General features: G+C 37.8%; 6 protein-coding genes and 2 pseudogenes across 9 annotated transcripts in view; 6 read left to right on the forward strand and 2 right to left on the reverse strand.

Annotated features, from left to right (window-relative positions):
• The first annotated feature begins 7807 nt into the window (after positions 1-7807).
• LOC143584830 (uncharacterized) lies at positions 7808-11539 on the forward strand. Of its 2 annotated transcripts, none has more exons than XM_077066782.1 (6): positions 7808-7923; positions 8428-8503; positions 8597-8839; positions 10526-10687; positions 10811-10900; positions 11241-11539. In XM_077066782.1, exons 2-6 carry the CDS (start codon positions 8437-8439, stop codon positions 11429-11431), a joined length of 753 nt encoding a protein of 250 aa, XP_076922897.1. In that variant the 5' UTR covers positions 7808-7923; positions 8428-8436; the 3' UTR covers positions 11432-11539. The 2 variants fall into 2 exon arrangements, with proteins under 2 accessions (XP_076922897.1, XP_076922896.1); XM_077066781.1 differs by having other exon boundaries at positions 7810-7927.
• Positions 11540-11691: 152 nt separating this feature from the next.
• On the reverse strand, positions 11692-14477 carry LOC143584832 (heparanase-like protein 1). The gene is made up of 9 exons (XM_077066783.1): positions 14029-14477; positions 13825-13861; positions 13563-13746; positions 13329-13477; positions 13022-13255; positions 12600-12789; positions 12382-12507; positions 12196-12298; positions 11692-12122 (listed from the first exon to the last, which is right to left on the reverse strand). The coding sequence occupies exons 1-9, from the start codon at positions 14236-14238 to the stop codon at positions 11733-11735; spliced, it is 1623 nt and encodes a 540-aa protein (XP_076922898.1). The 5' UTR covers positions 14239-14477; the 3' UTR covers positions 11692-11732.
• Positions 14478-17190: 2713 nt separating this feature from the next.
• On the forward strand, positions 17191-19214 carry LOC143584827 (uncharacterized). The gene is made up of 6 exons (XM_077066779.1): positions 17191-17219; positions 17295-17344; positions 17496-17633; positions 18015-18183; positions 18274-18355; positions 19020-19214. The coding sequence occupies exons 1-6, from the start codon at positions 17191-17193 to the stop codon at positions 19212-19214; spliced, it is 663 nt and encodes a 220-aa protein (XP_076922894.1).
• Positions 19215-25426: 6212 nt separating this feature from the next.
• On the forward strand, positions 25427-27630 carry LOC143584833 (transcription factor PIF7-like). Its single transcript, XM_077066784.1, has 6 exons — positions 25427-25559; positions 25911-26334; positions 26429-26527; positions 26629-26694; positions 26935-27291; positions 27362-27630. The coding sequence occupies exons 1-6, from the start codon at positions 25513-25515 to the stop codon at positions 27473-27475; spliced, it is 1107 nt and encodes a 368-aa protein (XP_076922899.1). The 5' UTR covers positions 25427-25512; the 3' UTR covers positions 27476-27630.
• Positions 27631-43813: 16183 nt separating this feature from the next.
• LOC143584834 (uncharacterized) lies at positions 43814-44820 on the reverse strand. Its single transcript, XM_077066785.1, has one exon. The coding sequence runs from the start codon at positions 44790-44792 to the stop codon at positions 44016-44018; it is 777 nt and encodes a 258-aa protein (XP_076922900.1). The 5' UTR covers positions 44793-44820; the 3' UTR covers positions 43814-44015.
• A 12233-nt stretch (positions 44821-57053) lies between these two features.
• Positions 57054-59253, forward strand: LOC143584828 (flavin-containing monooxygenase FMO GS-OX-like 9; annotated as a pseudogene). Its single transcript, XR_013144434.1, has 7 exons — positions 57054-57803; positions 57898-57968; positions 58038-58205; positions 58302-58384; positions 58503-58638; positions 58796-58969; positions 59053-59253. The product of XR_013144434.1 is annotated as a flavin-containing monooxygenase FMO GS-OX-like 9 (transcript).
• Positions 59254-65344: 6091 nt separating this feature from the next.
• On the forward strand, positions 65345-67406 carry LOC143584821 (eukaryotic translation initiation factor 5A). Its single transcript, XM_077066774.1, has 5 exons — positions 65345-65551; positions 66488-66610; positions 66691-66747; positions 66835-66909; positions 66999-67406. The coding sequence occupies exons 1-5, from the start codon at positions 65429-65431 to the stop codon at positions 67098-67100; spliced, it is 480 nt and encodes a 159-aa protein (XP_076922889.1). The 5' UTR covers positions 65345-65428; the 3' UTR covers positions 67101-67406.
• A 2847-nt stretch (positions 67407-70253) lies between these two features.
• The window catches only part of LOC143584822 (formin-like protein 20), an 8557-nt pseudogene continuing 7311 nt past the window's right edge, over positions 70254-71499 (forward strand). The window contains exon 1 of the transcript XR_013144433.1: positions 70254-70653. The product of XR_013144433.1 is annotated as a formin-like protein 20 (transcript). The remainder of the gene's footprint in view (positions 70654-71499) is intronic.

A 71499-nucleotide genomic window follows, 5' to 3' on the forward strand; every position in this document is an offset into this window, starting at 1 on the left:
AGGAAATAACAATCTTATACGCAAAGGAAATAACAATCAATTACAAGAATGGCTGGGTAACTACCCGCCTAAAAGAAATCTATACAAGGCTCTATCCTAGCAGTGGGAAGGGATCTTCAGGATCAGGCTTCAGGGCCACCTCCGCTTGGACCAGCACCGTCAGAGCGCGGCTGCCCAAGGAAAGCCTTAAGGATGCTTAGCCCATCATCAGCAGCAGCAGCTTCATTCACCTTCTCCACCACTGGATGCGGGAAGGCAGCGTACTGATTCACAGCTTGGTCATAAGCAGCTTCAGTATTAACATTGAATAAAGGGAAATTGGAGGGCGGAAAGCCTCTCTCAGCAAACCCTAGACCAAGCAGGAAGCCAGTCTTCTGCCCATCCTCATGAGAAGCGTTGAGGGCTGCGCTCATTGCATCGTCGTAAGAGGTCTCTGAAAGGACCCGACGCACAACCTACAAAAGAAAATTACAAGTTAGAACATTTTCTAATTACGAGCGGAAAGCGTAAAGAAAAATATAAAGATACCTCAGGCAACGCTTCTCGAAGCAGCCATTGGAGGGTAGCTTGACTTTCTTTGTAAGCACGTTCGGCTCCGCTTTTATCAAGGTTGGCAAGTTGAACTTCCTTGGCGGCAGCTTCTTCGACGCTTTTGAGTTTCCTTTCAGTACGGTCAAGCATCCCCCTCTGGTCAAGGATCTCCTGCAGCTTCTTGGCATCTTCCATTGCCAAGGCGTCATGAGCATGCTGAAGAGCCTTTAATTTGCATTTAAGCTGCTCATTCTCTTCGCGAAGTGGCTCAGCAACAGCTTCAGCCTTGGCAGCCCTCTCAGTTGAGTTTCGCGCAGTCTCCTTGGCCAGCCGAAGCTGTTCATTCACAGCTTGGGCAGCCTTGGAGCGGGCCTCGAGTCGCGCCTGGACTTCAACCTCGAGGGCCTTGAATGCCTTCTCCTTCTCGGCTGCGGCAGCGGCCAACTGCCGGTTCTCCTCCCGAAGAGCCCGCGCTTCAGATACATCTTTGGCGCGAGCTGCTTTTAACTTGTCGTTTTCACGACAAAGCAGCTCGACGCGGGGCTGCGTTCGGGCCTGGAGAACCCGAAGCTCATTGGTTAGCCTACCCTCTTGGTAGCTAGCCATGGCTTCCCCCAACGCACCATGAGGAGCAGCGTGGCGAGCCCAGTCCACGCACTCCACAGGGGTGCGAAGGGTTGTTCCTCGGCGTATGTTCCATCTTGGAACATACACTTCATTGGAATCCGACACTGCAAAAGAAACAAAGGCAGTTAGGAAAAGATGACAAAAATATACAAAGAAAAAAGAACCCTACGTACCTGTAGGGTCAATAACAGGCCGATAGCCGCCAAACCCATCACCTGAACCTAAAGGAAATCCATCCAACAGGTCAGGCAGACGGGAAGGTGGCGTAGATCGGCGGGAAGCCCGGCGCGTACCTGATGGTCCGGCCGTCGGTGCCGGTGGCGCAGGTATAGTGGCAGCCGCCGTGGTAGCCATTGTTGGCGCCGTCTCCTCAGCAACAGTAACCGCCGGCTCCGTGAAAGATGCTGTAAAAATTGCACTCACGGCCGGCGGAGACACCTTCTCAGCTGGAACAGCCTCAGGAAGGCTGGAACCAGCGGAAGCAAGCGTAGACGCCTGGGTCGACGCCTCGGGAAGGCTGACCGAGCCTACCGTCATTGGCGGGGGAATGCTTACTCCAACTCCACCCTGGAATGCGTCAACATCCACACCTGCACAAGCAAAAGTGTTAGAAAAATTTATTTGAAACAACAAATCTAGACAAGAATTATGGGGGTACTTACGGGGTTTCTTGAGCTTGAACGCACGGACGAGCGGGGGCGAACCCGATGGAGCCGGCCTCTTGACACCGGTAACCGTCGTCGTCGCTGCCTCCCCGGAGGTAACACCTGCAGCCTCCGGAGCGGTGGTCTCCTCACCACCGGGCTTCCCCGCCACCTCTGCATTATCTGATTCCGAGTCAGATAAGACTACCGGGTCGGCCGTAGAGGCCACCTTCTCCTTGCCTCTCCCGACGGCAGCCTTTTTCTTCCGCACCAGTGGAGGACCTTCTGCGGATTCCTCAGAAGAAGAAATGTCATGAACTCCAGCAGCAGGCACAGCATTGAGAGGTTCAGGGTAGAAGATAGGCTTACCTGGCCGTCGGTGGCTCAGGATCTCTTGGCCTGGCGGGTAAACCTCCACGAACCGACCCGCAGTCTGCTCTAAGATGGGCAACTCGTTCTCGTCCAGAGCACGAGTACCCATCCGCGCAGGACCATCTTCCTCCCGCGGATTCAGGAGCGACTGAAGATCGTTACCCTCTGAAATCAACAAGAAAGTTAGAAAAAATCGTAGTCAGCAAAAAAGAAACAAGACATACCATAAGGGGTAGAGTTCGAACCATATTCAAGGACGATCGGAACCTTATCCGCATTCGCCGCCTTCCACACCCGGCTCATCCCCAGCATCACCATCGCCGACTCCGGAAAACGGAAAACCGGGGACTGGACCCGGGATATCTTCGCGAACCATTCCGCCTCCTCGTAGTTGATGGCGGGAAGGTTCGGAAGCGGCTGGCCATTCTTGAACTTCATGGCAATGGGGATGGCTCGAGCGGATATAAAGAAGAACTCTCTTCTCCATGAGCGGAGACTCCGCTCGGTGGTACAAATCTTTAAACCCTTGATACGGGTTGTAAGAGTGTACCACCCTTGGATGCACCTCCAAGTATAGAAGGTCATCAGGCGGTCAACAAGGGGCTCAAGGCCCAGTATCCGGCACACCCACTCAAAGTGCCGGACCTTGGCAATGGCCATGGGGTGCACCTCTGTCAGGTGCACACCGTGCCTCTCTAGGACACGGTACACAAACTTTGTCAACGGAAACCTAAGGTTCCCGTAGACAAAGAATGCAGCATAAACCCCGATTTTGCCACTAGGGGCATCGTACACAGTATGGTGGGGCTCAGGAAACTCAGGCTCGAGAGACTCGAGCATGAACTTCCTGACGATATACTGGTACAGCTCGACAGGAAGATAACACTGGCATTCGCCAGCAGTCTTCTGATCATCAGCATCGTGAGAAGACATGGTGGAAGAAAGAAGAGATTTCAGAGCAATGCTTTACTGAAAAAGAGAAATTCGCCGGAAATTACTGGAGAAGAAGAGATGAAAGTGGAAAGTGTGAATTGCAAATAACCTTCTCCCCCTTTATATAGCAATCGCAATTAATGCGATGAATTTAATACGGAAGAGAGAGAAATCAAAGGTGCAATGAAACTATGACGCGTGGCAAAAGCAAACTGGCAACAGCTGTCAAAAAGGACGTGTGCCAGAGATTTCGCGGCTACGCGCCCGAAATCCCGTGCCCACGCGCCTGAAAAAGCAACTGGAATGACCACATAATGTCATGTCGCCATAACTTCTGGCACGTCCTGACACAGTCAGAAGAAACCGTCACACGACGTTTGAGGCATTGGGTTGTTACCCATCCAACTCTTCAAATTTCAAAATTTAAAAATTTGAAGACTAAGGTTCAAAAAAGTAAGCGGGAAAATACCCCTTACCTTGGCAAACAAGTAACCATAAGCCGGGTGTTGGTACAGTGTAAAGGCAAAACCCTTCACATACCTAACACCCGCAAGGAATTGAAGCCAAAATATTTGGCAACCAAGTAACCATAAGACGGGTGCGGGTACAGTGTAAAGGCAAAACCCTTCACATACCTAGCACCCGCAGGGAATGGACGCCAGGAATACCTTGGAAGTAAAGTAACCGTAAGACGGACGCAGGTACAGTGTAAAGGCAAAACCCTTCACATACCTAGCACCCGCTGAGAATTGAAACCAGGAAGGATCTTCTGGGCAATGCTTGTGAAAACGGAAATAATATCCCCGCATTGCGGGAACATCGAGTACTACGTTGTTTGAGGCTCCAAGATGGAATTGGTGGTTTAAACATAATTGATCACTATGTTCAAAAACTACCAGAACCACAGGGAGAATCCGCACAACTAAGACTCAATGCTCCTGACTTGCGAGGAGGTTACAGACCTACCCGCATCATACCCAAAGACCAAGCAGGAAACTCGGGAATTTCTGCAAGTGACAAGGACTTCCGTGGGAAGAACCCCCATGGAAAACCTTACAAAAACCCCTTTTCAAAACCCTTTGCTTAAGTCCAAAAATTCACCTCACTTTATTAGACATTCGTGAGAAGAACATTGGACTGGGGGGACTTGAAGAGGTAGGTCCCAGCAGGGCTCAGTTGGTCCCGCATGACTCACCTTGAACAGGGATGTCTGCGCAAAGACCATCTACTCCCGCAGGACCCACCATGCTCGGAGAAGCCTACGCGCAGTATGCAAGCTGCATACGCAGGGAAAAGCCTCCCAATGGTAAAGTAACCCGCCTGTTCCCGCAGTTGCGGATACAAGCCATCAGGGAAGGCTACCCGCACAGCATAGCTACACGCATAAGGCTTAACACTTACAAATATTCAGTGTCACCTGAAAGAATGAGCAAAGGCGGGAGGGGGAAAACTCCCGCCAAAATGGGCCAGTCCGTATGATGGAGGATCTTTTGCGTGATACCTGACGAGGTAAAGACAAAAGATCTGACCAAGAATGCGACAGCTCACTGACAGCAGCGTGGCAGACAGCACGCCACAGCACTGTGACCAATAGCCGCCGCCTGCCCACCAACTCCTGCCAGACCACGTGCCTAGCCTGCAGTTGGTAGAAGACGAAGAGTGCACGGCACGCCTGCTCTGTGTCAGCCGCTACCTATCCACCACTCACAGGTAGGGCACGTGCATAGGTTACAGTTGGTAGCGTGTTGGGCCGGCTAAACCCCTTGGAAACCCACCTTCGGCTATAAAAGACAGCAAATGGTATTATCATTTCATCATCTACTATCTCGTATAACTTACTTGATAACTGCTCTAATAGTATTCATATACTTTTATATACAAAGAGCAATATAGACTGATTCTCACGCCGGAGGGTGGTCACAAGGAGGAACCCCCCCTTCTCAGTGACGAGCTTACGGTGTCTGTTTTGCAGGTTCCCTGAAGTACAACTTACTCTGCTGGACCTAACCTTCGTGGGAAACATTACTTAGCCCCCAGATTACCTATAATCTGCCCGGGGTCACTTAGTGTTTCTTCACCACTTGACATCACCATCAAGGTTATGATGGTTGTTAACACTTCTGAAGGCAGGTCCAACATGTGTGCCATCTTTGTTGTCTATAAAAATGATCATTTTATCATATAGAAAAAATCATAATGTCACGATGGTATGGACAAGTAAAATGATAGATCATATGGAATGTAATGCTTCATAGTAGTTTGGTATAAACATTATTATATGTTTTTGAAATTTGGTATAAATATAATCAAGATAAATATTTATATTTTATTGAAAAGCTAATCTCTACTTTTTAAAAAATATTATTTATTTGCTAAGATTATTTTATTTAATATTTTTATAACTAAATTAGCAAACTCCCGTTGGATAAAGGTACGGTGTGCCTATATCCTACCCTCCCCAGATCCTACTTATAGCTTTGCTGTTTGTGGGACTTAATTGGGTATGATTAATTGATTGATTGATTGATAACTAAATCAGCAAACTATCATCGACAGTTAAAAAAAAAATCAACTAACCATATCCGTCAGTACTTACTCTCAAATTCTGTTGGGAGTAAAAATAATATAAAGCTGTCATACAACTACATTAAAAATATGTAGAAAGATATTTTAATTATAAAACCCTAAAATTATATACATCAAATAAGATACATAAGTTAATAATAGTTTTATTTTTTTGCAATGCAATAAAATGTTGTAATTAGAAAAGGAAGTTTATTTTCTGAAAAAAAAAGTATTTATACAACTTAATTTTTTATATTTGAAGACAAAAAGCAAATTATAAAGTTTTGATTCATAATTAGTGCTATAACTTTTTTTTCTCCATAAAATCAACAATAAGAACTATAAGAAAATACAAATGTGTGTCATTGTTAAAAGTATAATCATGATTGGATTTTTTTATAATAATTTGTTTTAAAGAGTTAATACCAATTTTTACCCCCAAAATGTTAACATGTATCGGCATATATGATTTGTAACTGACAACTAGACTGAATTTGAAACACTAGTCCTATAATCCCCAATTTAGATTTTGTTATAAACCCTAGCATTGTGACATCTCTAATTTTGAAACTTAGTTGTCCTAAAAATCATACTTAACCCAACAATTGTTTTATTAAACGTTATTTCAATCTATGTATAATCGATTGCGCTATTCAAAACTGTGGATTCCTAGTTGATATGAATTTCATAAAGTATTAATTATGAATGTGTAAAATTTCCTAAGCAAAAATGGTAGATAAACATACAATAAAAAAATCCGTTGTATTGTGTTGTCAAGAGTGCCGTTTTGAGCTTTATAAAATTTAATAAAAAAAGTGTATAGAAAAACTCACCAGAATTAACAACTTAGAAAATGCCAAAGTAAGAGTGAAGACGGTCGGTGAAGCTTCGTTACTTATTCGGACAATGAATGGAATTTATAGAAGGTTGGATTTTCCTTGATTAGGAAGAAGTTTAGCGAACGACGTCGTTTTTAACAACATTAAGTATGCTTAACAAAAATAATTATAGTTGAAATGTATGAACTACATTATGTTGGAAATTTTGGACGAATAATAATATATATTAGCATTTGTTACTAACAAATGAATTGCTAATGTGTCCAAAAAGTAAAGACGAATGCGATATCGATACCATAAAGCGTGTAGTTGAGAACTTACACATCGGTGAAATAAGAAATTTGTTTGTCCCACATTAGTAAAATGATAAACTTTGAGTTGCTTATAAGTGAGTGAACTCACAATATTATATTCATACTATACACAATCAGTGACATTAGCAAGGGTGAGAAACACCCGACACAGGCTCATGACATCACTGAGAGCCGCCTTAGTAATTTGGTTGTCAACACAAAAACACAACCACCAAATCAGTCACGACACACTCACACACATCTGATGGTTCCTACAATGCCACACACACTAGACCAGAACTCGATTCGGTTTAGTTCAGTTTCAACTCTTTCGATCCCGGCTAACGTCTCAACTACGGTTCGGGTGCAAGTATAATTCATGCATTATATACGACTTCAGTTGTACCCGGGATCACATAGATGACCCAGAATCTGTTCAAAGGAACCTCATTTTAACATAAATTGTCGGCACAACCGAGAACAATTTTACTCACTTGTTTGCCTTTTAATAACCCAAACCCTGGGTGTTGCTCCACTTTTACTCACTTGTTTGCCTTTTAATAACCCAAACCCTGGGTGTTGCTCCACTTTCCTTTCTTTTAATTCTACGTCTCCTCCACTGTTCATGGTATACGATTCCTTCCTTCTCTCTCTTTAATTTGCTCATATCCTAATTATTATTATTATTATTATTATTATTATTGTTCAACAGAAACATACATACATACGATTGCAGGTCTATGTTTATTTAGTTACAATTATTATTATTATTATTATATGATTCTTCAATATATTGCATAAGGTTAATTAAGTTATGTTTTTAGGGTTTCAATTTCATGTCTTATACTTACTTACTTACTGCTGTTGACCACATCATTTTGAATCAATTTGCTTTACGAGTTTTTATGGAAGTATTTATCTTAGACTTATTTAGTGATTTGTAGTCTTTGAGATCCTTACCTCTATTCTTATTTTGCCTTCACTCTAGTGTTACGTACATCGCCGCAATATTAAAACTCATTAAAATTCAAACGAATTGACGCGAAGAAGAAAGAGAGATTTGGATCAAAAAGAAAACAAAGCAAAAAGGATTGAAGAGAAGAGGAGTCCATTGCAGAGGTAGGTAAGTAGTTATTTTCTTCCTCACACACCTTGATAGATTGCTAAATAAATGGGTTTTAATAATTCGATTTCTATGTAGTTAATGGTCGGTCAGTCGGTCGGTCTTCTTAGATATATCATAAAACAGTATTCTTAGATAAATTTCAACATATACAAAAATCACACGACTCCTATGCTTTAATTTTATATAATTTTATAGAACATGTTGCTGTGCGTATGTATTTGTGGTTGTTGATCATCATATTAACTAAGACTTGACACTTTTTATATTAATTATAACTATAAGTCTGCTTCAATGATTGTATTGCAGTTAGTAGCATATACATATGAAAAACTGAATATTTTGATGCAAAGAAAATAGGCTTGCCTGCCTGCCACTTTATATATTGTAATCGTTTGGTTTGGTTTGGGATTAATAGAAAGAAAATCTCTGCATATTATTACCCAAAACCAATAATAATTCCTTACTACTGATGCTGATGCTGGCTCTTTCTTTTTCAGCAAATTAATATGGAGGCAAAGGAAGATTCCCGTTTGAATAATGAAGCTTCTTCTTGTAATGACAATTCTGAAGATGGTATGTGTGTTGCTGCACTTTTACTTAACTTTATTTCACATTCACTTTGTTTTCTATGACTATTGTTGAGTGGTGTCTTGGGAATATGAGCAGACTGGGAAGCTGTTGCAGATCGCACTCCTGATGAGTTGCTAGTCGATATATCCACACTCACACTTGAACAACAACAACAAGAAGAAGATAACAATGTTATAGCTCCTGTAAGGCGGCGTGGAAGGGGCACCTTCACGTATCAAAAGCACGCCCTCTATAGTGATCGACACTCTGCCGAGGCTAATTCTACAAATCAACAAGTGCCTCCTACTTCTCAAGGACATGATGAACAAACAAGAGAATGTAGGTTCTTGATATCTTTAAAATTTAGATTTCTTATTGTCTACCTTAACTCATTAGCTGCTAAATGGAGTAATTCCGTCTTAAGGCTCTACTTTTATTGTATTATGTTAAATCAGGCACCGTAGTTGTCAATAGCGAAAATAGTGCTCGCCATAGCGCGCTTCATAGCGTACAGGTCTTTTCCCAATATATGATGTTTAGCACCTTAATAGCGTGATATAGCAATGCTTAGGGTTTTTGTCTTTTTTTCTTTTTTGAAATATCAAAAACCTGATTTTTAGTCATTAAAATCGATTAAACAGCACCAAACTCAACCAGTTCCGCCGTAAAAAGTAAAAACTCAATTTTGTGAATGAAACCCCTATTTATTTAAAAGAATATTCTAATATCTTATCACTAAACATCAAATAGCGCCCGCTATTTCATCGCCATCGCTACATGGCGTATAGGTAGGCTGTCGCTATTGACTGCTATTGGCAACTATGCCAGACACTTAGTTTTAGGTCATGTTTGGGATTGAGTTTGAAAAATGCTTATTGGCTTTTCCAAAAAGCCATTTTAAAAAGCCAGGATTTGGGGCTTTTGGAAAACTGCTTTTAACCCTCTCAAAAAGCTAAAATAAAAAAAATATTTTTATGATTGCCAAACACATTTTAATTTATTGGCTTTTTGAAAACACCAATAAGCCAATAAGCATTTTTCAAACTCAATCCCAAACATGCTCTTAGTCATTAGCCAGTTGTCTTAAATGCTCTGTAGTAGTGACAATTTTAAGGGATCTTTTGGATCCATGTTAATAGACAATGAAAAAAAATATGTATTTATATAAAACCTTTATCAAAGAAAGTATGTTATTTACATTGGGAATACAATAAAACTGAAAGCAATTATCTTGAACATGTGTGTAGGTCACATGAATGCATTGTAAATTTTTGACTGTTTTGATATTATTGGTAAATCAACAATTTTTTAATATTTTGTCCAGATTATCAAAAGTTAAGTTAGTGGCATGATAAGTCTTTAGACCCCTATGTATGGTGTTTATGTGTACCTACTATGTGTTCTCGATAAGCTTTTTTCTTTCATCAGCATGCTTCACACAACCACAACATTGTTACATGTGGCATTGTGACAGAGGTTTACTATATTGACATAACTGTCATATATCCTGTATGTTCATGTAGAACTACATGATCTTGTTTACTCGTATGCTTTATATGAAAGTAATGAAAATATGAGAGTTCATTGTTGATTAGTTTTTGAGTCTATAGCTTTAATCAAGTTCCTTTTCAATTACCTACATCAATTGGTCTGTTTCCTGTGAAGCTTTTATGGGATTTGGACCTATGAAGTATGAACAGTTAATTCATCAACTACAGGCTTGTAGACTTTAAGATCTGGTTCATCCTCGTTGGTCATGGCATCTTGATTCTTGTATCTATAGTGAAGTTTTTTCTGCATAAATTTCATGCCAAATTCCATGTTTAAAACATCTTGGAAACTAGATTCGATGGGTTTGTAAATGTTAAACAACTAAATACTAGATAAGTGTTTACTTTTGATCGTTTTATCGAAAAATGGATACATAGCAATCAGTAATGGACTAATGGAGCTAAGTGTTGTCTGTCAGTTCTGCTATGAAGTAGCAAAATCTGATATATATATATTTTTTTCGGTTTTTGTTAGTGAAATACGGCACACGCCATGCTCTTGTTTTGGAAGATTTTCAACCGAGTATGACTACAAGTGGGCTGGAGAACATGTTGGAGAAGTTTAACTATCGCGATGTAGTCATACGCTGGATCAATGATACCACTGCACTTGCTGTCTTTAGAACACCAGCAATTGGTAACTTCATATCCAACACACATTATTATTATTATTATTATTATTATTATTATTATTATTATTATTATTATTATTATTATGTTTAAACTCTAAATAAAATGATTGGTATGTGGTATACTGCAGCTCTTGAGGCATGTAACTCGATCAAGTGTCCGTTTACAGTTCGTGTGCTTGGTGAGAGTGATCTACTCCTAAACTCCATTCCAGAAAAAGGTAACATGCCAAGTAAATATATTTGATTTAAAAATTTGTCTGTGTGTGTGTGACTGTGTGTGTACATATATATATAGAGAGAGAGAGAGATGCAGCGAAGGAGGAAGGGGAGGTGTAACTGCGTAAACTACATATTATATATATATATATAGTTGCTTACAATACTATGAAAAAAAAATTGATTGGTTGGTAGTAGTTTTCTCGGTTTTTTTGTAACTTTGTGGTTATTGGAGGTTGGCAACCACCATACTCAGTTTTTATTTTGGTTTGGTGATTGTGAATCTAGTGAGTGTGAATAACCATTTTTCTAAACCGAAATGGAACGTTTGTTGGCATACAGATTTGGAACCACCACGACAAAGGCCCAAAACATCAGCAAGAACTGCGCAAAGGCTAATTGCTCATGGGATGGGAATGAAGTTGCCTTCCACAAGTTTTGGGCAGAAAGAACTCAAGGAACAAGAAGAGGCGCGTAGGCAGCGCATCATTTCCAGGCAGAATCTTAAACACGATGCGTGGGGAGAAGACTAAACACAACATATAACTGTTTTGACCATTTATGAACGATCAACAATAGTCGTTTAAATTTTTCAAAAAAGGCTTCTCTTGATCTATTTGTGTGTTTGGTTTTGATTTTCATTGTTTTACTTGATGTGGAAATGTACCAATAACATATTGCCTCGCGGCCCAATGACGAATTAGTATTATTCAGGCTTGCCAAATTGCATCTATGTATAATAAAACCATATTTGTTTAATAATGTAGAACGTTAACAGTAAAACCATTAGCTGCCCGGTTACATTCAGTTTTTTTACACTTGGGACTCGTGATTTCATTTACAACCAGGCGCATCAAAGTTTGGAAACTGCACAAACTTGATAGATAAAGGAGCGATGGTAACCGGAGACTCCACTTTCACCATTGTTGGTTTGAAGCTTGGGAGATCACCATTTTTGGCTACCTCTAATGGAACTCCATTTAAAACCATTGTTTTGCTTTGAATATTTCCATGTCGAGGTGTTAAGTGGTATTCCTCAAGCGACAAATTTTCATCTGTTGATTTTGTTCCAACCCACGAAACCGCTGTCTTGAGACCATGAACAAATGCTGTCTTACTTTTTAAGTGTTGAGTTGTACGTAGATTAATGTTCAGGATGTTGTGAACATCGAGTGTGAAATGAGTTCGGTTGCTTAGATTGATCAAAAGCAAAGTTATACCTGGCTGCAACAATTATACAACATATAAAGAACACTTATTATGAACTTATGATTATTTAGAGCCAAAATAAACTTACTTTCCCTTTTGAACAATGAGCATACGTGCGCAAATGTGGCGCAATGTTTACTCTATCAACTGCAAGAACTCCGGTTCCCATAAGCCGGTCCCACAGAAGTGCACTGCTTGAGTGAAACAAGACGATCATATTTTAACCAAGTATTTTAAAATAAACAAAAAATAGTCGGCGTATAAAGATCATTGCCTGTAATAATCAGGGTTAGGCATTAATGTCGTTTTGTTTAGGAGACCATAATTCCCGCCTATTAACGTTTGTCGGCAATATACTTTTGTGTGATACTTGGCTGCCATTCCAAGCTGATCTAAGTACCTACGATTATTTAAAATATTCTGAACTGTTTGACTTAGAGGTCAACCATGAAAGTCAAACCAGACCATGAAAGTTTATAAAGAGATGATTACCAGAAGCTATCTACAAAAGTGTCTGAAACATGAAGACCGCCACTGTTGTAGGCCCCACCAGACTCCCCGATCCAAGCAGATGCCCACGGACCATCCGTGTTAATCGTTTGTTGAAGACCAGTAAACGTCACCGATGCTCGACTCAAAAAATGAGGATCCAAAATCTTTTTTACCAAATTTTTATCAACACCTGTCGAAACAAAAAAAAATGTGCAGTTGACTTTTAAGAGTCAAACCTAGTACTTTTCTGATTCAAAGCTAGCATATAGTCTATCGAAACGTTATTAACTTATTATCTATATTCCTTCAAAAAGTAATGATTTTTGTTAATCTTGAAGTTGAAAATGAACTCGTTTGACACTCAAAGGTCAAAGATAAAAAACCAACATCAGTAGTTTGACTTTGACCAAAACAGAACAAACCTGGGCCAAGATTATACATATGGTGTGTCATTACATTGACAATTTCCGACCCCGAAATTTGAAGAAGCGTAGCAAACCACTGTTTATCAAAAAACCCTCCCGGTGCCACGAGTAATGGTTTTGGCTTTAATCGCCTGTATGAATTGTCGATTATACCCCTGAGTTCAATCAAATCACTCCCATACTGATCAGCATCTACCATTGCACCAATCCCCTTACCACTTAACTCATTACCTGCAACCGTTAACTCGTTAACGTTCATAAAAGTTAAGTTGATTAATAACTAATAAGCATCAACAAAACATACCGAACTCCCATGAATCGATCCGATACCCTTTCGAAACCGTATATTTTATAAAATCATCAGCATTACTTGAATTCCAATCTCCACCCCAAACACCCTTCTTAATTTGATGTCGCCCGTTGAGTGCGTTAAGACCAAATGTCACAAGTGCTCTACAAATGTAACATTTTATTTTTTAACACTATAGTGTCAACTTGAATTAATTTATGAACAGAATCATGACGATTTAAATTTTACCTTGTTTTGTTAAAGAACTGATTTAATTCATCCCATCGACTCATACGAAGACACCCTTTAGAAAAGCCGAACAACCCCCCTTTCATTTTTGTAAACGGGCGGCAAGGTCCCGAATAACTACCAACCTTATACAATACTTGGTCTTGTAACGAACCACCAACTCGTATTCTCAAACGTTTAAAAGCTGTTGAAAACCATTTAAAACATTTTATTTTTAGTAAACTTGAGTTACTTGAAATTTTAACTCGAAACAACAACAAACCTTGAACCGCTTTGGCTAGGAACGGGTGCGATAAATCCTGAAAATATTAAATTGTAAAATTGTAAAACTATTGTTAACACTTACTATACATGTTTTAAATGGGCAGTTATATCATGCAATAAACACTAATGTCATGCAAAAAAAACTTATGTTAAGAAAATTATAATATTTTTGTGACATAAACATAAACACAAAAATGATTACAAGATTCAAAGCAGAAGAAGATCCCCATGGACACCGGTGGTAATCACACTTATTATTCGGCCACCAGTCGATAGTGGCGCAAATGTAATTCGCATCCGTGTGAGCTATCGGTATACTCGCATTAATCACAACATACGACTCTTCAACATTTTGTGCCAATACCATAGAAACTGATGCTAGGATAATAATTAAGGAAGTGCAAAACTCCATTAATAATAGATCAACTAAAACCTTCTTCTACCTGTGAAAAATGATTAGCTTATAATCAAAATTCAAATTAAAAAAAAAAGAAGTTGGTTAGGTGAAAATATTAGGTGTTCCTAAACAAACTTTTGTATCAACCAACCCAACTGAATATTAGCAATAATAAATAATAATGATAATATTAATAATAATAATGAAAATTCAGGTGTTTCTTGTTTATAATGTTTTTTTTTGTTATTGTATAAACCCTAAAAGTAGAAGCAAAGGTATATACTTGACTTAAACGAAACATACTACTTAAAAAATAAATCCTAAAAAATAAAACAAATTAAGAAACATAGAGACATAAAGTAACCTGAGAAAGTGATTGAAGTAGTTAAAAGGATGGATGTTACTTCTATGTTGTTTCATAGTACTAAGTTTCAGTTTTATGTGTCGGATGAGCTGTGTTTACATATGCATGACATGACACCACATGTTTTCATGTCATAATAAACCTTCACCGCTTCACACTGGGCGTGTTCATGAGGGAATATTTTTATTTGGTAAAGATTGAAGGCAGGTATTATTATGTGATATGCCTTACCATATAATATATTATACTTTATGTTTACTAAAATGGAATTAAGATTTTCAATCTTTTATTGTGTTATATATTTTACATACATACCTATATTGTCAAACTCATTTATTACAACTTATCAACCGGTATACGATAAGTGTGACACGTGTACAACTTGATTATAATATGTAAATCGGTTCCAACATGTTAACGCTATTGACTCGTCGAATTGTCGATTGCAATTCAGGGATGTGTCACTTGTTTATTTATTTACTTTTTTATTACAGTTTAAAATTAGCATTGGGTTTAAACGAACCGATAGATAAAAGAAAATTGGCTCGGATTACTAAAACATGGGTTTAAAAGATATAACACATAAAAATATCGGGCTAATGGGCCTAATTCGTGTTTTTTATAAATTTAGTTAGAGTTGGTTTCAAAAGTTTGTGGAGGGCAAACATAAAATTATGCAATTAAGATAATAATATTAAATGAAAAAAATTAAGAAGGGCAAACCCCTTTGTCATTTCTACTTTGGTGAGGTAATAAGGTGGTTAGGGTGTGTAATAAGAGGTTAAGGGTCCTCCATAGTAGGGTTGTTCACGAGTCAAGACTGATTCGAGCCAGGGTAATTTCGAGCTCGGGCTCGTATTTAAACGAGACAGCTCAGCTAAGGCTCTAGCTTGATTTTGAAGTTAAACGAGATTAAGATTGAGCCAACGAGCCGAGCCTAGGTCGCTTTTGGCTCGGTTACAAAAATGAGCCAACTTAGCTCAGGATATTTCAAATTAAGTTTTTTAGCTAGTTTTATTCGAACTTTTATCAAGCGAGTCACGGGCTCAAGCTTCGAGCCTCGAGCTTTTAAACAGCCCTACCCCATAGTGTAGAAATATTTAGCAGAGAAAAAACCAAGAGTGGGCCCACCTCTAAATAAACCTCCTATTTATAGAAGTCTTTTAAGTCCTAAGTCCTAACCCTATGTCAACCTTGACTTGGGCTTAGAAATAATATGCCTACATGTGTAGGCCTAACTTATTGGGCTCTGGCCTGGTTATGATTTGTTTGTGAGGATATTACATCATAAATACTCACTCCGTCCCATTATAAGTGTCATAGTTTGACTTTTCAAGTCTTTCTTTTGCAATCTTGACCATAAATATTTTTGTTTGTGTCATTCAATGTAAAATACATTTAAAACCCAATCCATTCATATATTTTACATCAAGTATTATATAACACAAACAAAAATATTGTCGGTCAAAGTTAAACAAGAAAGACTTGAAAAATCAAACTAAGACACTTATAATGGGACGGAGGGAGTAGTTAAGAAGTTACGAATCAAATTAACCTAAACACACTAGACTATTTCGTACACCTAATTAAGTTGCAGCCACTAATTTAAACATACATTAAAACACCCCCCTAATTAAATTTACGGAATGCTATAAGCTTGGGCTTTTGACATAATGCGGACTTTACTCATACATGATTAGTGTATATTTTGGAGACAAATTCAAAAAATAAATGAACTTTTAAAAATGTTTGTTAAATAATAGTTTTTGATGTCTAACTCAAATACTGGGTTTAAAAAGGCAAAAACTGAACATAGTTCATTAATAACTTGTTGAACGGTAGTCGGTAGAGGTGGAAACCTCTTTGATGGGAAGTCTTGGGTTCAATCCCAAGCAAAGTGGAAATTTGTTGTAATTTAGGAAGGAGCAGGAAATAGAGATAGATGTAATATTTGCTGTAAAAAATACGGAGTAATAAAATTAAAAAAATAACTTGTTGAACGGTCTATATTTACTTTCTATTCAAGTCTCCATTAGAACATCTTCAACGAGTGTATGTTGCCTTCGTGGTGCTTAGGTGGTGACAAATGCAACGATATAGGAGATCTGTCCATGCGAAGGACGCCCGTATTGATAATTTAATTTTTGTTGGTTGTTAAAAAAAATAATTTCCTATTACCAATTTCCTTGAAATAAAAGAAAATAAAAAACTTTTTTAAGATTTAAATGAAAATCAAGTAGCATTGTGTAAAAGCTAGGAAAACTTTTGAAAAAGGTTAGATCGATGGCTTTGTACTCCTGCAAGACATTATATTATATTATAATGTAAGATAAGATACTTTGCCTCCCTACATTACATACACCATTCATGATCTCAATATTAATCTTATCAAACAAAAACTTGATTTGCTTAATTTGCTATATATCCATGCACGTGACACGTTCTTAACATTCTAACTCAAAACACACCTACAATGACTTCCATTTTAGGGTTTCTTCATCATACAAAACCCCCTCTTCCTCCATAATAATATTGTCGTGTCTTAGTTCATAATTGTTCGTTTTCGTGCCCAATATTAAGATCTTTTTCTACGGATCATAAGAATGGAGAGTCATGTGATCAAACAAAGAAGGTAATGCATGATCTTCATTTTGTAACTTTTTTATAGTTAATAAAAATAAAAATAAGTTCTAATTTCTTCATTTAGGGGTTCATTCGCGGAGTCTGGAACATGGGGCAACAAGGAGTCCTCAAGAGGTAGGTTTAATTTTTTTTATGATTTTAGATCTAAATATAAGGATTTCTTGATTTGTATCGCGATTAAATTAGCAAGAAGACTAGAATTTGAGGTTGAAATTAAATTAAGTGCAACTGAACATGAAGTTGATTTTTATTTGTTTGCATGCAGATTATACGAAATCACACGATAATGATTTCATCAACAGCGAACATGTTACTGCCATAGCTGCAGCCGCATTTGCTGTTCATTCATTCGAGGAAAAAATGAACGCTCAGCATCATAAAAAGGAAAAATCTAGGGAAGAAGGTAATGATAGTTATCATAATTCATAGATTAGAGAGTATATATGCATTTGGTTTCTTGCTTCTTTTAGTTTATATTTGCATGAATAAATATATTCTTAATCTATATGAAAAAAATATAAAAAAAATTAAAATGAAGCATTTTTTTTCAAGTGTTTTTAATGTCTATTTCTAATTTACATTTAAGGTCTGATTTATCTCATTTCATGTTAAAAGTAAATGATGTTAATTGCATAACGTTAACGGTAAATCATGAATATTATTATTTATACAAAAATATAATCTACATTTTCTCAAGACTCCAGATATAAACACATGTAAATTGGCAAATTACCTAAGAACAGAAAAATGTAATTCATTCCAATAACCTCTTTTGTTATATTAGTTGCTTCCATGAGGACCAGAATGAGTCAGGGCGATAAAGCTCCATCGTTCGCAAGACCGAGTAAGCCTAGAGATCAACCATATGCTAATAGAAACTTAAGCATACATGGAAGTGGAAATCCCAAACTTGATGCTTGGGAGAAAGCTGAGTTGCTAAAGATTCAAAGACGGTAATTAAAAAAGTTACATTATTTTGAACAATTGTTACATGAATATTTATCTTTCATCAATGTTGCTAAAATGACATAATTAATTCCCAGATACGATAAGAGTAACCTAACAATTCTTGAATGGGAGAATGAGAAGAAAATAAGGGCTAAACGAGGAGTGGAACAAAAAAAGGTTTGACCGTGTATCAGTTCTTACCTCTTTTTACTTTCTTTTACTTTATGAGAAATGACGAGAATGTCATCTTACTGATCAAAGTGAACATTTTGTTCATATGAACGGGGCTTACCCAAATGTCTACCACAAATATGATGAATCCATCTAAATCTACTTGAAAATCATTATCCTACGGTCACGCCACAAGTTAATATCCCATTGAGATGCCCCGATTTCTTAAATAAAACTGTAGAACACTAGAACCAATGGGAGTCCTTTTTGCGTCCCACTAGGATTTTTTAGGTGTTATGATGAGATTCTCTTTGTCTTCCGACAAGAATTTTCTTGTCTTCCGATGGGATTTAACTCATCTTCTAACGAGATTTTTTTTGCTTTCATCATGATTCTTTTTACTTCTGCCAAGATTTTTTTGTTGGCATCCGTGAAGACATTTTTAACGTGCGACAGAATCTTGTTGGTTTAAAAATCTCGTCGAGCGATGAATATTAAGTAGATAGGTTGACTGGATTCCGGGTGGACATTTTGAGAAAAGTTTGTCAAATGAATATTTTGTTAAATTTAACTGGTAACATACTAAAATGGACTTTTTGGTCGTTTTCCCATTTTATACACTGTAAAAATCGACGATTTGGAGTATATATCTTTTGGTGATTTGTAACAGAAAGAATTGGATCAAAGAAGATTGGTCAGTTGGCAACATTACCAGAACAAGCTAGCGAGAATCGAACATGTAGCAGGAGGAGCAAGGTCACAGGCTGAAAAGAATAAAAGGAAAGAAGAACAAAAGATAAAAGAGCGAGCAAAGGAGATGAGATCACTTGAAGTTTCATCTCCAAAATATTGCTTCTTATGCTAATTTAAACTTTGAATCTACATGTGTTAACTTGGCTTCTAAGAATTATGTGCATGGTGTTAGCATCCAAGAATTATATTTGACAACTTTATAATATTATTGAAAGTTGAAAAGTTTGAAAGCCAAGAAATCTTAGTTTCTAAGTTATTATAATTGGTTGTTGATTGCAAATAATGTTACAAACATATTAAAGTTATATTACGTTTTGCAACAATAAAATTGCTAGGAACTTTTAGGTACGTAAACTATAAAGTTCAATAAAAGAACCTTTTCAAGGAACATACTCTACAAAAACTTGCTTGTGTTTGTACTATATATATATAGTATTTGATATCATAAGCTACAACTAACAAGGATTGTAAACCCTTCGACCCTTTAATATCTTCGAAGTTCTTTGTAACGCTGTAAAGTTTGCATAACCTATCATGCCATTTCATAAGTTCTTCACTGACAATATGGGGTGGTAAAAGTCAAATCAGTCTTAAACCATTTTGGCGAGCTAATTATAACCAAAGAAGAATCCAACTAAACATTCACAAAAGTTGTAAGGCGTGGAGAACACAATATTCAAAACTATTCTGATTTTCATCACCTAGATACTTTATATACTAATAAAAAGTTGGCAAGGTATTATGTATTATTTGTCACAAAGGTTAAGTCAAAACATGAATAACTTGATAGCTCAAGCTCGTAGAATTTAGCGTTAGAGCATTCGTTATGTCTACGAGATTTCTAGCTTGTTCTATCTTAACAGTTTTGGGACAGAGAACGCATCCATGTCTCGGTTGGAGGCTTCGATGCATATTTGTAAACTGTAACTTCGATTTTGTAAAAGCTTTTAATGATAACGTTTATTTTGAAGTAATTAACATTTATAAATATTTATGATTTCATAAAAACAACTCAAGGGACAATCACTCTATATTATATGTGATTAATATTGCTTTTAAGATATGTTACACATTTGTTAAGAATAACGTGATTTAGGGCTTACTGGCGTGTTCATATGATGAATACGACCGCATAGCAGGACACGACATGTATAATCATGAGGGGCCATGATGATGAATTTGAAAACGATGATGATAATGATTATGATGATGATTTGTATTTACGAGGATAATGATTATAATTGATATTAGTAATACTATGAATAGGAATACTTTTATTTAAAACAATAGTTAGTTATGGTTTTAAAAATTAACATATTAATAATAAATAATATATGTTTTAGACAAAATTAAAGAAAACATTATTATTTACGTTTACATAAAACTGCATGCTCTAGCCTCTATCTTTACAAATCATGCTTAACATCTTTTATTGTTTACTTTTAATAAAAGATTTAAGTCCTCTACATTAACTACCATTAAAAACATTCTTTACGTGTAGTATGGCTCAAGCGATGTGGAGTGAGGTTGCTCAATGGTGTAAGGTTCCTCATCCACTTTTGTTTTCCTTTCGGGATGTTTTGGATCTATACAAATCTGCACCCATGTCCTCGGAGAAAACGAAGGCCGTCTATGCGGTGTGCTTAGTTGCAACTTGGTGCTTGTGGAAAAGGAGAAATTTATTGGTTCATGATGGGGGTCGGATCGACATAGCCGGAATTGTGGAAGAAATAAAAATAATGTGTTTCTTGTGGGTGAAGAATAAAGGGAGGCGAAATAATCTTACGTGGGATAAATGGCATTGTTTTAGTTTTTAGCGGTGTCGTTTGGTATTTCATAGTTGGTGTGGGTGTTGGATTGTTTCTAGCATGTTGTATGTTTGTAAACTTTTCTAGCTTCTTGCTAGAGTTTTGTAATGAATTTGTTGGTCTTTCAAAAAAAAACATTCTTTACCCTTACGTACACCTAAAAAACCAAATCTTTAATTTACATAATTGTTTTTCTTTCTCTGTTTTTTTTTCTTTTAGTTTATAGATTATTGAAACCAATTAATTAGTTAATCAAATTACTTTTTAAAAGATATAATTATAAAATTTTTACATTATATTTGTTTTGGTTTGCTTATTTTAGTTATTTACGTTTTGTAAATATTGTATATTTAAAACATATTAAATACTTATTTTAGGGGTATAATTTAAGTTTTGTATTTATTTTATTTACAAAACAAATTAAATATTTATTAAATACTTATAGGGTCATTTAATAATTTAAAGTATTATAATTGCACTTGAGTCATAATGTTATTATAGCATAATCTTCAGCCACATATATAATAATCTATATGCATTTTTGTAAATCTAGGATCGTTTATAAATTTATTTTATATAATTGATTTATTTGATTGTGATGAATAGTTAAAAAATTAAAATAAAAAATAAAAGATAAAAGATAAAAGAGCTACGACTACGCTAAACATGAATTATCAATGGTTAAAAACCCAAGCTACCTCAACATGGCCTTCACTTATCATTATCTAACCCTTCATCAACTTATGTAATTCATTGATTGATGATCAAGAAATTGGCTAATGCATGTTATGAGATTTTCCGTTTATCTACTTCTACCAAGACCAAATCGCCCAACTCCTTACTCTAGAACTACGTGGATAAGATGATGAAAAAGGTTCGACAATGGTGGTGTGACGATGTGGTGCATGAGGTTAAGGAATTGGTGCAACGTCTGATGCCAATAAGTTATGATGTAATATAATTGATTCGTTACTACTATTAATCGTTAGAAAATATGAAATTTAATCATTAAAATAGTATGAAAGTTTATAAACAAAAAAGATTTTTTCTTGTTTATTCTTTTTGCCTTAGGATGAATAGCATTGTCGCGTTGTCGCGTGTATGATTTTGAAGAAAGCAATATTGCACGTAACTATTGAAGCAAACACAATGAGCTTAGGCCGGTCCATATAGCCCTACAATTTGTTAACATAATTGTAGTTTATTGAAACATTGCCAACCAATGACCTTCATTGGTGTCACATCTTGTCCACTGTTCAAAAATCTTGTTCATGACTTTGGTGTCACCCTGGACCTTTGCATTCATTCTTCCCGTTCATATCTCATTCAATGCTTTCTTTGAGTATATGTACGTGTTATTTAGCCGACACAACACACGCGTGTAATGCTCAATCAATAGCTATCTTCGATTCGTATTATCTTAAATGAGTGTTTGTAAACCAAATTCTAAACTGAAACAAGGAATTTTAAAGAAGAAAAAATAATGTTGGGATTAATTAAATAAGAAAAAAAATAATGTTAGTATTATATGAGGAAAAAATAAAGGTTTATAAAAATACCCTCAAATCATGTGACTTGCACGTGGAATAAGGTTATCAAAACTAACCGTGTTAAGTTACTAGATTAAAATGTAACAAAAATAAAACTAAATGACTAAAAAAGATTTAAAAATATATATATTGGACTGAGAATGAGATTTTGAGCAAACTACGGTGACTAAAACACTACTTAACCCTAATTTAAATATTCTTGTATAACTGTAACATTATATATATTTTACCATTAAAATTAAAAAAAAGCATATACTTATCTATAAAATAGTTTAAATTACATAGAAAATGAGAATACCATTTAGCTTTTTTTTTAGAAAAGCAAATTTCATAGAAAACCATTTAGCTACTTTATTTATGGGGCTTTTTATTAACAGAAGTCCAAACCATATCGACAAACCGGCCTATACATGTATGATTTAACCTGTCTCTTCTAATAATGACGTAATACATGATAAAAACATATAAACAACAAATTGATCAATGAAAATGATATAAATAAGGATACATATAGAAATAGTTTATAGATTTAAACAAATTAATTAATAAATATACATATTTTCAACCCTAGATAAGATGAGTTGGAAAAAATGGGAGGAAGACTAGTGGAAGTAAATAATACCCTATTTGGACCATTTATTGTTTCTTCAAGGGGGTACATAGTGGTAGGTTTTGGACCATCGTATCCAAACTAAATATAGCACATAAAATAAAATAATATTGTATACGTATAGGTAAGTATGTTGTCTGTTTGCCTTCTATTTCGATGTAAAAACCAATTATATATTTAGCGTCTTTAATTCTTTATTGGTTTTGCATATATACCAGCGTTTTAAAACCATTCTTTCATCGAGCTGGCTCATTTACCAATATGATTTATCGGTTAAAAATTATAATTTATGTACATTGGTTTCCAACTATAACCTAAAGGCTAAAACCCACTTTTCAAATCTTCCGTATATATGAACTTATACCCTTCTCATATAAGGGAAAAGTTAAAATGCAAAGAGAGATTAAAATGAGAAGTGTAAGAATGATTTGTGGTAAAAAAAACTCTAAAAAATTCAAAAAAATAAAAAAAAATCATAACTCAAAATATAAATAAAAAGTGAAAAAATTTAAACAAAAAACCAAAATGTTTCCTCCGTCATTCAGGTTCAAAAAAAAAGGAAAAAAAACGACGAAAAGACACATTGCCGAAGAAAAAAGACACAATGACGAAAATAAACGAAAAACACAATTATACATAAAAAAATACAATAGAGCGCAAAATATAACACAATGTCGAACAAAATATAACACAAAATCAAGAAAAAAAGACTTGTGTCAAGGAAAAAGACACAATCAATTACAAAAATAAACAAAAAACACAATAATAAATAAAAAAGACACAATAATCTTTTTCCTCACGCGGTATTTTTTCCTCAACATTGTGTGTTTACTTTTTCGGTTTTTTATTATATTTTGAGTTATGATTCTTTTTATTAAATTTTTTCAAGGTGTTTTTTTTTCTACAAATCATTCTCATCTTTGCCCCTCTTTTAGAATAACCTGGCCCCTCATGGAAATCAAGAACTCAATGCTATCTCCTTAATTTGCAACTTCTGTCAATGCATATCAGACAACCTCTTTATATGGATCCGGCAAGCTCTATACAAGTACGAGCTTTTAACAAGTCTACATGTACTATATTTGGTTCGTTCCGCTATAATCCATCTGTTACCGATCCATATCAAACAATGACGCAACTATTATGAAAATATCACTAAACATGGAAGATGAAAAAAAAAGGACAAACTATTTTTTTTCGCGGCGTTCTAGTATAAATTTTTATGACAAACCGAACGAATACCGACATTCGTTTTTATGGTAATTTTAGTGCTAGAGTACTATTGTTACCCTAATGAACCAAACCGAATCGATACCCAACTGAACTCCGATTGTGTCCATGCCACATACGACTCAAACTTAAAAGTATTTGATAAGATAAATTTTAGTTGTAGTGAACATTATAAACATATGTAAATTACAAAAATGATGAAGAGAAACACAAAGTGTAGGGAACATATTTATGAATAGTTTGCATAGTAAAAATGCTTTATGTAGAAGCAACAATGTAGCAAACATTTTAATAGTTTTTGAATGGTCACATTATTTTGTGAGAAAAAGTAAACAATGAAAACAAAATTTGTAAATGCATGTCATAACTCATAAGGAACCTAAGCCACCAAGTTTGCCTTGGATACAAGGTAACCTATCTAAGCTCTTAAAGATGTGGATGCAGCCCTGAGTGTGAATGGTCCAGAGTTAACTACTATCATCCATTGACTCAATTAAACCTCTTTCAAAAACTATTTTAAACCACATGTTTCTTCTTTATGGTTTATACATAAAATTTTGTATTTTTTATACACTCAAATACACCTATTTTGTTAAATCTTAATACTAAACATATAAATGTATATAATTCGTATAATATACATGTTTAAAACATGTAAAGCCATCAATAATGCTCGTTTGCTTGACTGCGAAACAACTTATGGTCTTCGCACGAATGAATTATATTCGCTGCATTAGTTAGAAAATTCGTAACGAACCAAGACTAGGACTTGACAAAAAGAAAGAAAGAAAGAAAGTGACAAATCAAAAGAACATGCACATATAAAGAAGAATAAACTTAAAAGAACTATGGTGATTGAAAATAAAACACATACAAAAATATCCACTTCTCCCCACATGACAATTCAGTCCACTACATTATATGGTATGATCCATCACAACCCAAATCAGAAATCCAAAGTTGGACCCTACAAAACTCCCATATTGAAAGCACAGAATCTCATCATAAATCTCAGCCATTGAGAGTTTTTTTTTTTTTTTTTTTTTTTTTGGGGGGGGGGTGGGGGGTGGGGTAGGATTATATGTATAGGTGTATGTGTGTGTGTATATATATATATATATGAACTCAAACTTAGTGGGGAATACCAAATTTGGAATCTGATAACATCAGAAGAAAGCAGAAAACAAGAAGCAAGATAAAGATCCTTCCCACATGCATAAGCAACAGCAGCAGCAGCATACACCTCCTGTTGTCCCCATGTACATGCCCACTATATTACTATAGAATAACATTCTTTTTTTAGTAACACCTTTGTTATTCACTTGTACCTTGTTCAAGAAAGTTTGTACAATGCTTCTCTGGATAAAGCTCTAGTCTTTCTTTATAAAGAACCTGTTTTGCAACTTGCAAGTGACTGTCTTTACATAGCTTTCTTGTTCTTCATCAACTTGCACACAAAAAAAATGACATTTTCAAGGTTATTACTTATTAGTAGTACAAAAAGATTGATCTTTAATACCCAAGAAATGATTTTTCTTACTTTTTATATCATTTTTAGCAAAGGGTATTTTAGTAATTTACTTGCTGTTATTTTTTGTGTGAATTTTCAGTCTTGGAGACTATGGAGTTGCAGAAATCACATGGCAGAATGGTCAACCAGCCATGCATGAGTTTGGAAGGACTAATGAAACACTAGAGTCCATTGTTCATCATGCTACAACAGTTTACAACCAAAGTCAAAGTCAAGAACTTGACTTTGACTTGCATACAAGTCAAAATCTGCCAAGAACTTACAATCTAAGCTCGAATGTCGCGTGTTCGAGTGGGAATTGGGTCGATACCGCAGGCCCGAGTTATTTAAAAAAGCGGCCTAGATCATCTGCTATTGTCCATGATCAAAGTGTAGGAAATTTGGCTTTGCAGCAAGAAGATAATAATGACACTACCATGATGACGTGGCCTTCATCTGAGTCGCCTAATCAGAGCTTGAAGAGTAAAAACACAGATGATGATTTTAATTGTCAATATGAATGGGTAAAAATTTTCATAATTTTATGAAAAAAAAAGTTGACTTTTTAAGTCATTTGAATTCATATTTTGAAAATTAATGTTTCTTGATTTTAAACAGGAAAATAAAGAAGAGGAATGCAGGACCGAGGATGAAACGGTTCGGTCTCGATCAAGTAGGAGAAGCCGAGCTGCTGCTATTCATAACCAGTCTGAACGGGTAATTTTGTTTTTATGTTTTATGTTTATAATATAAAAAAGTACTAAAATTTGATACGTTGAACGCTAAATGTGATCTTATACGATATATCGATATTCTAGCGACGAAGAGAAAGAATTAACAAGAAGATGAAAGATCTACAGAAGCTTGTGCCTAATGCTAATAAGGTTAGAATTTAAAGTCAATCCTATCAATTTTTATACCTAAATTCATTATTCATTTTTCGATAAATTTTGCTCCGAAAAAGTTTATACATAGAAAATAGCATAAAGTAAATTGGGTTATCAGAAAACATTTAAAACCATGATCACTTGTTATCCATATTTAAATTTTAAAATTAGTATTTTGACTTCAAAAGTCAACATGTATCTATGAAAAGTGTCTAAATTTGGTAATTGTTTATACAGACAGATAAAGCTTCAATGTTGGATGAAGTAATAGATTACTTAAAGAAGCTTAAAGCACATGTGCAAATAATGAAAAACATGTCAATTCCAACTCATCAAATGATGATACCGGTACCGTTACAATTGCAGCAACAACAACAACAGCAGCAGCAATTTCAGATGTCAATGCTAGCCCGAATGGGAATGGGATTAGGCCTTCAGATCGGTATGCACCCGCCAGCTCAGCATCCTTTCATGGTCCCACAAACAATGATTAGCCCCCTCCACGTAGGCGCCACGTCACAAACAATCCACAATCACCTGCCTGCCAACACCACTGTTCCTTTCAACGATCCACATAGCGCGCTTCTAGCACAAGTATGTCAAGAATCAAATTTTATTCAACTTCATAATAACTAACCATATTAAGTTTTCTTTATTATTGCAGCATATAAATATGGATATGTACAACAACATGGCAGAGTTCTATAGGCAACAGGTCAACCAAGGAAAGTCAATGGGCCCGAGCTCATCGCAGCCGGACCATGTTCCGGGCGAGTGATGCTAAAGAAAACTGTCTTGTAGTTATTATTAATATGTCTATTATTACAACTTAAGTATGCATTATATGTTGATCATGTAAAAGTTTTTTTGTTGATTTATTCATAGTATTAGTATCTATCCATTGTACCGGTTTGTTCCAAAAACATGTTACACTAAAGGTGTCATCTTTATTGCACACAGTACAACCCATTGATGATAAATATGGGAAAACACCAATCTAACCAATTGACCAACCATTTTAACAAGAATGAGCAAATTCTCGCCCAAAAAAAATAAAAAAAATATTTTATTACATTCTCGCTGAGTCAGCGAGATAATATGGCAAATTCTCGCCTAGAGAGAAAAAGTATGTGACACGTCGGAGAGAAACTATGAACTATTCTCGCCCAGGCGAGAATTTGAAAAGAAAAATTAAGAAAAACAAGTCAATGTTCATTTTCGTAAAAATATGTGGTCAACTGGTCATATCCGTAATTTTCCTATTAATATTGATAAGTAAAACACAAAAGACAGTGGATAGGTTTGACAAAAAGTGGGGTCAGACCATGGATTTCAGTGATTCTAAACCACAAACTTTGATGTTCCCATAAAACTGGATCAATAAATTATCCCCAAAAGATTTGATCTTGGTTTTCATGGCCTCAAGAATGATCTTGAATTTGAAATAAAAATAAATAAAAAATAAAAAGTAAAAAGGAGTAATAGGATAATCTTAATAATTGAAAAACTCAATGTAAGTGTGCTGAATAATGGAGAAAGAGTTTAGTTTCTATGGAGTTATGAGGTTGTTCCCAGCATTAAATCACACAGGCTGGATTCATGTGAAATGATTGGATAAATGTTGTACTATTGAGTTGCCTGATGCTGACATTTACTCCATGAATGGACTCCACTTTTGTGTCAATCATTTCCATTATCTGTCTGTGTTACTTCACACAACAAAACATACTCTTTCCTTGCTTAATATATTATATCAACCTAATAACCAAAAAGGTACATGTTTTTATGCTTAATATAATACTATATATATTAAATAAGTTGGTTTTTGGTGAAAAGTGTGTGAATTATATCTTGAACTTAAAATCAAGTTTTTTTAATGTTTAAGATTGAGACAATATTGTGATCATAAAAAAGTTAAAAATTGTTAAAAGGGTAAAAAAAACAATATTGTTAAAGAATTGTCTTTGTTTAAATCTATTTTTACAACTTTTTTTTAAAAAAATTATATATTTCACTATATTTAAAAACAATATACCATTTATTATAATTTATTTGAGTATATTATTGTTGTATCTCAAAAAAATTTCTGAACTTTGATAGTAGTTGTTGCATAATTATAAATTTATAATACATCTTGGTACATTGTCTATCCTGGTTCATTTTGTTTCATGATATCTTTTTTTGTTCTTTTTTTATGTATACAGATTTTAATAACAAAGAGCATGAAAGCAAATAAGAAAGTTAAAATAAAAACTTAGGGGTTTGGTATTTTTAAGATGTATCAGATATTGTCATATGACTTTTAAAAAAGGATGCTGTCATATGACATTAGAAGAGAAATATAATGATTTTTCAAATATGCTTGGAAAATAACGCCAGACATGGTGTTTTGTATGACTTAGTAGGTTAATTTGGGTCACATATAATATTTTTACGGATCGGTATTGAAGAGGTAGGTCCCCGCAAAGCCCAGTTGAATCCGCAAGACTCACCTTGAAGAGGTACGTTTGCGCAAAGACCAACTGGATCCGCAGGACCCACCATGCTCAGAGAGATGAAGACCTTACACGCAGTAAGCCAGCTGTTCCCGCAGGAAAGCCTCCCCTGGTACAGTACCCTGCCTGTCCCCGCAGCTGTGGGTACAAGCCAAGAAGGAAGGCTACCCGCACTAACAGTAAGGCTACACGCATAAGGCACTAACTCTTAATACTTCAGTAATGTCACCTGAAGAATGAACGAGCAGGGCGGGAATATTCCCGCCCAAAAGAGCCAGTCCGTACGCTTCTAGAATATCTTTTGTACTATACCTACCAAGGTATGGACAAATGGACAAGATCTGACAAAAGCGACCCATGAACCAATCACAGGGTGACAGCTCACCGACAATAGTACGAGGAGGAGCACGCTCCAGTACAAAATGTCACTATCAAGCCGCTGCCTACCCACCAACTCCCATCGTGGCACGAACGTAGCCCATAGTTGGTGGAAAAGGAATATTATATACATCTGGCCGTACCTGCTTGGAAACCTACCTTCGGCTATAAATACTCCAACACCTTGGAACGGTATCATCATCTTCTCTCTAGCTATTTCTCTCTATATACACTTATATTCAGAGCAATCTAGTCTGATTCTCACGCCGGAGGGTGGTCACAAGGAGGAACCCCCCCCCCCCTTCTCAGTGACGAGCTCACGGTGCTGTTTTGCAGGTTGAGAAGAATAACCATCTTTGCCAGACCTAACCCTCGTGGGAAACATCTATTTAACCCTAAGATTATCCTTAATCTGCCGGGGTCATTTAGTGTTTCTTCATTGGCGCCATCCGTGCATTAAGCTAGAACTAATTATTTCTCAGTTTTTTCAAACTTCTGGAAATATGGTTAAGGTTACTCCGATGCCAAGGCCACTGAGTGACCAAGAAACTCCGGTAACCACAACCCCAGCTACTGGGGGGAACACCGGTGAATACACGATTTTTACGAACACTACCCCGGTTACCCAAGCCGGGGCAAGTGCAGTAAACAATCCTCCCCTGGGATTCATTGATACCCAGTTGGAGAAACAACAGACGAGGCTTCCCCGACAAACACTAGATCAAGTTAAAGCTTGGGCGGAAACACGTCAGAAAGAATTCCAAGCCGAGTTGGACGAACGTTTACGTTCACTCCAACAGGCCAATGACGGATTCGGAAGCACTCGACAACAGCTCAACATGAGCAATGATTGCGAATATGCGGATGATGAAGATTGGGAAGAATCTGACAGTGACGCAAACCCTCGTCATAAGGCGAAAGGGAAGCGTAAAGAAGCAGACTTCCACTCGAGAAGGAATTTCGAGGGAACCTTAACACGAGGGGAAACCCACGTGACTTCTCCAAAACTTTCAAACCAACTGTTGCGAATGCGGGAACGTCCAAATTTGCAAGGGACATTGCGGAAGCAATCGCTCCAAAGAGTGCCAAACAGATGTCCAACATAGGCACTTACGATGGCATATCTGACCCGGACGATCACTTGAACAGATTTATAGCGGGGGAAACCGTCAGTAATTGGACGGAACCCACATGGTGTTACATGTTCCAGATGACGCTCGTGGGGGCAGCCAGAGCGTGGTTTGATCGTCTACCGGTACACCACATCTATGATTGGGCAGACTTCCAGCACAAGTTCAGCCAGCACTTCAGTCAACAAAGAAAATATACTGAAGAGCAATGGACGATCCTCAACTGCATCAGAGAGGAAGACGAATCTTTGCTAGACTTCATCACTCGCTTCAACTCAAAGAAGCTAAGTCTGGGCACTATTAGCGAAGATCTTGTTCGCGCCGCTTTTATCCAGGGCGCTGAGTACCCAGAGCTCATCCGCACGTTGACGGGTAAAGATGGCATGCCATCCACGTGGGATGCCATCATGACGGTAGCTAAGCGCTTTGCCGAGACGGAGAAGCAACTGGGTAGAAATCTTCCCCAGAGCACAAACCTCTACACGCAGAGAACAAGAGAAAATAACGTCCGTACCGCCCGATAAAATAAAAAGAGGAAGCTTGGTATTTGGCAGTCAAGGATAAACTTTGACACCTCATCCAACTCTCGCCCTCTCTTTGGCGGAAGAGACAACACGCACTCGTCGAACCGGAATACCAGATGGACGCCACTCACCAAAAGCGTCACCGAGATATTTGCCACCGAGAAACTCCCATGGCCAAAGGCTCCAATAATCCGACAGCATCATAACGTTGATCAGAGCAAATCATGTGACTTCCACGGGACAAAAGGCCATACCACAGAGGAGTGCACATCTTTGAAGGATATCGTCGAAACATTCGTCAAAGATGGGAAACTCACACACCTCGTGGCGTCAATCAAGAACGGAGGGAGGAATGACAATCGGTGCAAGGGCAATGGACGAAAGCCCGTCGACATCAGCATTCACATGGTTCATGGCAACGTCAGAGGAAGAAAACAACGAACAACAGAGCCAAGTGCGTGGAAGGAAGCTGAAGTGCGCTTCCCGCGTGTGCCAGGAGGGCCCAACAAAGAAGGCCCCATAGTCATCAAAAGCCAGCTGGGGCACTACATCACCTCCCGCACTCTTGCTGATAATGGCGCTTCGTCAACGGTCATGTATAGGCAGTTCTTCGACAAGCTAGACGACGAAGACAAAGAACGCCTAGAAACGGTTTACGCCTCGATGGAAAGGTTTGACGGCAGCACAAACACCCCCTTGGGTATCCTATCTTTCCCCGTCACTCTCACGGACGGGAAGTACTCCCGCACAAAAGACGTGGACTTCGTTGTAATGAGGAAGCCACACCACACATACGACATTCTCTTTGGGAGAGATGGGATGGCAAGATTTAATGCCGTGGTGTCTTCGGTCCATGGTATGATGGGATGGCCAACAGCTGAGGGCGTTGTTATGATCACGAGCATTCCCCAGGTATGCATCGCATCTGTCTCATCTAAACCCAAACCAAAAAATGGCTAAACCAAACAACTCTGAACCAGAATAATGGGCCTTCAATGGCAAATACCTTGACCAGGCTGTTACCATTGGCCCAACGATCACTAATCCCATACGCACCTTACTCAAACGCTTGTTGCAAAATAATGCCGACATCTTCGCGTGGACACCAGCTGACATGACTGGTGTACCTCGAAGTAAGGCTGAACATAAGCTCAAGTGTGACCCGGCGTTTACGCCGGTCATACAAAAGCGTCGCGTAATAGGTGCTGAACAGGCTAACGCGTGTAGAACCCAAGTCAAGGAACTTCTTGACGCAGGCATCGTACGCGTTAGTAAATATCAAACATGGGTTGCAAATCCCGTCATGGTACCAAAATCCAACAAACAATAGCGCATGTGCATAGATTTTAAAGACCTAAACAAAGCATGTCCAAAGGATTGTTACCCGTTACCCGAAATTAACCTTAAGGTAGATTCATTAGCACCGTTTCGCCTTAAATGTTTCCTTGATGCGTATAAAGGATACCATCAAATCCACATGGCTGTTGACGATCAGGATAAAACCGCATTTCGGACGCCCGATGGCACATTTTGTTACCAAATGATGCCATTCGGACTAAAGAATGCCGGATCCACATACCAACGCCTAATGGACAAAGAGTTTCATGCCCAGATCGGGAGGAACTTAGAGGTTTACATGGATGACTTGGTCATCAAAAGCCTCGAGCCAGAAGCGATGTTGAAAGACATCGAAGAAACTTTCAACACGCTCAGAAAAATAAACATGAAGCTCAATCCGAGCAAGTGTTCCTTCGGGATGGAAGAAGGGAAGTTCTTAGGAGTCATCGTTACCAAAGATGGCTTCAGAGCGAACCCTGAAAAGGTCGAAGCCATTATGAAAATGGAATCACCTACTACCATCAAACAGGCTCAGACACTGAATGGACGACTAGTCGCACTTAACCGCTTTTTGGCAAACCATGCGGATAGGTCATTCCCATTCGTGTCAACATTGAGAAATTGCTTGAAGAAAACGCACTTCCGCTGGACACCAGAAGCGGAAGCAGCTTTTCAAGAGATTCGGTCACGCTTGATCGAACTCCCAACGCTCACAGCACCAGAAGTGGGGGAGGAATTAATTCTCTACCTCTCCGCCACAGACAGAGCAACCGGGGCAGTCTTACTAGTAGAACGAAAAGGCATCCAGATGCCCATCTACTATGTAAGCCGCGTCTTAACAGACGTAGAAACCCGGTACTCTACCCTGGAAAAATTAGTCTTAGCGCTTGTACAGGCTTCACGCAGGCTAAGACGATATTTCCAAGGTCACTCAATCACCATTCTCACAAACTTCAAACTTGCAAACGTCCTAGGCAAACCCGAGTTGTCAGGGCGCCTAGCCAAATGGGCAATTAAGTTGGGGGAATACGCGATAAAGTACAAGCCAAGACCAGCCATAAAAGGCCAGGTCTTGGCCGACTTTATTGCGGAAGTCCCCGCATCACGAGAAAAAGAGTGCCAGGAAGAGGCTCAACCCTCTCCAGCACAAGACATTAACGATGTCTGGCGACTCTATACTGATAGAGCAGCCAACGACGAAGGTTCAGGCGCAGGGTTGAAACTAACTAACCCAGCAGGCCAAGAATACACTTACGCTATTCGGCTGGATTTCCCAAGTACGAATAACGAAGCGGAGCACGAAGCATTCTTGGCCGGATTAAGAATTGCGCGTAAGATGGGGGTGAAAAACTTGGAAGCCCACGTGGATTCCATGCTAGTAGCCAACCAGATAAACGGGACGTACACGGCCGTGAACGACACAATGGCCCTGTACCTCGCACAAGCAAAAGCCCTTATGCGCGATTTTAACGATTGCAAAGTTATGCAAATCAAGCGAAGCGAAAACAAATCTGCGGATGTGTTAAGCAAGCTTGCATCGTTAGCCTTCACCCACTTGGGTAAGGACATTCGCGTTGAACTTCTTGGAGCATCATCAGTCCCGCACAAGGAAATTTGTGTCATCCAAACCGGCACAGAAACATGGATGACGCCAATCATAAATTACCTTGCGACGGGTGTACTACCAGAGTCAAAGACACATGCAAGAAAGAGACGCTGTAAATCATTGAACTATCAACTTGTTGACGACATACTTTACAGGCGTAATTTTCTTGGCCCACTCCTCAGATGCGTTGACGACCAAGATGCCGACTACCTCCTAAGGGAAGTACACGAAGGCATCTGTGGAGTACACGCAGGTCCACGCGCAGTTGTAGCCAAGCTAAACAACGCGGGATACTTTTGGCCGGGGATGCATACGGATGCGCTGGCCTACATCAGAAAATGTAGGTCCTGCCAGCTCTACGCATCCAACACGCATCGCCCGAAGAACGAACTTGTTCCAGTCACTTCTTCATAGCCATTCCAGAAGTGGGCCATCGATGTGACAGGCCCATTTTCAACAGCAGCAGGGAACGTTCTGTTCCTAGTGGTAGCCATCGACTACTTCACCAAGTGGATAGAAGCAAAACCCCTAGCCCAAACAATCGCAAAAACACATCAAAAAATTTATTTGGGAATTTATTATTTGTCGTTTTGGACTTCCACAGAATTTAATGAGCGATAACGGCACCAACTTTGCTGACCAGAAGCTATAAAAGTGGCTGAAAGAGCTTCAAATCACTCACACCTTTACCTCAGTGGCACACCCGCAGGGTAATGGTGAGGTGGAAAGAGCAAACAAGAGCATCTTCGACGGCATAAGGAAAAGACTCTTGGAGCATAGATCCGGCTGGGTGGACGAGGTTCCACATGTCCTTTAGGCAAACAGAACGCTAAAAAGGCAAGCACGGGCGAAACCCCGTTCAGCCTCACCTATGGCACTGAAGCCATGGTTCCAGTCGAGATCGGTCTACCCTCACCAAGAGTCATAACTCAACCAGAAGACAATGATGCGGAAAGACGGTTAGACCTTATGCTAACCGAAGAGCGCAGAGACTTAGCCGCAGCGCGTGAAGAGAACTACAAGCGACAAATGAAAAAGTACTACAACACGCGGGTGAAACTCTGCAACTTCAATGTCGGAGACTACATACTGCGTAACAACGAGGCTTCGAACCAGGAGCGCCCAGGAAAGCTGGCCCCGGTCTGGGAAGGGTCATACATTATTAAAGAAGTTATGGGAAAGGGCGCGTACCGGCTCGAAAGGCTCGATGGCACCCCCATCCAAAGAACATGGAATGGAGCTCAATTACGCAGATGCTACATGTAGATCAATTCCAAACTTGTAACGAACAGGCCAAGAGCCACTTCTAATGGAAATGATTCTCCTTATCACATTGATGTCGATAGCCTTACCTTTATACTTATGAACTGACCACACTGATATGCCGGTATTCACCGCATAAATAAGTGAGGGAGGAAGTAAGTCGTTGCGTGTGGAAAGCAGCACAACCCGCATAAACACAAAAACAGTAAAAATTTCTAAGGGGAAGATGAGGAAAACCTCCACGCAGTTCAGATATAGATAAAGTTTGGTCATCCTACTAAGTGAAAGTGACGGTCCTACCCGCACAATCATGATAGAGGAAACAGAACATTAATCTATTGTCTGGCACGCGTCGAAAGGTTAACTTATTCAAAACACTTAGAAAATTGCTAAGTTAAACTAAAATATGCATGAGCAAATAATATAATGTTTACAAGGCAAGGCGTTAACAAAACATTTATATTCACATTAAAAGCTGTTCAAAAATTACAAAATGGCTAGGTATTTACCCGCCTACAAAAAATTACAAATCTATCCTAACGGCTTGGAGGAATCTCAAGATTCAGGCTTCGGGACCACTCCCTCCAAACCCACTTCAACCCGCACCATCAGTTGGCTGCGGCTGTTCGAAGAAAGATTTGAGAACGGCTAGCCCGTCATCAGCAGCAACAACTTCGTTCACCTTCTCCACAACCGGATGAGAAAAAGCAGCATACTGGTTCACGGCTTGGTCGTAGGCAGCTTCAGTATCAACATCATGTAGAGGAAATTTGGAAGGCGGGATGCCTTTCTCTGCAAATCCTAGACCAAGTAAGAAACCAGCCTTCTCTCCATCCTCATGAGAAGCGTTGAGGGCTGCACTCATGGCATCATCATAGGATGTGTTCGCGAAAATTCGATGCACAACCTACAAAAAAAAAATTCTAAGTATAAAAAAAAAAGCAAAAAGCAAAGAATAATGGAGCTATGTGTACCTGCGGCAACGCTTCTCGTAGAAGCCAATCCTTACTGGACAGAGCCTCTTGAAGGGTAGCGTGAGCTTGATCGCGTGCGCGTTCTGCTTCATTCTTGTTTAAGTTGGCAAGCAGCACTTCCTTGGCAGCAGCCTCCTCAACGCTTTTAAGCTTGCGCTCAGTGCGATCAAGCATACCCTTCTGATCCAAGAGCTCCTGTAGCTTCTTGGCATCCTCCAAAGCCAAAGCCTCATGAGCCTGCTGAAGCTTCTCCAGTTTAGCTTTTAATTCTTCATTCTCAGCGCACAGAGGCTTAGCAACAGCTTCAGCTTTGGTGGCCCTTTCAGTTGCATTACGCGCAGTTTCCTTAGCCAACCTAAGTTGTTCGTTAATAGCTTGGGTAGCCTTGGAATGGGCCTCACGCCTAGCTTGAATTTCAGCCTCAAGATCCTTGAAGGCTTTATCTTTCTCCGCAGCGGCGGCGGCAAGCTTCTTGTTCTCCTCCCGCAGCGATCGCACCTGAGCCCCCTCCAAGCTACGCGCAGGATCCGGGCGAGAAGGATTCGGAGCTCAGTGGACAAGCGGCCTTCCTGGTAGCTAACCATCGCCTCCCCCAATGCACCACTTGGAGCGGCATGGCGTGCCCAGTCGACGCAGTCTGCGGTAGTCCGGAGAGTTGTTCCTCGGCGGATATTCCACCTTGGAGCATAAACCTCATTGGAATCCGAAACTGCAAAAATAAAAAACAGTTAGGAAAAAATGACAAGAATGGATAACAGGCCAATGTAACCCCACGCACCTGTAGGGTCGATAACAGGCCGATAGCCGCTAAACCCATCACCCGAACCTAAAGGATATCCATCCAAGAGGTCAAGGAGATGGGAAGGAGGCAAAGATTGGACCCCCTCATCAACAGAGGTAAGTCTAGAGGTCCCAACTCTAAACATACCTGAAGAACCGGCCAAAGACGAGGTAGTCGTTGACGCCGGAAGTGACGCTGAAGAAGCCACTAAGGTAGAGACCATCGGAGATGAACTCATTTGAGATGAACTCATAATCGTGGTAGCCGCCGCAGATGAGCTCGTAGAAAAAGTCACCGCCAGTCCGGTGAATGATGTAGTAAAGATGGCACTGACGGCCGGCGGAGAAGTTGAACTGCTCAACGCAGCAAAACTGGACGCCATCGTCGCACAGCAGCCATGACAGATGACGTCATAACCGGAACAGTTGCTTCAACAGTATGAGCAACTGAACCAGCACCAGAAACAGGCGCAGCCGCCTGGGTCATCGCCTCGGATAGGTTAACCAAACCTATCGTCGTGGTTCCTGAACCGCTTCTTCCCGCACCGCTCTCGAAAGCAGATAAGTCCACTCCTGCATGAAGAAAAACCAAAGATATAAAAAACAAATGCGGAAGAAATGCGGAAAAGGTACACAAAAAGTATACTTACTGGCTTTCTTGATCCTGAAAGACCTGACAGGCGGAGATGGACCCGAAGAAACTGGCCTCTTCACGCCAGTTACCTTCGCAACGCTTGGCGACTCGGAAGTGACAGTCTCAACCTCTGAGACAATGGTCTCGTCACCACCAAGGTTCCCAGCCGCCTCCTCACTTTCAGTCTCGGAATCAGACTGATTCCCCAGGTCAACGAAGGTAGCAACCTTCGTTTTGCCCTTCACACCAGCTGCCTTCTTCTTCCTCACAATAAAAGGCCCATCTGCGGATCCCTCATCAGAAGATGACAAGATCAGAGGAATTCCAGCAGAAGTTTGAGCGTGAAGAGGACGAGGGTTAAAGAACTCCTTACCTGGCCGAGTGGCGCTTAAAATCTCGTGGCCTGGCGGGTAGACCTCCACGAATCTATCCGCAGTCTGCTCCAAAATGGGCAACTCGTTCTCATCAAGATCACGAGTACCCAATCGCGCGGGACCACCAGTCTCCCGCGGGTGCAAGAGCGACTGTAAGTCGTTCCCCTCTGAAATAAAACGATAAAAATGTTAGAAGGAAAACCCTAAACCAACACAAAAGACGGGGCGTACCAAAAGGAAGATAGTTCAAACCGTATTCGAGAACGATGGGTATTTGCGGCGTCCCAGACCCGGCTTCCTTCCACACGCGGCTCATCCCAAGCATGACCATCCCAGACTCCGCGAAGCGATAAACCGAAGTCTGAATCTGGGAAATTTTGGTGAACCATTCCGTCTCCTGGTAGTTGGAGGCCGGAAGGTTAAGAAGTGCCCTCCCATTCTTGAACGTCATCGCAAGGGGAACGACGCGAGCGGAGATGTAGAAGAACTCACACTTCCAAGAGCGAAGGCTACGCTCAGTAGCACAGATCGTCAAACCCTTGATCCGAGTGACAAGGGTATACCAACCCTGGACGCACCTCCAAGTATAGAAGGTCATCAGGCGGTCGACTCGGGGCTCGATACCCAAAATACGGCACACCCATTCGAAATGGCGAACTTTGGCAATCACCATTGGGTGCACCTCTGTCAGATGAACACCATGTTTCTCCAAAACACGGTATACGAACTTCATTAATGGGAATCTTAGATTCCCATATAGGAAGAACGAAGCGTAAACCCCTATCTTGCCCTTAAGGGCATCGTACACCGTCTGGTTAGCCTCCGGAAACTCAGGCTCATAAGGCTCCAGCATGAACTTCTTGACGATGTAATGGTATACATCGACAGAAAGAGTACACTGACACTCGCCAGCAGTACTCTTATCGTCTTTATCGGACGTAGACATCGGGTTCTCGAGGTAAACGTCGGACTCCTCGACGTTAACCTTTGGGTCATGAGTAGAAGAAGACATTTTTTAGTGTTAAGAAAGCGGTTTCAGGAGAATGCTCGCCGGAAAAGATGAGTATTCGCCGGAAATTGCTTAAAAGGAAAAGAAGAGTGAAGTGAAGATGATGGATGAAATACACCCTCTCCCCCTTATATACGCATCGCAATGAATGCGATGAATTTAATGCGGATGAGAGAGAAGGCGCATGAGCAATGACACGGCGACACGTGTGGATAAAGCAATGACAGGTGTCAAAAGGGCGCGTGCCATAAAACTCGCGCCCACGCGCCTGAAAAAGCGTCCTGATTGACCACATGCTGTCACGTTGTCGTAACTTCCTGTACGTCCTGAAACCGTCAGAAGACGCCAACGTCCCTTCAACCGTTTGGACTGTCCTTATCATTTCACCAACTCTCCGAATTCCAAAAAGATTCAAAAATAAGAGGGAATATACCCCCTTACCTTGGAAAGCAAGAAACCGTAAGACAAGTGCGGGTACAGTGTCAAGGCGAAACCCTTCACATACTTAGCACCTGCAGGGAATTGAAGCCAAGAAGATACCTTGGAAAACAAGAAACCATAAGACAAGTGCGGGTACAGTGTCAAGGCGAAACCCTTCACATACTCAGCACTTGCAGAGAATTGAACCCAAGATGGATCTTATGGGTCATGCTTGCGGAAAGGGAAATAAGACCCCCGCATGGCGGGAACGTTGAGAACTAGATTGTTTGAAGCTTCAAGGTGGAATTGGTTGTTTAACATAACTGATCACTATGTCTAAAACTACCAATACCCCGTGGAGAATCTACACAAGCGAAACTCAACGCTCCCGACTTGCGGAGAGGTTACGCACCTACCCGCATCATACCCAAAGATCATGCAGAAAAAGTCGGGAATTTTCTGCAAGTGACATTGGGAAAACTGCGGGAAGAATCCCCACGGAGAACCTTAAAAAACGAAAACCCCTTTAAAACCCCTTGCTTAAAGTCCAAAAGTTCACCTCACTTATTAACAATTCATGAGAAGAACAATGGACTGGGGGGGACTTGAAGAGGTAGGTCCCCACAAAGCCCATTTGGACCCGCAAGACTCACCTTGAAGAGGTACATCTGCGCAAAGACCAACTGGATCCGCAGGACCCACCATGCTCAGAGAGATGAAGACCTTACACGCAGTAAGCCAGCTGTTCCCGCAGGAAAGCCTCCCTTGGTACAGTACCCTGCCTGTCCCCGCAGCTGTGGGTACAAGCCAAGAAGGAATGCTACCCGCACTAACAGTAAGGCTACACGCATAAGGCACTAACTCTTAATACTTCAGTAATGTCACCTGAAGAATGAACGAGCAGGGCGGGAATATTCCCGCCCAAAAGAGCCAGTCCATACGCTTCTAGAAGATCTTTTGTACTATACCTACCAAGGTATGGACAAATGGACAAGATCCGACAAAAGCGACCCATGAACCAATCACAGGGCGACAGCTCACCGACAATAATACGAGGAGGAACACGCTCCAGTACAAAATGTCACTATCAAGCCGTTGCCTACCCACCAACTCCCATCGTGGCACGAATGTAGCCCATAGTTGGTGGAAAAGGAATATTATATACAGCTGGCCGTACCTGCTTGGAAACCTACCTTCGGCTATAAATACTCCAACACCTTGGAACGGTATCATCATCTTCTCTCTAGCTATTTCTCTCTATATACACTTATATTCATAGCAATCTAGTCTGATTCTCACGCCTGAGGGTGGTCACAAGGAGGACCCCCCCCCTTCTCAGTGACGAGCTCACGGTGTCTGTTTTGCAGGTTGAGAAGAATAACCATCTTTTCCGGACCTAACCCTCGTGGGAAACATCTATTTAACCCTAAGATTATCCTTAATCTGCCGGAGTCATTTAGTGTTTCTTCAGGTATGGGTTTAACTGAAAAGTCTAAAAAAAAAACTTCAACAGGTCATTATGGGCAGGCTGGAAAATTTGCTGGTTATAATGGGCAGGCTGAAAAACGCACTAGGATTGTAAGTGAATGTTGCAAAATGTACTTGATGAGATTCAAAGCAATTTCACTTTGCAAATGAGTGCTACATTTGAGAGATGGGACAATGATGCTAACTTGGCGGTATTAATTAGACGGATAGTTGTATAGATATAGAGATACTACTGTATATTTGTATAGAGTTTGTGTAACAGATTTTGTTTAGATTCCCTTTTATCATCCTTGTATGTAAGCTACTCTTGTACACATTTTGATATAAGATTAACAGCAGATTTACACTAACCTCATTACAACACTAATACGCGGAAGCGTACGTTGCTCTCATAGATCAAACCAAAGTTGGACTAGCACACATTAATACGATGAACTCAATTTCAAGGGTCGGTGTCTAAATTCTATGTATCTTGATATTTCAGAAACTATTATTGGGAGTGGATGTTGCAATCCTTAAGGGTTGGGTGCCCACCAAAGAGAGACACCATAATGTTAGTTTTCCTACTGGTGTTATCAATGGATTGTTGGTTTTTATTTTTTCAATTTTGTTTGGAGTACAATGATATAAATCATTAAATGCATCTGTTCATTGTAGAAGTTCTGGACTTCTGGCTGCTACCTGTCTCATTTGACCTCGAAATCTGGGCCGCACTATAAGGATATGTGTAGTGAAGGAGTTACAAAATGTGGCGTTTTGCTGTGACGTCCAATCAGCAAAGGGTGGGCTTTTGTTTTAGTGATGTAGTGGTGTTGTAGCCTAATATATATATATATATATATATATATATATATATATTTATAGAGGATGGTTTAAGAGAAAAGTCATTTTACTGCGAGAAATGTAAGAAATGATTTATAACCATTGATTAAGATTGATCTATGGACTAATTGATTATGGCATAATTGTAATTATTGAGTTCAAGATTTTAATGGTTTTTAAGATAAAAGGGTATTGATGTAATTGCTCTCCCCCCCATCAAACACGATGTAATAGGCTAATCTTAACTGTAATCCCCCATGATTTCATCATCCCTTCACAGTTTCCAAAATTTGACAAAGTTGATTTTTTAACACCAATATACTAATTGAAATAAATAATTGACAACGTATATCATTTTAATTTAATTCATATTTTTCACTTAAGTTCTGTTACTTTTTTTAAAGTAACTAAATGCAAAACTTACATAAAAAGCTTATTTACAAGAATATATGATTTAACATAATAATGTGTGCACATTTTTTTAAAGCGTAACTTTTACGTCAAACTCATGACTATTATCGAAATAGTTGAACATCTAAATTATTCTTCTTTTTAACATCTCAAAAGCTTGCATCCCAAAATTTATTATGTATTATTTAAAATCAATCTTATATTTACGTCAAACTCATGACTATCATTGTAGAGATTATATCAATAATTCAATACTTTGCATTGTAGAGATTATATCAATACTTTGCAGTGTAGGATTATTTTATTGTGTAGGGATATTGCATTGTGTAGGTGAGTAATAATAAGTTCACCTACACAAGTAACATTAACATAATTATCTACATTAATTCTAATTATTTATTTTAATCTTATTTTGTGTAGGCAAATGTAGGTAAATATTAGTTACATGTAGGTCAAAATAAAATGAAATAACAATTGTTTAGGCGAATATGAGTTATGTGTAAGTGAATATTAGTTACGTGTAGGTGAAAATAAAATGAATTAACAATTTGTTTGGACGAATATAAGTTATGTATAGATGAATATTAGTTACGTGCAGGCGAAAATAAAATGAACTAACAATTTGTTCAGTCGAATATGAGTTATGTTTAGATGAATATTAGTTACGTGTAGGTCAAAATAAAATGAACTAACAATCTATTTTAGGCGAATGTGAGTTATGTGCATGTGAATATTAATATAAAACTTTTATGTTTTTAAACTTAATTAAAACATAAAGAAATTAAAAAAAGAAAAAAGGTTATCTGAATGTTATCTTGTGTGACAATAGTTCATCTTGAAGTATTGATAAATTTTTAATTTAAGTAAAATTTCATACTTAAAATCATTATTTTATAAAATGAGATCTGGAAACTAAGAAAAAAGGTCATCTAATGTTATTTTGTAGGATTTGTTTTAAAATTTTAAATAACTACATAATATATTAATAAAGTGATAAATATGAATAATTTTGTTTTAATGATTTGAGGTGCTTGATCAAATAAAACAATTACAGCATTCTAACAATTTGTTAATTTTGATGTCATGTTTTCTTTAGATTTATATGTTAATAAAATAGTAGATTGAAAACTTTCAAATATATTAATAAAACAGTTTCCATATATAATTCTTATGAGAGTTTACCATGCTGTCCCTATATTTAATTAAAAAAGAAAAAGAAAACAATTTTTGATTGACTTGATTCATTTCTCTCATTTCTTGTAATAATTTGATTTTTTTCTTGAACTTAAACCTATATTTATATATATATATTACACTCACATAGTATAATAATAATAATAATAATAATATAAAGTCAGATTGATTGGGCGACAAACTCCCCCCCCCCCCCTATCGGCCCTAAAATCGCCCATGTAGCCCCTTCTCGCCGGAAGTCGCCCTTTTTCGCCACCCACCCCACACGGCCTAAGGTATAACTATATTGCCTTCACTATTAGAGAGAATTAAACATTACCATAAAAAAATCCAATATCATAAAGTAAATAAAGAGTAGAGTCTTCTTTTTACAAGCATTGAGCAGATACTTTATGTTTACATCCCAAAGATTGAACAAGTTTAAAACTTTAAACACAAATACTAAAAAGAGGTCCAAAATCAAGAACCAGAAGCCACCTCAAGTGATGATTTCTCTTACCAGCCAATCAAGACTCGGGTACGCGAAATAAAGAACAAGAAAAGACGGAAGAGCAAACAAAATTGTGATGAGTATATACACAACCAAGATGATTGCACTCGCGGGTATTGCATACAGAACAATCAGAAGAAATATCAACACCAGCGGAAGCTTAGCCGTTAAGTGAACAAAATAGATTAATGACTTACGGATGGTCGTCTGCAGCCTCTCACCATGGGACCCACCTTGACGGTTAGACTCACCAACACGTGGCCTCGCCAAACCATTACCATGACCATGACCGGTAACTAAACCTCGAGCCCAAGACCAACCAGGGCCCGGTACATGGTCATTACAAGAAGACAGATGAGATTTGACCCGATCACCATTCAAGCTCTCGACCATCCAAAGAAGAAAGTAATTCTTTTTTGGAAACTTCAGATTCCCTTTATAAACGAGGCGAAACGATAACAAGTTGCACCATGGGCAAGATATGAAAAAAGGGAGCTGGATCGGAAGAGTGGGTAGTTTGACAACAGCCCATTGCAGCCCGAGAACACAGTTTTTACAGAGTGTGTGTCCACACCATAAAACATAAGGCACATTTTCCACAATATTGAAAGATTCCCAGCAAATTGGACACTCTAAACCTTCTTCCCTGCTGTTATTTACAGAGATCTCATCATCAGAACCGTCTGAAGAAGTTTGACCAACCCTTGCGGAGTCAATTCTCGGTCCGGATGCGCCCGCTATAGCTTTCGACCCAAAACCCCACATGTTATAAAAAGTATAAACAATATATCGTATTCACCTTCTACAGAATTATTAGCAATGGCTGCTCATATCCACGCCTGCAACATCTAGACATGTTAACAATTCCATTCTGTTTCAAATTCATATGCTTTTTAATCAAAAAAATTAAAACTAGGGCTGTAAACAAAGTAACAAACCAAACAAGACCTTGTTCATGTCTGTCCGTTAAGCTTTATCGAACAAGTGAACAGTTCAAAAACAGCTAATCGAACAAAACTTTATGTTCGTGTTCGTTCACTAAGGAAATGAGCTTGTTCATGAACAGTTCACAAGCACAAATAAACACAAACTATGCTTTATTTGATTTGATTTGGCTAACCGAGAATGGTAGGTGTCAACGATTCGGTCAATCTACCAGCTTTGTGGTGGTGTTTTCTTAACTAACATTCATATTTATATGCTAATTTTACATATAAACAAATCACATAACACTCATATATATTAAAAACCTTTAAATGGCAAACCTAAACAAACAAACACTAAAGAACACCATCGGACGTAAACGAAGACATTATCGAGCGTTCACGAACACAATTGAATGAACATCACCTCCGTTTGTGTTCGTTCATTTAGTTAAACGGACGAAATTCCGTATTCATGTTCGTTCAGTTATTAAACAAAAAAACTTCTCGCCGAACAGTTCGCAGCTCTATATTAACACCGATTACATGTGAAGTCCAAAGCCGAACCAATTATCGGTTAAAACAACGAAATGCAAGTTCAGTAGAGTAAGAAACTGAAAGCGTGTAATAATAATGTTTTCAATAGGCAAAAAAAAGGCCCTAAAATATAATCAAAGAGAGAACAAATCATATACAGAGAATCAGAACATATTCAGCAAGCAATCTATCTACAGTACATCATATGCGAATCTAATCCAAATCATATAAACATAATATCTAATAATATATTCAGCGTTACTAATAAAAAAAAAACCTAATCAATTCCTATCACATAATAAACAATTAAAAGCTAAAAGCAATCTAATTAGACTGAAAAAATATAAAATCGTGTACCATCCGTTGGATATACGCAGTGGCTGTATGATTAAACGGTGAATTAGATATATATATGTATATATGAACAAAGGACGTCGGCAAAGAGATATGACCACTAAGTGTGAACTCTCAAGGATCATGAAATGAATCTGCTACGTCGCGGGCCCGTGTGTGTTTCAGTAGTTTGGGCTAAGTTAAGATCGGGCTTGATAACCCAAGTCAAAAGTTAAATAGTGCCCAAAAAGGTCAACCACATTTTATTAGTAGGGCCCGGGTGCAAGAAACCGAAAATCCGATCCGAAACCGAAACATCAAACCGTAATAAAAATCGACAGTTTGGTTTATGTTTTTTTAACCGAAAAATTAGACCGAACTGGAACCGAATTTCAAGATTTTTAATAAATATGTAACTCAAATAATTTGTGGCCAGATGTATAATTGTCACTTAGTTAATAATTAATAAAATTATTTGTACCTATATTCATTATTTTCGGCCTAACTTTTTTTTTCGGCCAAAAATCTTCAAACACAAATGACAATAATAAAAACAAACTGAAACCAAACCGAACCCACAACCGAAACCGGACAGTTTTAAAAATCTAAACCCTAAAGTTTTGGGTTTTGGTTTAGTTTTAGCCTAAAACCACACCAAACCATACCGTGCACATCTCTAGTTTTTAGTAGAGGTGGGCAAATCAGGCTTTTTTAGAAACCGGTTCCAGAAATGGTCCATAAAAGTTAAGAACCAGCTCGGGTAAGAACCGGTTCAAATATGGTCCAAGTTATGACCGGTTTTTCCAGGTTTTTATCAGGTGGACACAATTCCACCGGCTCTAGGCACGATTTTCTAGATGAACAATACCTTATTTGTACTCACAGGTCAAGAAATATTGAGTCCAGTTCCAGATTAGGCACACCGGGCCGGGTCTGAAATAGGGTTTTTTTCCAACTTATTTATTTATTAGTGGTCAACTTAAATAGTGTAAGAACGAAAGGCATAATTTTGACATACCCAACAATGTTCAATCATTTTTGCTTCTTTTCTAAATTTTATTATTAAAATTCAATTATCGCTAAAAAAAGAAGCTTCATAACGGTCCCATTTTGAACCCCCTGTTATCTTTTTTAAAAGCAAGATTCGAGTGGTTGTGTCACACACAAAAGCTAGATAGGAAGTATGTGATTGCAAAAAGAAAACTAAGAAGACACTCGCACGTGATGTAGTATATATCGTAAAGCATATAGATGATGAAACGTCAGTGTGGATACATCACCAACATTATTAAAAAGTATCAAAGTGAATTGAGGGTATTCGGTTCCGTTTGCAATCGTTATAAAATTAGTCAAAGGCAAACTGGTTATTTTTCTACTCTAAAATTTCGTTTTTATTTTTTTTGGTTTATATTTTTTTTAAATATTTTATGGAGTCTAGTTCTTAAACATATCCAAACAAGTAATCCTTTGATACGAGTTGTGTTGCTATATTATATTCTAAACATACACCAAATCAAACCTTAATCCTTAAATAACTAAAATAATCATTTTTATTGGTTTTAACGTGCATGCGTGTGGACAGACTAGAACATGTTTTGGGTGAACATCCTTTTCAAAAGCACCCCTACACTTTTCCAATATTAAAGTTTCTTTATTCTCATTTCATTTTCAGTTTTTCACCTTTTATCTTTTTCTGGTCATAACCATTCATATATTTGACCAATGGCTTCTTTTATATCTTAACTCCCTAAAATAAGTTTATCACTTCTCATAATCAAGTAACCAACCTCATTGTTAACATGAAATTATTGCTAATTAAAGGCATATTTGAGGTGTGATGGAAGTTCTTTAACTCACTATTTTCTTATTGATATCAATTGATCGAGTTATGGATTTACGATCTAAAATCTTACCACTTCAGTAAATTTATAAGAGTTTTGTGGATTATCACATTTCTGACCTAAGTTTCCTCCATTGCCTAATTGAGTGTATTTGAGAATCTATCCTTCTGTCTTAGGCTAAGAACTAAAGAACCTAAATAAATGGTGATGATCCAAAACCAACGGTCACGAACATAGCATTGATTCAAAATCCTCCTTAGGATAGGGCTGGGAATGTTTGTAATTGTAAATTAATCAACAAATGAAAGCTCAGTTCATAAAAGTTAAATACAAATTTGTGAATACACCTTAACTATCACAAGATCATATAGAGACTTAAAGCCTTATTACCAACAATTTGATTTTTGTTACTTGTTTTTATTTTGAAGATCGATGGTTGTATCCCATATACAAAGTAGTCCATAAGACAGACCCTATGCATTTGCAAATTTTGAATCAAACCACGACTTGTCCCAACAATCTTTTTAACCTTGATTTTTTTGAAGGATATGAATACTAGATCATGATCTGGGTCTAACAAACGTTAGAAGGTTGTATTACCCGGGTCATGATCTAATAATGAAAATCTATAAATTGTAACCTTTCTTCCATTTTTTTTGGATTCTTTATCTATCCGACCTGTGTGTCACCTACACCTCTTATGTATTAAATAGTTAAAAAATTCATTTACAAATCGACTAACTTCCTGATCCGATTCTCGCAGCCCTCTAGGTTGAATCTTAACATGTTCCCATAAATTGAATTATAATAAATTTAACAAGAATATGAATAAAATCTTTTAATTAGTAAAAAAAGGTTCACGGATTAATGTCTCGATGCATTTTTAATAATATATGAAGTTCACGTTTAATATATTAGAAAACCGTAACCCACGTGGGCTGAGAGTTGAAACAAAACACATTCATGGCATCTTTTTAATAAATTATATATAAAACATACAATACTTTTATCTGATATTATATTTTGATAAATCACACAAAATTTACTTGTTGGTGCATGATGTCAGTAGTTCAGTGTCGAGTGTCTGTAATCGTGTTAGTTAGATTTGTGTTTGTATGTAAGCGAAGTTGCTAACAAGTTCGCTTATATGGGCGAACTTGTTAGACAAGCGAAGTTAGGGACAACTTCGCCTGAACATGCCAGGCGAAGTTGTCGTGTCTATATAAGCTATTTTGTTTACGGCTTATTCATTATTAGAGTTTTGTTATTCGTGTATTCGAGTCAGAGAGTTTGTATTCAGTGATCATAGTATCACGTGTTTACGGTTGGAATACAACGTGTGTTTGATTATCGTATCGTGTGTTAGCTCGTATTGTTTTCTATACTCGTAACGTCTTACGTAGGGATTCCGCACCTACGTAGAACGCGATATCTCGTGTAGATCCGGCTGGGAACCTACAATTGGTATCAGAGCTTTTGCTCGATTGTGTGGTTCGGGATTATCACGCGGGTGTAGAAATTGTTATCAGGAACAAGGCGAGGCTGGTTGTTAAAGGCTTTAATCAACAAGAGGGGATTGATTACAATGAGGTGTTTGCTCCTGTGGCAAGATTGGAAGCCATTCGGCTGTTTTTGGCATTTGCTGCTCATAAGGAGATGAAGGTCTTTCATTTGGATGTGAAGAGTGCGTTCCTAAACGGTAAAGTCGACGAGGTTGTGTATGTTGAGCAACCTCCGGGTTTTCCTGACCCTGACTTTCCCGATCACGTGTACAAGCTAAGTAAAGCGCTGTATGGACTACATCAGGCACCTCGTGCCTGGTATTCAACCTTATCAGATTACTTGCTTGAGAATGAGTTTGAAAGAGGTAAAATTGATAGCACATTGTTCTTCAAGAGAAAGGGTAGCGACTTTCTGCTGGTGCAAGTCTACGTGGACGACATTATCTTTGCTGCATCAAAAGTCTCCATGTGTCAGGAGTTTGAGGCCGTCATGAAGAAGAGATTTGAAATGAGTGCTATGGGTGAACTAACTTTCTTTTTAGGATTGCAGGTTGATCAGAAGAAAGACGGGATGTTCATTCATCAGACGAAGTATGTCCATGATGTTCTCAAACGCTTCAAGATGGAGGACAGCACTCCATATGATACTCCAGTCTGCGTCAATCACAAATTGGGTGCTGATTCAGACAACGATGCAGACGTGGACCCAACCCAATATCGGGCAATTATAGGTTCTTTAATGTACTTAACTGCTTCTAGGCCTGATATAATGTTTGCTGTTTGTCTTTGTGCACGCTTTCAGGCAAACCCAAAAGAATCTCATTTGAAGGGTGTGAAGAGGATACTGCGGTATCTCAAAGGCAAGCCGAAGCTGGGGTTGTGGTACTCGAGAGGAGGAGACTTGGAGCTAGTCGCGTACACAGATTCTGATTATGGAGGGTGCAATCAGAGTCGGAAGTCAACGACAGGTGGATGTCAGTTTCTTGGTGGCAGACTAGTGTCCTGGCAATGCAAGAAGCAGACCTCAGTCGCAATTTCAACCTGTGAAGCAGAATACATGGTAGCATCCAACTGCTGCTCCCAGGTTCTTTGGATTCAACAACAGTTGCGCGATTATGGTCTGAATTTCTCACTTACTTCTATTTGCATTGATAACACTGCTGCTATCTCAGTAATTAACAATCCCGTAAAGCACAGTAAAACTAAATATATTGACATTCGTCATCATTTTATACGGGATTGTGCTGAGAAGAAACTGATTGTGCTCGAAAAGGTTGACACGTTAGATAATTTCGCTGACTTGTTCACGAAAGCGTTTGACAAAACTAGATTTCAAAACCTTGTTGAGCTGAATGGGATGATCAATCCCGAGTAACCATGTCATATGTTTGTGTTTGAATTAAAAAAAAAAAAATTCTATAGTTCATAATGTTAATGATTATCAATCAAGACGCAAGAAGGTGAACGGGAAGCAGAGTCTAAGATCGAAGAGTAATTACTACTTAATCAGACTACGGGTCGAGGTCAATTCGGGGTGACTTGGGGAAAGCCAAATACGCTTTGAGAATAGATAGGAGGCATCATAATCTCTGAGTTGTTGCCCACTTAAGTTTTGAGCTTAATTGAACCTAACTCGTATCACAGAAACGATGAAAACCATTTTAAGTATATTACCTGCTTACAACCTGTTTCTTTAAGTCATAATACAGCTGAACATGGATTTGTGTGACAGTCACGTAATTAGTATGATTCCTGTTCGGATCTTTTCTAAAACATGGTAGTCCCTGTCAAGACTGAAATTTGATCCCGTGTACTTTAATTTTTCAAATTTTTGTTACTTTTGTAATTGTTTGATTTTATACCTGGTTACTTGGTCTTGATCGTATCATTTAACGCTTTAAAGGAAGTTTTTTAAAACTTTATTGAAAATTGTTCAAAGTATAGGGGTTTGTTTTGTAAATACCGGCGAACTTGTTCATAACTTCGCCTGGAATAGGCGAAGTTATCGATAACTTCGCCTGTACTAACTTTGACCCTATATAAAGAAGTTTTTAGGTCAAACAGTTTCATTATTTCAAAACCAGCGAACTTATCCTCTCCGAGACCTAGGCGAACTTATCGAGCATTTCTCTTCGATCATCTGTGTTTTTCTTACTTCGATTCTAATCAAATTCAAGGTGTGTAGGGTTCGATTATCATATTATCATTGTCTATTGAGGTTAATCATCGGTCGTTTCGACTCGATTCACGACCTCGTTCTTTCGAACCTTAAACACCCGATTTCAAACTTGTTATTACGTGATAGTAATTTACTTGAACGTCTAAAACTTCATAAAATCATGTGTTACGGAGTCCTCGATCTCCAAAATCATCATCTACACGTCGTTCGATTATCCTAACTGTTGCCGATTCGAATTCGGCGAAGTTACAGGTTAGGTGAAGTTATCCGTAACTTCGCCTGAGGTTTAACTTCGCCTGATTATAGATTTTGAAACAGTTTATGAGGCGATGTTGTGGTTAGGCGAAGTTATCATTAACTTCGCCTGGACCATTTTACTTAACAGTTATCAGACGAAGTTCAAGTTGAAGCGAAGTTGTTTCCCAACTTCGCCCCACCTTTAACTTCGCCTATGCAGAATAGATCACAACTTCGCTCATGGTAACAGGCGAACTTGTGACTTGCTTTGACGTTTATCTAACTTAACCTGTTTGTTGCAGATATGGCTGCTGTTGCTGGAGCAGGTGGTGCAGGCGGTGATGACGGAGGTGATAACCAGAGGCAGTTCTTTCCGGGTCACAACATGTACATAACATTAGACCCGGAGGCGAGCGGAGTTGATGATTTCCGCGAAATCATCACTTTTCTTTTACGCTCGCGGATATTCCACGCGATTACAACAACTCTGCCGATATCCTTGCCCAACATTGAGGATTTTTGGCAGACCGTGGAATATGATTGTAGAGTCGAACCCCCGGTGATGCGCGCAACAGTCAACAATCAGATTGTTCAGTTCTCTTCTGAACAAATCCGGGCGGCTTTTCGGTTTGGAAATGAGACAAGGGATGACCCGACAGAGTTTGTAGCTCATTTCCGTGATGGAGCGTTTTTGAGAATGGGATACTCTGGTCCCTTGGGGGATACGCAGAGGAGGAAAGGATTTTTACTTGACCAGTGGCGCTTTTTCATGCATGTTATGATTGTTTGCATGTCAGGGAGAAAGGCGGGCACTGATGGCATGGGCGCGACCATGCAGTCAGCGATGACTGCTCTGACTTACAACAAGCGATACAACTTTAGTCAGATGGTCTTTTATGAGATTGATCGTCAAAGAAGAGCGATGGCGCGTGAGCGATTTATCATGTATCCAAGATTTCTTCAAATGATCTTGAATCATGTTGCTCCAACGCTTCCTCAGCGCCGTCCGATCCGATACGTTGAGAGTGTGAATAAACGGATCTTCGCCCAATGTAGATCCTCCAGTGCGAGGAGCAAACCTGAGCTCCGTCCTCGACATACTCCACTTTTTGGGTACTTGATCAACCCGGGGTATGTGCCTGCTCGTGGGGACGAGTTTAGGGACCCGGCACCACAACAGGCAGGAGCACCTCAAGCTATACCTGCTGCTCCTGTTGTGTCACCGGAGGAGAACGTTGACCTTGACGCAGCGTTTGGCGGTCAGGGATTTTTTGACATGGATCGGGTGGATCCAGAGGAAAACATACAGGTCTCGGTAGCCCAAGTGTCGACTGTGAATGTTACTAGGACAGCTGCTACGGTGGCTGGTTCTGATTCTGATGATGAAGTGGCAGAGGCAAGAAGGATTATGGTAACTCGAGAAAGACTACATGGGAAAAGAAAGAGAACAGATGATGACAGCGAGTCAGATTATGAGGAAGAGGTACAACAGTTGATCCGGAGGTCAAGAAGGGAATGGATAGGTGCAGGATCGGGAGCCGGTGAGAGCTCTAGGGTGGTACGTTTCACTCCACCAGCACTATCCGGTATGACAATGGTTCCCTCAACATCACAGGTTACAAGGCCAAGCGCTACGGTTGTTCCCGTGGTGGCTACCTCATCTACATTTGGCCTCCCACCCACTACTTTCCAACTTTCGACTCCTTAGATCGTTTCGTTGCCGCCTCCGACTGTTACTCCAACGGAGGTCGTGGCACAATTTATCGAGTCGACTGTTGTGGCCACTGCAGGGTTATCGGTGACGATACCACCTGCGGTTACGTCTATTTCTACTTCTGAGGTCCCGGTGACATCGGAAATCCCTACTCAGTACACTCAAGATATATCACATATGAGGTTCGATTTCGATGCAACCCTATCAGACTCTGAACGAATAGCAGCACTTGAACGGGTCGTGGCAGAGCAGTCAAGGATTAATCTTATCCAGACCCAGGCTATTCAGCGCCTAGTTGCAGAGAATCAGATGCAGTCGTCCATGCTGGTAGAACATGGAAAAATCATAGATGCTTTCAAGGAGTTCTTGGCATCTCAGGGGGAGACGAGCTGTAAAGGCGATGAGTTGAGGACCAAGAGACGAAATGATAGAGACGATGATCCCAATGCATCGAAAGATGCAGGTGGTGAGTTGCCAAGAACTGATCAAGCTCTTGGAACTTCCACAACTCAGGGGGAGTCGACAACTGCAGCTGGTGGTGATGATGTGGTGGTAGTGGACGTAGAGGAGATGGATGATGGTTTGGTTGGTGATGATGATGTACTACCGAGTGATGTGATAGAGAAGATTGGAGAAGAGATTGTGATTGATAATGAGATTGAAGAGGGAGAGATAGTAGAAGAGAATGTGGAGCATGAGATACCAGATGTTGAGAAGATAGATATGAGTCAACAGATTGGAAGTGATGAGACTGAATGGGAAGAGCAGCCTAGATGGAAAGAAGGCTATGCTCAGTGGTTCGTCAAAACGAAGAAACCGGCGGTTCCTACAATGTTTAAGAAGAGTTACAACATTAAAGGCTATGCTGAAGCGAAGAAAGGAATTATTTGCTGGATATATGATGAGCAGTTGAGGCTCTTCGTGATTAAAAGGTATGACGGTGTTCAGTACTTTAGAAGGATGTTGAGATCGTTGAATACACTGCCAGAATGTGAAGTGAAAGACTTAGCCAGATTGGGATTGATAAACAGAAGTGACGATAATATGGCTAGAGTCATTGGGAAGATTGTGTGGAAAGAGAGTATAAAAGAGAAGAAATTTGAGCTGTTGAAACTACAAAAGGGAAAACTTGTTGAAGACAAGGATAGAGGTTTGAGAGCAGACGGAAAGCCTTGGATGATTATGAAGTATAAACCGATCAGGTGTTTGAAAGAAGTACCGATGAAATTAATGCCCAAGGATGTGCTTAAAGACCTGAAGTGGTGGTATGTAGATTGTGAGACAGCTGAGGCAGTGATGGAAGACGAGGATGAACAAGAGGTGCTAAGAGTTTATGATCCGATGCACTTGGTAAACTTATCGCAAGCTGATTTGCAGGTGTTGAATGATAAGAAGATATTTTATATTCCTGCTTGGAAAGACGAAGCGAGGAAATATCAAAGAGTTGTCTCGGTTTGTGTTCGAGAAGGAGTGCATGCTTGAAGATAGAAGATTGAAGATTACTAGACACGTGTTTGAAGCTAAAGAGATGAAGCTACTGCCAAGGGGGAGTCTGTTGGTGCATGATGTCAGTAGTTCAGTGTCGAGTGTCTGTAATCGTGTTAGTTAGATTTGTGTTTGTATGTAAGCGAAGTTGCTAACAAGTTCGCTTATATGGGCGAACTTGTTAGACAAGCGAAGTTAGGGACAACTTCGCCTGAACATGCGTTGTCGTGTCTATATAAGCTATTTTGTTTACGGCTTATTCATTATTAGAGTTTTGTTATTCGTGTATTCGAGTCAGAGAGTTTGTATTCAGTGATCATAGTATCACTTGTTTACGGTTGGAATACAACGTGTGTTTGATTATCGTATCGTGTGTTAGCTCGTATTGTTTTCTATACTCGTAACGTCTTACGTAGGGATTCCGCACCTACGTAGAACGCGATATCTCGTGTAGATCCGACTGGGAACCTACATTACTTAAGTTGTTTTCTTTTAAATAATAAAACTTTCGTTTCAAGTTTTTTTATTTTTATCTTTGTGGGTGATATATAGATTATTATTAGGAAAATCAGAATTTAAAAATCAAAACTATCACTAATTGGCCTATAATAACAAATTAACAATGCTATCAATTCGACCGCTAAGAGTAATGCATTAAGAAGCATAGTCATCATAAAACCTAGAGAGTAAAGTGTATATTTTACACATTAATCCTTTAATAAGTATAAAATTAAAACTATGATATCATAAACATTCTGAAATGTAAAGAAAAATAACAAATAAGTGAATAACAACACATTGTTAATTAAAGATGGACTAGACCCCACAGAGATTGCCCCTACTTGAAGCCAAGGGAACATACTTGGACTCACCAACCCCCTTTCAACAACACAATGTTCATTTATTTGTTTTTTCATTATTTCCCTTAACCAATTACCAATTATGCATAATTATAATAATATATAACAAGAAATAGCTAATATATATACACACAATTTCCCTTTGTTTTATTTTCAATTTAAAAATCAATTAAATTGTTTGTTTGATTTATAACAAAAGATAGTTAAAAGAAATGAGAAAAACATGACATATCTTATTTTTCCGTTTTAGTCTATAATACAAAGACATATCTTATTTTTCCGTCCTTGCGTCTCCTGACGGCCTAGCACATGAAGAAATCGAGGTTTTTGCCATAAAGAAAATTAATAAGATAATATAATTAAAGAAAACCACCTTGCGCAACTTCATGCTCCGTATCGATGATTTTCCATAAAACAGTTTAAATAATTACCATTTTAACATTTAAAATAAAAATAATTATAACCTAGTAGATCAGGCAAAAACTAGATTTAGAACCAACCACGTAAGAAGGCTTGCAAGACAAACTACATTGATGATTCTTGGCCCCAAATCTAACTTATGATCAAGTTGTGTCGGTAGCTAACTAGCCAACCATATGCACTTTACTTAACAAAATCTACTCCTACATTATGATTACAACCCCTACGTTGGTACCCTTATAGCCTATGATTGCATGTCACACTATTAGAAATATGTTAGGCTGAGGGGTGTGGGGGGCTCTAATGGGGGCGCGAGTGGGGGCTCCAGCCAATAATATTATGACGTGTGGCAGAGAGAGAAACTGGATAAGGGGGGTGTTGGAGCCCCCGTTGGAGCCCCTGGCCCTGGTGTGGAGGGGCTCCAGCAGGGGCTCCAGCGGATTTTTTTTTTATTTTTTTATAAATATATTCAAAAAACGTATTATTAAAAAAACTCATAAATTATTAAAAAAAACACACATTAATGAAAAAACACATTAATATCTAAAAATAAAATAAAAATAAAAGTACTAAAAAAAACATAATCTGAATCTAGGTTTGGGTACCAATTTCCAGCCATGTTTTTAAAAAAAAGTTTGGAAGATGAGTTGATTTTTGGTTTTTTTTTGAAGTTGTGGTAATTGTTTTATGTGAAATGGGTTATATATAGGAAGAAAAAACTTTTTTTTTTATTAAATAAGAGCCCAACGGCTCATTTTAAATGTCCAACGGCTAGATCACACATTCCCATGCATCTTTACGCCCATCCTCAGCCGCTAAGGGGCTTGCGCCTGCTTTGTTTTTCGTGCTCGCGCCCCTCTCGCGCCCCTCTCGCGCCCCGGGGGTGTGGTGCTAGCGCCTAGGGGCGCGAGCGGAGGGGCTCTAGCGCCCCCGTTAAAGCCCCACACCCCTCAGCCTTAACAGTTCATGTATAATAATAATCATATCTTAAAAAAGAATTAAAATAAACTAATAATACAAGTTACAACCTACTTTAAGATATACAATGTTGGAAGAATCAATCTTCCTAACTTTGTTTACCTCTTTAGAAGCAATCTTTTTCACATAATAACTTTAGTATAAAACACCACACAACCTTCACACAATATGCACCCAACTCACTCATTTTTAAACTACTTCAATCCCATTTACACACACTATGGTTTCGGTGAGGAATCCGCCCCGGTGTGTGTGTGTCATTGGCGCTGGCCCCTCGGGTTTGGTTGCCGCTCGGGAGCTCAAGAAAGAAGGCCAAAATGTGGTGGTTTTGGAACAAAATCATGATGTTGGAGGGCAATGGTTATATGATCCCAAAGTTGAAGGTCAAGATCCGTTAGGCGTGGGTTTAACCGTTCATAGTAGTAGCTATGATTCGTTAAGGCTCACATCGCCTAGAGAGATTATGGGGTTTACTGACTTCCCATTCTTGATCAAGAAAGGTAGGGATACAAGAAGGTTTCCTGGTCATAAAGAACTCTTTTTGTACCTTAAAGATTTTTGTGATTGGTTCGGTTTAAGGGAGATGATTCGGTTCAATACAAAAGTTGAATATGTTGGGATACTTGACTATGGTGCATTTGGAGAAGATTTGAAATGGATTGTTAGAAGCAAAGTTAAAGATTCCGATGAGGCGGTCTCAGAGGTGTTTGATGCAGTTGTTGTCGCCACCGGACACTATTCTCATCCTAGATTGCCTTCTATCAAAGGTCATATATCATATATATATGATATTTCATAGTTATCATCCTTTACACATACATTTTATATATTGACCTATGTTTTTACTTTCAAACTATGAAGGAATGGATGCATGGAGAAGGAAGCAAATGCATAGCCACCTTTATAGGGTTCCTGAGCCGTTTCGTGACCAGGTAACCAAACGGTTGTTTTTAATGTGTTTGTGCACGTGCACGCGTTTATAATAAGTCGAATACTTGTAGGTGGTGGTGGTGGTGGTGGTAGTGGGGAACTCATTGAGTGGGCAAGATATATCAATGGAGCTTGTGAATGTAGCTAAAGAGATCCATCTTAGTTCCAAATCACTTGATGTTTCGGAAGGTTTATCAAAAGTGATATCTAAACATGATAATCTACATCTTCATCCCATTGTAAGATTGATATATAATATATTCATTTCTTGACCATTTGTTTAATAAAAAAAAAGTGTACCATCCAGCCAGTTTAACGAGGTTTTCGTGTTATAGATAGAATGCCTACATGAGGATGGACGGGTTGTTTTTGTCGACGGTTCATGGCTCACTGCAGACACAATCATATATTGCACAGGGTAAAACAAACAAGAATATTAACTTTAGTCTTACACAAGCTTCGTGTTTTAATTTATATAAATATATGTATAGATTTTAAAACTCGTATTGACACGTATTGTAAGTTGTAACACGCAGGTATTCATATTCATTCCCATTTCTTGACACTAAAGGAGCGGTAGCTATTGATGACGACCGAGTGGGACCGTTATATGAACACACATTTCCTCCAAACCTTGCCCCATCTCTCTCCTTTATAGGCATTCCTAGAAAGGTAAACTTAAAAGCCATTTTGCTTTTCTTTACTTGTTACATAATACAACTAACTTATATTTTATAACCACCCATTAATATTAACGGAGTCCCTTCAAGTGTAATACTATTAAAAGCTTGTTTCTTTAACTTATTTTGGTGGCCATTGATTGATGTAGCTTATAGGGTTTCCTTTCTTTGAATCACAAGCAAAATGGATAGCTCAGTTGCTTTCTGGCAAGAGAAGTTTGCCATCAAGAGATGAAATGATGAAAGCCATTCAAGAGTTTTATAAATCTAGAGAAGCCGCCGGTATTCCTAAGCATAATACTCATGATATAGCCGATTTTGAGGTAACCAAATTTGTTTAATTAACTAATGACTCAATATATATATATATATATGAAACATACTAATAGTGAGCAATGTGATGTAGTATTGTGATAAGTATGGAGATTATGTTGGATTCCCTCACTTAGAAGAATGGAGGAAAGATCTTTGTCTTTCGGCTTTGATCAATTCGGATGTGAACTTGGAGACATATCGGGATGCATATGACGACGAATTGCTTCAAGTTGCGCATTGAAGTCCTCATTTTACGCAACTTGAAGCTGAAGCGTTTTTGAATTCACTTTAAATAAATTATGGGTTTGAAATCATATAAAATTATATATTATGATTAGTTTTCCACAAAAGGGCTTTTGTTGTTTTTGAAAGCAAAGATCAATGGCATTCTTTTGCTTTCAAAAGCAAGATAGTACGGCCAAAACAATAGTTTTACTTAGACAACAACCCAACAAGGGCATGGTTTGGACTTGCAAGTGTACCTTGTTGAATTTTTAATGTTGTCCAGCTTCTTTACATGATTGCAATGTCAGCACTTTTGTTTTCCGATTTGTTGGTGCTTTTCCTGCCTAAAATGGTCATAAATTGGGGATGGCAATTATAGTTTTTATATAATCTACACACAAGCACGCGTACGTACTTACGTACAAGATACTAGGGACTAGGGGTGTTTAACAAATCGATTTTAGAATACTAGAATTAATCAAATCGAATTAGTCCAACTTTAAAATTTTAAAGTTGGATTCAATGTCAATCTAGAAATAGATTCAAGAAAATCGATTCAAATTAATTCGATTTGGATTCAGTCTGAGTTCGAATTGATTCGATTCAAATTCAGCGATGATTTTTTTTAATTCTATTACTAAAAGAACTATAAAGTTAACTTTTTAAACATCTTTAAAACAAATAAGCATTCAAAGTGTAACATCCCGAAATTTCTAAAATATTATTTAATATATTATTTATTTATGATGGAAAAGTTTACTTGAGTTAGTAGAGAATTAATAAAATAATAAGAATGGAATGATAAGTAAGCTAATTAGATGAAGTTAATTATGGACCAAAAAGAAAAGATGGGCCTTAGGTCCATGGGCTTAAGGGAGTATAAATACCACTTAAAACCCTAATCCTTTCCATTTTCATACATCTCTACACCATAGCCTCCATCATCAAAACACACACTTAACCCAATTCCCGTTTTTGAGAAAACCACCCACAATGACACAAAGATTCCCGGAGATCTAGCCGTAGGATCGGTCCCAAATTTTAACTGAGTGTTCACGGTATATAAATGAAGATTCCCACCGATTAGATCTTTGATCAGAGGTTGGGAAGTACGGTTTTTATCAGCAAAACCGTAGCAGCTCAAAATGAAGATTTCCGGCCACTGTTACACTATTCCGGCGACTGTATCGGTGGTTTCCGGCGAAGGTGAGCTGATGGGTTTGTAGATCGGGACGAGACGGTTCCGTGGCCGCTTGAATCACTCAAATCGGAGTTCGTTTGATATGGTTTTGAGCATCTCGAGTGATTTCAAACAAAAACCTCAAATGTACGTTTTTGTTAAAAAAGTTTACTTTTCATGAACGGATTTATATGAAAATTGGTAGGATGATAGATCGGGTCTAGACAAATCGTAAAGTTGCAAACTTGAATATTAAAATGGACTTAACGAACTCATGGTTATGAACGGCTCGTTTAAAATAAACCTTAGATCTAGTATTTAACGTTTTAAGCCTAAAGGTCCAAACTTTATGGTTCCCCGGGTTAAGACTTATCCGGAAATGGATGGCGGAACGTTTACGGGAATGGTTAGCATCATATCAAGGTTTAAATGTTGTTAAAACAAAACCCGTAGCTGCTGCTGGTTAACTTCGCTTACTGAATAAGTTCGCCTGCTGGTTAACTGAATAAGTTCGCTTGCTGGTTAACTGAATAAGTTCGCCTGTTGGTTAACTTCGCTTACTGAATAAGTTCGCATGCTGGTTAACTTCGCTTATGTAAGTTCGCTGACATACAGGTTCGCCTTTATCTAAGTTCGCCTTAATCTAAGTTCACTTATATATCTAAGTTCGCTTATATACCTAAGTTCGCTTGTATATCTAAGTTCGCTTATATATATAAGTTCGCTTACATTAAGACCCGGGTACATGGCGACTCGTATATGTATACTTACAGGTGTACACACGCGATGGTATGCCTTGTAAGGGCTTAAGAGAAGGTTAAAATAAAGGAAAACCATAAAAATGCTAAGTAGAAGTAAGCTAATACAAGGCCGTTAGATTAGATCAGATGAGTATTGATACGTGTAACTTGTACAGTCAGCCGATCTCAGTTAAAGAAGGGATTAACAACTATCGGAGGAAGAAGCAGAGTTCAGGTGAGTTTCTAGCCCCATTTCCTTGTTATGTTTTCGGGGCTGTGTGCATACTCGATGTGAAGTGTGAATACACTTACCTTAAGTGATAAGTGTATGCTATAGATGTTAAACAAGTAGCTAATATATAATACTTGCCGGTGCGTGAACGATCTTCGGATATTGCACGTATCGCCAAGGTTAGTGACTGTCAAGTGGTTATTAGTGTGTATGATGGCTATTATGTGTCTTGCTTACTATGTAAATGATATAATGATATAAAGTGTGTTGTTGACAAGTAGCAGTAGAGTGTGATAGAAGTGGATAGGGGTCTAGTAAGAGTGTCAAAGTCGCATAACGTTATTCGTTATTAAAGTGGCAAAGTGGCATAACGTTATTCGTTATTAAAGTGGCAAAGAGGCATAAAGTGGCATAAGTGGCTAAGCCGTAGGAGTAATTAAGAGGCTAAGCTGTAGGGGTAATTTAAGTGGTTAAGAAGTAACAGGTTAGACAGTGGACTATGTGCCTTCGGACACGTATATAAATGCATGTAGTGGTTGTATGACAAGTTGCTTGATTAACTAGAACTCACTCAGCGTAGCTGACTTTTAGTATGCACGCAGGTGAGCAAGCTAAAGAGCTAGCATGAGGATGGCACGTGGCATGGATTGAACGGCTGACATCTGAAGATAGAAGAAAAGATGTTTTAAATATAATGTTTGTGTTATGGTATCAAAGAAAATATTAAATGTTTTATAACAAATGGTTAAAGTTTTATATTCCGCGAAAGTTTTAATAAACTCTGATTTGTAGAACTGTGTTTATGAGTAAATCCGACGCTAAAGTAGGGCTATCGGGAACGAGGCCTTACACAAAGTGACAACATTCAAAATATTCAAAGTGGTAACATCCAACATTCAAAATCTCATAAAACTTAACATCTCTTAGAAAATACTCAGTTTTCTTGTTTAACATCCCAAAGCTTGTAACCTATGTTTGTTAAAGAATATCCAATTAGCACACTTTTTCGAGCTCTAGATGAAATATTAGGATCAAGCATGATCGAAAAACACACAAGCAACCCAATGATCTTAAATGTAACAGAGAAGGTTTAGATCCAAACACCATTTCATATACAGATTTTCCGGTTAAAACAGACTGTGTTGTTGTGTTAATCAAATAGTTAAAACATAATCAGACCACAAAAACAAAGGAACGCCTCGCCTCGTTGAACAATGAACATTAAGGATCTAGCCAGAGTAGCCACATCAAGTAAATGCCTATGTTTCATTTAACAACACCATTCCACTGAGGTGTATAAGCACAAGATGTTTAATGAATAATTCTAGTAATCTTAACAAAATTTTATTTTACTCTATTGTTCATAAACTAAGTATTATTATTGGACCGAAAGCAAATACCGGTATTAAACTGATTTTTTAACAGACTAACAGAACTTTTCAATATTAAAAAAAAAATTCTGTAGATTTTTACAAATATAGCGTGCCAAACTCGTGAACTATTTTATAGACACCCCAAAACCCAATCACGCTACCGAATACTCGTCCCAGCACAAACATGAATGTTGCGGTTTTTAATTTCTCCGTCGGTTTCAAGCTTTTTTTCCAACTCCAAACACAGACCGGGTCAAATTGAATGGGTTGACTAGGATGCACTCTAGTTCATTGAGAAAGTGCCAAGAGGCTTTCGGCCAATCGGCACAATGGAATCAGTGATTTTTTTAATTAAGTGATGAGAGTTCAAGCTACATATTTCATACTTCATCATTGGTATTTAATGCAATCATTTTATTTTTTGTCTTGCTTTTGATGTCACGGTAACAAGGCCCAATTGTTTGTTGATTACTTAAAGCCTGAAAGAACAAAAGGCCCAAACATTAAGTCTAGAAATAGTAGCTCACACGAATCTACTTAAGTATATTCTTGTTTTTCATATTATTTTTGGCAAAACTGGTACATATGAAGTTAAAGAATAAACTAAAAAAAGCTAAATAATCAACATAATTTCTTTGAATGTATTGAACACACATGACTTAACAATTGCGAAAAATAAAACTGAATACTACGCAGATACTCTATTATTATAATTCGTCAGAATGTCTCTCTAAAATGCATAAATATAGCCCACGTAGAACGACCTGACGAATAATTTTTTCATATTCAAGTTCATGATGACGAAAAATCAAATTTTCCATCCATGGCAAAAATTTCTATCTTGTAACTTTTTACACAATTTTTTGAGATTTTTACGTTAGTTCTAAGAATATGTGAAGTTGAAGTATTTTTAAAAATTTTTTATTACATTTTTTAATTTTTAACTATAAATTGAGAAAGATATATAGGTTTGACACTTAACTTGTAAATATACATAACACAAGATATTTATGATTTTTGCTTTTTTTCTAATATAGGTCAATGTTAAATTTGACAATTAAATAACTTAAATCATGAGGTTTTGTTTAGCAGTTGTCAATTCTTGCATCACTGATTAATGTTTTAATTTAGAATCTAAAAAATAAAGTTATTCTTTCAAGGTGACATTAAAATTCTAACACTCAAATTAAGTCAAAAAGAATAATGTTCAGACTATAAGCCAAACATTAACAAGTATATCACAAACACTTTTGTTGACTTGAGATGTTCAATTTCGATGGGAAGATGGTATAAATCAACATCAAAAGACATACGTGTACATAAGTATTACAATTTACAAATCACATCTATCCCAACCATAGATAAACAAATCACATCTCTATCCACAACATTGACAAACATCTCAATAAAAACAACGTTACAAGAAATACAGATTATAAAGCAAACATAAGTTATAAACTGAACATAGAATAACATAAAATAGACTTTCACTTGTTTTAATTACATTGCATCTAATTTTAAAACTCATAATATTAGTATGTTACGAAACCGAAAAGACAAAGGATTGAAACAAGACCATAAAAATGCTCTTTACGTGATAACCAGGGGTTGTAAACAAGCAGAGGTGAGCCTGAGCTCCACAAGACTCGAGCTCGGCTCGTTTTGACTTACAAGGGCTCGAGCTCGGCTTATTTGGAGCTCTTTTTCTAAAGCTCGAGTTCGGCTATTGAATTGTCCTTTCAGGCTTGATGTCGGTTCGACTCGGTTATTATTAATAAATTAACTTATATATGTTTTAAATTATTTTTATATAATCTGATAAAACTATAAACGAGCCTAACCTCGGCTCGAGCTCAACTGCGGAGTGTTAAATTAATATATAGATATCTAAAATAGATAAAACTTATAAATACTCAAAGCTTAAGTTCAAGCTTGATAACTAAACGAGCTTTATTTGAGACTCAAGTTCGGCCCGAGCTTGAAAAACTCGACTCGTTTTGAGCCTTTCTCAATCCGAGTTCAAGTGACTCGCGAACAACTCGACTCGTTTGCGTTCTTAGCGATTGACTAGTAAGTATACATACATAAATATTAAAATTCTAATGAAGGGTAACAATAATAAGATAGATGATACGTTTTTTTGAACGACTTTATTGCGTGTTAGGCATCGCACTCCCGCGAGGGTGTTTGAGATTACTTATTTTCATTAATTTATAACTTATTAACTTTTTGAATATGAACAAGGTATTTGAGATTGCTTCTGATGTGAGTGAGAAAATTTAATAAGTTACACTTTTGTAACTTATTAACTTATTGAAAAGTTATAAGGAGTTGTAATAAGGAATCCCAAGCACCACCTTCATATATAGAGAGTCTCATTGCCCTCACTCTAATTAGACTATGTTATCTTAAACGGTCTCACGTTGTCTTTCAAAGCCATCTACTACTTTACAGTCGTTATGCCGCCAAAAGAGCTGATCTTTCCGGATAAGTTTTGGATAAAATAGAAAAGTCAATGGACGAAAGGCACATTCTGGGCGTGGTTTCAACGCTAACATCTAACGAGATCAACGGCTGAGGCTAACCCCGTCCCTACACCCATCACAAACCAAAACCCTACTTATAACCACCACACCAACACCAACACCAACACCAACACCCACCTTAACCACTACTCTTCCGATCCATTCAACACATTTGTTTTTGTTTCAATCACCATGTCGGACGAAGAGCACCAGTTCGAATCCAAGGCCGATGCCGGAGCCTCCAAGACTTATCCTCAGCAAGCCGGCACTATTCGCAAAGGCGGTCACATTGTTATCAAAAACCGTGCTTGCAAGGTTCGTTATCTGTAATTGATTATCGATTTGTTCATTTGTATGTGTGTAATTGATTAGGTTATTTTTTGGTACTGGATTTTGGGGGTTTTTGTTTAGGTTAGGGTTTGTAATTATTGGATGTTGTTTAAAAGTTAAATAGTATCAAACTGTTGCGCAAAGTTTGCTCTAGATCTGTTAACATCTAGCTGGTTTTAGGGATCAGCATATGGTACCGAGTACACATACTATACCGGTACCGTACTGGACTGAACACTGGTAAATTCAGTACGGTATATGGTACACACTTTTTAATAAGTTTGGTACTGAGGGCACATATCCTACCGGTACTGTACCGAATACTGGTAAACTCAGTACGGTATTCGGTACACACTTTTTAATAAGTTTGGTACCAGTACGGTAGTATTGGTTAGGTACCGATCTAATTTGTAGTTGGTTTTTGTGTAGAGTTGATTGATTCAAAGGTCTTAATTAATAAACTGTGTTTGTACTGTTATACTTTTACTCTGATTCTTAGCTGTTTGAACGAACCTAGGTGATCTTTGGTTAAAAAAACTTGTTTTTTAGGGTTCTAAGCTATGTAAACATAAATTTGAAGTTATTTAGATGACAAACTATGTGCTTTAGTTGATAGAAACTAGGTATATACTGTGTTTGTTTTGTTGAAACTTGATCAAATCTTTGTTTTTCTAAAGTAAATAAGCTTTGAATCGTATTTTTAATCTTGGAAAAGTTGTATGATTTGAGTAGTTGTGGTTCTTAAAAGCTATGCTTTATTCATGTTGTTTTAACAAGTATAGTTATATATCTGTTAATTGTAGTGAATTTCACTGTGATTCATGAATATGCTAACTGGAATTACAATTTCGAAACTTTTTAAAATTTTTTTTAGAATTTGATTGTAAATTGACTTGTGCATGATGCTTTTTTTGTTATTAGGTTGTGGAAGTTTCTACCTCCAAGACCGGCAAGCACGGTCATGCTAAGTGTCACTTTGTTGCTATTGACATCTTCAATGGGAAAAAGCTTGAAGATATTGTCCCATCTTCCCATAACTGTGATGTATGTAATCAGTAATCACCATCAAGATTTAAAAAAAAAATTCAAATCCTAATGATCTCTTATTTGTACCTGTTTTGCAGGTCCCTCATGTTAGCCGCACTGACTACCAGCTCATTGATATCTCTGAGGATGGATTTGTATGCTCTTTTTCTTTCTTTCTTTGAACTAACTTATCTTTTAACTCGTTAATTGATTTACTTTTGAAACTGAATAAATTATCCCAGGTGAGCTTGCTGACTGAAAATGGTAACACCAAGGATGACCTGAAACTGCCAACTGATGATGCTCTCCTCACTCAGGTTTGTCGTTATCTTCCGTTTCTTATCAGCTATCAATGTTTCATTGCGAAGTTTAAAGGTGCGATATTTTTGTTATTGAAACTGTGCAGATTAAGGATGGATTTGCAGAGGGGAAAGACCTGGTTGTGAGTGTGATGTCTGCCATGGGAGAGGAGCAGATCTGTGCTCTCAAGGACATCGGTCCAAAGTAGTTTCCTGATATTTATTGTTATGTTAAAGAAGACGGTCGGTCAGTCGGTTGTGATATCAACAGAAACTTTTTTCTGTTGTAATACTAGCATTTCATTTTTATTTTCTGCACTAGTATGACTAGTCCATTCTATTTGGGCTACGAACAAGTGTATGTCACTGGATTTTATCTGCTTTCAATTACTCTTTTATCTTATTTACTCTCTGTGTTATAACTGGCTACATAACTTGTCTGGTTGAGTACCCTTATACCATTTGTATCGGTTGCCGGTGAACCGGATCAATGGCTGGATTTGATTTTTAGTATTTTAGTTTTGCACTACTGAATATTATTTAATAATTGAGGTGTTTTATATGTTTTATGCATGTTGTATGTATATTGGTCTATTTCTAAATTATTTATACCGTGTGGGACTGATAAGCCTGCTGCCTGCCGGTTTGCCGTTCACAAAACATTGATCCAAACAGCTGGAATATGATATATGATTGTTGAGTAATGATTCACAAATAGTTACGGTAGAATGGGTCCGAGTGTTCGACTAAGGTCAATAATTAGTTTTGACTCCATTATAACAGAACATAATTATGCAGAATGCATTATTAGCTTCTTTTTCTCTGTGGTTGAAACTTCTATCAATAGTTCAATGTTTTTTTTAAACGTTTTTAGTGAAATGGTAGAAGCAAACCATTAAGAAATAGTAGACGTTTAGCTTATGTCTTCTTTCTTATTTTTACTACCACAAAGCTGGTGATCCTGGCCCACCATCAATTTTACTGAAAACCAACCGCCTAAAGGCCCGTTGTGGTAAAATTGTTGGCTCGCTCACACCATTTTTTCTCGAACGAGACTCAAACCGACGACATTTCCTAGAGAAAGTCACCGGGATACCGTTGAGCACTGCTATTTTTTTGAACAACCAACGAATCCTCCAAATAGGCTATTGGCTAAATTCACCGCATCGGATACACTCGCCTTTCGATCCAGGGAAAACCCTCTCCTAAGGCAACGCCCGTGAACACTCGCCTTTCGATACAGGGAAAACCCTCACCTAACGCCAACGTCCGTGAACACTCGCCAAATGCACGAAAGTGCGAAGAGATAAAACCCGTGCATTTCAAGTATCCAACTAGTGAACGCCATCTACTCGTCTAGTATCCCATCATCACCTGGTAATGCCGTAATTGTATCACCAAAACTCAATTATGGGAGCAGAAGCCGAACCCAAATTAATAGAACACCAACTATCTTCTTTACCACTACATCACCAGCTCATTGGCTAGAGCACTGCTATTAAACATAAAGGTAAAATATAATATTAAAAATTCAAAACTTGTGAAATTAAACTATCTGTGTATCTTATACACCAAGTAATGCTCTTATTAGAAGTTAAAAAAATAATGACAAGCAAATTGTGTATCTTATACACAAAGTAATATTCAAAGTTAAAACTACGAATTTCTATACTTTTAATATTTTCAACGCTGACTTCAACATAAATTTTAGAATTAAGAAAAACAAGTTTTGAAATCTAACTTAAATATGTAAATCTCTTGACCTTTATCACAAAATATGATGTTGAGCAGGCATGAATATTGATTATATTATCATTACTACTATTATTATTTAATTTATAAACAACCAAGCAAACATGTGAGTATGTGACACACATCTATAATTTCCTATTTGCTGATAAATAAACAAATGTTTGTTTTTGTTATTTAAAATGTTCAGCAAATAAATCATATAATGCATGTTTTTTTTAAAATCACAGATATCTCAATATTCGTAAATATATATATGTATATATATGTGCCAAACTTATCAAAGAGATGAGATGCCTGGTAACCAATGGTTTTAGTACTAAAATAAATCTTTATAATGAACGTTAATCAATATATTACTTTAAAACCATAGCCAAATCAATAATGATGACAAAACAAACATACCAAACAACATGAGTCCCATTGGGTTACTAAGTTCGTTATTTATTTTTACAAGTAATTATACATGAATCACTAGTGTAACCGTAATTTTGTATACAATTTGGATATCACAAATCTAAATTAAACTATAACTCATTTATCAATAATAATCCGTGTTGACAATATGAACAATGACATTAGTAACTTTTACTTTTTTTTACAAGGACAACCCTACTCTAACGAAAAATTAACTTCGTTTATGTCGACTTAAAACAACTTACATTCATGCCGTCTTAAAACAACTTACAATATTTAGATCGTTATAAAACCCAATCACTTGCTTATTAGAGGCATATGAAGTTACTTTTCGAGCAAAATGAGATTGCCCTCATCATCGAAGATGAAAGCCAACATTAGGGCTAGCAGTTTAGACACGATACACGAATACATGACACTAACCTACACGAATTTAACAGGTATAAGGTATGGTCTTAACTGGTTTCGTGTACTAAACATGTATATATAAATATACCTGTTAAGTACCTATTAGTACTTGATTAGATTTTCTTATATATATATATATATATATATATATATGTTATATTCGTAAATAGTTAACCATAAAGTTTTATGCCAACAGTAGAACACGGCGCGCGTCATTCCAATCCAACATTAAGCAGACGATGCACAACGCCTTCTCTGGTTCTCCCTCTCCGGTGGTTTCCCTCCACATCTCCGGTAGTCGCAACCCTTTCATTCTCCGGTCCACCTCTTCGCATCGTTGATTCTCTAGTAGTCCGGCCTCCTCACAGTTGCAGTAGCTCCAACGGCCGGCCAAACCTTTCTCCGATCTTGCGGTAGGTTTGTGTCTTATTGTGATGTATACATGGTATTAAAATGTTTGTGTTCCGGTTTGACATACAGATACACGATTAGTTTTCATTTCGTGCTCGTATCAATCTTATACGAGTGAGTATACATGATATGCCAGCCTTATTCAGCACCGACGTTAGTTATATTATTGTTGTTATAAGTATAAGTTAGTATCTAATGTAAAATTTCAAACACAATTAATAAAGCCATAAATGATGGTCTAATACACTCGATGAAGGCACATATTACATAATATATTAATGTACCCCCTTGACAAAAATACACTCCAATAATAATAAAACTTTCATCTTTCATCTTTGTTTTGTTTCTTCAAACTTGAAACCCTTAAATCTCTCACATATCTCCTTCATGATCTTTCCAGAGTCCACGTGTACATCATAATCACAGATTCATTTCATTCGCATCTCACTTGGATTCACACAATTGCTCCATTAACTTGTCACAATTGTTGATACACTCAGCTGCTGAGATTATTATTATTAAACAATCAATTAGAGATCGAGTTCGTCAATTAGGTTTTGGATTCAAATTCACCAGTGAAGTTAGAGCCGTACGAGATCGATCTGGAAATTAATCAATTATTATTATTATTATTATACAGTCAACATTAGTGGCTGAACAAAATTGGATCAGAATATTGGATCAGGTAACAGCGCCATTAGATAATGGCGCTGTTCAAGCGGTTCTTCTACCGGAAGCCACCGGATCGCCTGCTCGAGATCTCCGAGAGAGTTTATGGTACGTGTATCTATCTAATGTATCTATCTATCTATATAATTAAACACTAATAATAATTAGGTTTAGTTTAGTTTAGCTTCCTGATTTTGTTGCTGAAATTGTTGGATTATTATTATTAATTATTATTGATCCTCTTAATTAGGATGTGCGTAAGTTTAGTAAGCTGGTTTTTAGGTCTGCAATATCTAATCTATGTCCATGTGTTGACTTGGAATTTGGGGGAAATTGGTCAACAGGTTTGAATTATTAGGAAAACAGGTTGTCTGCGTGTTTGAGTAATAGTTATACGAAAATGTAGCTTAAGATTTTTGGTTATTCTATAGATATATAGTTGCATCTAGGGCTATGAATGAACTGAACGTTTGCAAATTTGATTACTAATTATACAAAAATGTAGCATAACTGCATAAGATCTTTTTGGTTGTTCTATAGATATAATGTTGCATCTAGGGCTGAAACGAACCGAACGTTTGTGAACTGTTTGACGGGAAGTTTGTTTATGTTTGTTCGTTTAATAAATGAACGAACACGAACATAGGCCATGTGCGTTCAATTGTGTTTGTTTATATCCGTATATGTTTGTTAAAGGTTTTTTGTTTATGTTTGTTCATTCAAGGTTTTTAATTTTTCTATAGTGAGTTTTCTAATAATCTTATCGTATAGATATAAGCAAAATTATTAACTATATATGAGCATTATATGATTAAAATATATGTAAATTAAACATATGAATATGAATGTTACAAAAACAGCAACACAAACTTGGTATTTGGACTGAACCATTGACACTGAACAATGTCAGTTTATGTAGTTGATATCGCCAATATATCAATATCGGTCATAATA

The sequence above is a fragment of the Bidens hawaiensis genome, unplaced genomic scaffold, assembly GCF_021521415.1.
Source record: "Bidens hawaiensis isolate Kalapana, Puna unplaced genomic scaffold, B.hawaiensis_p1.1 tig00033472_1, whole genome shotgun sequence".
NCBI classification, from domain to species: domain Eukaryota; kingdom Viridiplantae; phylum Streptophyta; class Magnoliopsida; order Asterales; family Asteraceae; genus Bidens; species Bidens hawaiensis.

Bases quoted from the DNA above. Each gene is read 5' to 3' on its own strand.
- LOC143584834 (XM_077066785.1), bottom strand. From the start codon at position 44,792: ATGTGGGGTTTTGGGTCGAAAGCTATAGCGGGCGCATCCGGACCGAGA.
- LOC143584830 (XM_077066782.1), top strand. From the start codon at position 8,437: ATGGAGGCAAAGGAAGATTCCCGTTTGAATAATGAAGCTTCTTCTTGT. The intron at 8,840-10,525 runs GTAGGTTCTTGA...GGTTTTTGTTAG, and splicing joins TGATGAACAAACAAGAGAAT to TGAAATACGGCACACGCCAT. The intron at 10,688-10,810 runs GTAACTTCATAT...GGTATACTGCAG, and splicing joins CTTTAGAACACCAGCAATTG to CTCTTGAGGCATGTAACTCG.
- LOC143584827 (XM_077066779.1), top strand. From the start codon at position 17,191: ATGGAGAGTCATGTGATCAAACAAAGAAG. The intron at 17,220-17,294 runs GTAATGCATGAT...TTCTTCATTTAG, and splicing joins CATGTGATCAAACAAAGAAG to GGGTTCATTCGCGGAGTCTG. The intron at 18,356-19,019 runs GTTTGACCGTGT...GATTTGTAACAG, and splicing joins GAGGAGTGGAACAAAAAAAG to AAAGAATTGGATCAAAGAAG.
- LOC143584832 (XM_077066783.1), bottom strand. From the start codon at position 14,238: ATGGAGTTTTGCACTTCCTTAATTATTATCCTAGCATCAGTTTCTATG. The intron at 12,790-13,021 runs GTTTGTTCTGTT...TTGTTTCGACAG, and splicing joins TATGTATAATCTTGGCCCAG to GTGTTGATAAAAATTTGGTA. The intron at 12,123-12,195 runs GTAAGTTTATTT...TAATTGTTGCAG, and splicing joins CTCATTGTTCAAAAGGGAAA to CCAGGTATAACTTTGCTTTT.
- LOC143584821 (XM_077066774.1), top strand. From the start codon at position 65,429: ATGTCGGACGAAGAGCACCAGTTCGAATCCAAGGCCGATGCCGGAGCC. The intron at 66,611-66,690 runs GTATGTAATCAG...CCTGTTTTGCAG, and splicing joins CATCTTCCCATAACTGTGAT to GTCCCTCATGTTAGCCGCAC. The intron at 66,748-66,834 runs GTATGCTCTTTT...AAATTATCCCAG, and splicing joins ATATCTCTGAGGATGGATTT to GTGAGCTTGCTGACTGAAAA.
- LOC143584833 (XM_077066784.1), top strand. From the start codon at position 25,513: ATGCATAAGCAACAGCAGCAGCAGCATACACCTCCTGTTGTCCCCAT. The intron at 25,560-25,910 runs GTACATGCCCAC...GTGAATTTTCAG, and splicing joins ACACCTCCTGTTGTCCCCAT to TCTTGGAGACTATGGAGTTG. The intron at 26,528-26,628 runs GTAATTTTGTTT...TCGATATTCTAG, and splicing joins TTCATAACCAGTCTGAACGG to CGACGAAGAGAAAGAATTAA.